Source organism: Microcebus murinus, chromosome 17, assembly GCF_040939455.1.
Source record: "Microcebus murinus isolate Inina chromosome 17, M.murinus_Inina_mat1.0, whole genome shotgun sequence".
Taxonomy (NCBI): Eukaryota; Metazoa; Chordata; class Mammalia; order Primates; family Cheirogaleidae; genus Microcebus; species Microcebus murinus.
Genome location: NC_134120.1, coordinates 8,306,568 through 8,378,656, shown reverse-complemented (window position 1 = coordinate 8,378,656; position 72,089 = coordinate 8,306,568). Strand labels below are relative to the sequence as shown.

At 36.0% G+C, this 72,089-nt stretch overlaps 1 pseudogene; it reads left to right on the top strand.

The window, feature by feature from the left end:
• The first annotated feature begins 23,807 nt into the window (after positions 1 to 23,807).
• Positions 23,808 to 49,616, top strand: LOC105879613 (dual specificity protein phosphatase 5-like; annotated as a pseudogene).
• Positions 49,617 to 72,089: the final 22,473 nt, after the last annotated feature.

The following is a 72,089-nucleotide window of genomic DNA, read 5'->3' as shown; positions in this document are numbered from 1 at the left end:
CTAGACATTTGCCTAGGAAAAGAATTTATAAAACCCCAAAAGCAAATAAAACAACAATAAAAAAATAACTGGGACTTAATTAAACTAAAAAGTTTCTGCACAGCAAATAAAATAATCAACAGAGTTGACAAACAACTGAAAGAATAGGAGAAAATATTCATGGACTATATATCCAATTAAGGACTAATATTCAGAATCTACAAAGAACTCAAAACAAGTTAGCAAGAAAAAAAAAATCACATCAAAAAGTGAGCAAAAAACCTGAACAAATTCTTCTAAAAGAAGATAAACAAATGGCCAACAAACATGAAAAAATTCTCAACATCACTAATTATAAGGGAAATGGACATTAAAACTATAATGAGATACCACTTTACCCCTATCAGAATGGCCACTATTAAAAAGTCACGAAACAACAGATACTGGCATGGATGCAGAGAGAAATGAACACTTATACACTGTGGGTGGGACTGCAAATTAGTACAAACTCTATAGAAAACGATATGGAGGTTCCCCATGGCCATTACTGAAAAAATCAAAAAGCAATATATGTCGATGTGGTTGCAGTGAAAAGGAACACTTTTCCAGTATTGGTGGAAATATAAACTTGTACAACCTTTATGGAAATCAGTATGGAGACTCTTTAATGAACTAAAAGTAGAATTATCATTCCATCCAGTAATCTCACTACTTGGTATCTACCCAAAGGAAAGGAAGCCATGTTATAAAAAAGACACCTATACTCGAATGTTTATTGCAGCACAATTCACATTAGCAAAGATATGGAATCAACTGATAAGTGGATAAAGAAAATGTAGCGTATACATACATACACACACACCTATAAAAAATTATCATGGGGTACTACTCAGCCATAAAAAGGAATGAAATAATATCATCTGCAGAAACATGGAGTGAACTGAAGACCACTATCCTAAGTGAATTATCTCAGGAATGGAAAACCAAACACCATATGTTCTCATTCTCATTAATAAGTGGAAGTTAATAGATGGGTACACATGGGCATAAACAATATAAAGGACATAAGAAACCAAGAAGTGGGGAGACTGGGAAGAAGGGCATGAGATAAACACTTACTTATGGGGTACAATGTTATTCTAGTGATGGAAACACCATAAGCCCTGACCTCAAGCATTATATAAGATATTCATGTAACAAAAATACTTGGACCCCTTAATTAATATTTTGAAGTAAAAAAAGAAATGGAGCACAGAAAAATCAGCACATCAGAATGAATCTACTAAGGTATATATGTATGTACAGATACACATACATATATGTATATACACATATAAAACATATATAAAAACAAATATCTGCTGTTCCATATATATATGCACAAACATGTACATAATATTTTATATATACATACATATATATGTAGTGTATATGTATACATGTTCCAAGAGACAGACTTGGAAATCTTTACATATATCCTTTTATATATTATACTACACGAACTATATTATATTTGTTAATCTAATATGTATCATATATACACATGAAGATCTTTGTATTACATAGAGAATGCAATATGTAGGGGGAAAAGTGGCAGAGTAAAATGTCAGATATACCTCTATTGTTTCTATTAATAAAATGTAATATGTGCATAGAAGTGCATACATACAACTGTATACACACACACACACACACACAAAGGGCTACACACCAAAGGGTTAACATCAGGGAAGTAGGACTCACAGAAAGAAGGGAAGGCCTCCCAAAACCATTCCCCACCACCCTGCATCCCTTCCTGCCGCTCTACTGGCTGGAAAGCCAGATGTTGATTTACTAAGCCTGGCCCGCAGTTGGATATGTCCATGTAATCAAGTTCCTGCCAATGAGGAAAAGGGAAAGTCTGCTAGGGGAATTCTGAGGAATCTTTTGGACTCAGCATGAAAGAGATGGAGACAGCTGGCTCTGCTTTTCCTCCTCTTTTTATGCCTCAAACTCAAACATGATTCTTGAAACTTCAGCCATCATATCTTAACCGTAAGAAACACGCCGAAATAATTGCGTCTGCTATAGAGATATGATTGAGGCTGGCCACTGCTCATGTGAAAGCTCCTGGGTGTATGAGAAAAATTAACTCCTATTTATCATTATTAGTCACTGTCTTAGTTCATTTTTTGCTGCTCTAACAGAATACCTGAGACAGGGTATTTCATAAAGAATAGAAATATTTATTTATCCTCTCATAGTTCTGGAGGCTGGACGTCCAAGATTAAAGTACCCACATGTATGGTGTGGGCCTTCTTACTGCATCCTTTCAGGGCAGAAGGTAGAAGAACAGGAAAGAGATGAATTCTGAGTCCTCACATGACAGAAGAGCAGTAGAAAGGGCAAACCTACTCCCAAAAGCCCTTTTCACAGAGGCGTCAATGCATTCATAAGGTCAGAGCCCTCATGATCTCAACACCTCCCAAAGGCCCCACCTCCCAACACTGTTGCATTGAAAATTAAGTTTCCAATGCATACATTTTGGAGGGGACACATTAATATCATAGCAATAAGGTATTTGTATTTCCAAGGATGCCTAGATAAAAATAAAACAGATATTTCTCTTCACTTCTTATGTTGCTATAGTAAACATGTATTATCATTATTATTTTAAACATGATTTTAAGTATAAAAAATAAAAATAAAAGAAAATAGAAGCAAGTAAAGCAATACAGAAAGTTTTAGAAAAAATACATTTATCAAGTGTCATTGTACTTATTTCAATATAAATACTCTCACAGTTTGTGTGTTATTTGTCAAGTAACCCTGAAAAATAACTAAGATATGCTTCCCTTATTCCATAATCAAGCATTGAATCTTTTGCTAAATCACTGATAGAGATATCAAGGTTAGTGTTAATAAAAATAGTTGTTTATTGTCAAGTGTATGTAAAAATGTTGAACAGTAATTATTCTTTCAACAGCACTGAAAGTTTTTTTTAAATATAAATATAACAGTTATTCAAAAAACTTCACCTATACTGAATTAAGGAAATTTTTTCCCATCCCATTGAAACATAACTCTATAGAAAAAAAAATGATTTTTCTGATTTGAATTTGAGGCAATTGCCAATCCTATACTTGCTTATCAAAATACTTATTTAAAATGCATAGATAATTGAGCAATAAGAATATTTCAAGGTCTGTATAAGAAGTTAAAAATAGAATTTTTCAAGACAATGTAGTATTACAAAGAAGACATGGGGAGGGAAGGTTGGGGAGGGAGGAGGGCATGGACTACACGGTGAAAGCTCAAATACACAGAGTGTGCACCAGAACCTGACACCAAAGAATGAGAGATGAGACAGCAAAAGAAGGTTTCACTCTATTTGCAAAGAAGCTCAAGGTATGTGGCAAGGGGCAAAATAAGTAATATGTATACCAAGCCTTTTTTTTATTGGTATCATGAAGAAAATTATCACCTTTATTATTAAGGAGAACTATGTACCTATTTTGTTTTCTACTTCTCTTACTTATTTATAACTATACCAATTTAAGTTTTGGATTATCATCCCCCCTCCTCTATAGGGTTTTTCCATTTGTCTAGCACATCTATATTCTAGACTCTATGTGGACCCACTCTTTTATTGCCTTTGAGCTATTTTATAACCCTGTTTTTTGTGGAAAACTTTTAATAATGCAAACTTGTCCATATATTGCAAATAAATGTTGAATGTTGTCCTATGGAATGTTCTTCATTATGTCCCTGTGAATATTCAACAGGGTTGTATCTACCTGTAAACGTATTTTCACCTTTTTTTTTTTGCCGATATATAAGTAAATTATATGAATTTTCATTTGAACTGATCATAATATATTATGGCTTGCTTCATTAGTTAATGAATTTAAATATAATATCTGATGTATGATCACGTCAACAAAAAATAATCCAAACTCTATAAAATAATTTAAAGAAGTTTATTCTGAGCCAAATATGCATGACCATTGCCCAGAGAGCCACACCCAAGAAGCCTTGAGCAAGTGGTCTCACCATGGTTGGGTTACAGTTTGGTTTTATACATTTCAGGGAGACAGGAATTACACATATAAAGTCATAAATCAATACATGGAAGGCATACATTAGTTTGGCCTGAAAAGGGGGCATCTCAATGTGGAGCATTACAGGTTACAGGTGGGTTTAAAGATTCTTTGATTTGTAATTGGCTAGAGAAATGAAGCTTTGTCTAAAGACTTGGAATGCTTTAAGTTAAGAAAATCTGTTAATCAGACACAAGCCACCAGACATAGACCCAGACTCACCTGATCTGTTAAGTAAATTGATGACCTGTAAGTGTGGTTTAAGCTTTGTCTTGTACGGCCTTAAGCCTGTAAAAATATAAGAATATTTTTATATCAGGAAGGATAGGCTATCTCCAAGAAAGGAGGAAGGCATGGTGAGGCATATCTGACCTCCCTTCTCATGGCCAACAACTCAGCTTTAGGGTATTTCTGGGATCCCTTTGCCAAGAGGAGGTGTCCATTCAGTCAACTGGGGGGCTTGAGATTTTATTTTAGTTCAAAATCATTAAAAATAAATCCCTAGAGTAATGAAAAAATAGATGAATGAATAAATGGAGATTATCTTCTTGGAGAGTCAGAGAATGTCAGCAGCAAAATTTGTCAGTTGCAAATGTTGGATTTTGATAATGTTCCTTGCTTTTTAAATTATGTTGATTGTCTGTATAACTTAAATGTTAACAATCTTGGTGGCTTTTTTTTTTTTCTTTAACTCAAATGTTCATCTTCAAAGACACAGCAGATTCCCTTTCCTCATCTCTGTAACTTTATGTAAAAGGCTTCCTTGCTATCAACATTCCTGTATACCAATGCTGAGATTTGCTTTAGCTTGAGTAAATATTTAGTTTCTGCTGACATTCATGTCTTCTCTGTTTTCACCACTAACTACCAGGTTATGCAGCCCAGGCTGATAGAACTAATCAAAGGGATAGTGACCAAGAAGGGTTTAGTATTCCCCTCTGTTTGACTAAACTTTAGAGAGGTTTCTTCCTGACTACAGACCACTGACTTCCCTTTTCTTAGAGCATTTACTTTAGAAAACTTTCCATTGTAAATCTTTTCTCTGCTCCTTTGACATATAAATCTAACTCCCAGCCTCTTGACAGTTTTATAACCCAGGAATGTCTTTACAAGAACCTGAGAGCCATCCCTTTAAAATGCAACCATAAAGAACAGTGTGCCACTATCTCCCAGCCTCTGTGTAAAAGTCAAACCTTAATAATAAGTATCAATTGGCAAACACAGATGGCCTAATCACATTGATCAACCTCTCTCCAGAGGTTGTCCACTACCTTTCCACTAGTTCATCCACCACTTAAAAACTTTCCTGTCTTTTGTTGCAAGGAAATTGAGTTCAATCTCTCTCCCCTATTGCAATAGTCTTGAATAAAGTCATCTTTGCCTATTTAACTCAGCCTGATACAATTACTCTTTGACAATAGTATATGTTACAGTTTTCATTGCTGCCCTTCATTTAATGATGAACATACTCTCTAGCTACCCTGCTCCAAGTGTGCTCTCTTATCTGCTATGAGCTCTCTTAAATCTTTTCTCTCTCCCTCTGTTTCTCTCTGTCTGTCTCTGTCTCTCCCCCATCCCTCTATCTCTGCTCACTCTCTCACTGTCATTATAAATTTCTGTTTTCTTTCTTTGGATTTCAATTCCTTCTTTTTGAAAAGGAATTCTTCATCAGCTGTACCCTCCCAGATGGTCATAATTACAGCTCACTTGTACATTTTACATTCAATAGTTTGTCCCTTTATTATATTTCTAAAAACTTAAAGTTTTTATGGACACCACTTCCTGACTTTGAGCCAACTTTTCAATTGGAATACAATAGAAAACAAACCCAGCATTTGTTGAACTTCTACCCAGATGCTCCAAAATTCATCCTGTAGGATGGATCATATGGATTTTTCTTACAAGTATTCGCAGATAACGATTAGAAGATGCCATGTTATGTATTTTAGCCTTCTTTGATCATTTCTTATGCTAAGTACCTAAATGGGTAGGCCTGGCCTTAGCATTGTTGGTAAAGATGCAAGAGAGCTTGTATTCAAACTTGGAGATAATTTTATGTTTAGAATGACAATTAGCTACATGCCCTATATCAAAACAAAGTATTCGGAACAGATGAAATCATCTCAGATATAAAATCAAGCAGTTTCAAGAATAAAGTCAAATATTGCCTTTTTATACTAGATTTTTTAATTTATAAAAACCAGCCAAACTTTAGCTCAAAAAATTGTTTCTTAAGGCTTGGTTCCCTGAAAAACCACTTGGACACTTGTTAAAAGTGCAGGTGATGGGGCCTCATTGCCCCAGGAAACTAATTGGATAAAAATTCCTGGCAACTCAGTTGAGAATCTGTATCTTTTGCATGTACCCAAAATGATTCTTAGGCTTCACTGGTATTTGAGAACCTCAGCCTTAGGCCACTGCATACTGTGATAAAGGTCTGGTTTTATTTGAGACCTCAGTATGTAAGACAGAGCATGATAGGCTGTGTTGAAACACCAGTTGTATTGCAAAAGAATGTTTTTTTTTTCTTTGATTCCACAACTAAAATATTGAAGTAGTGATTCTTTTTGATTCTAGTGCACAAAGAAAATACAAATGGAAAAAAAAAAACTCAAAGGAACTGACTAGAGAACAAAAACAGAAAAAGTATACATGTGTATGTGAAATTATGATAAATATAGCATCTCAAATTTGTGAACGAAGAAAAGTATTTAAAATGCTATTGACAACTTGATATACAGCAGGAAAAATAAAATTGCCATTTCTAGTACAGCCTTATAAAAATAATTTTCAGACTGATTGAAGATTTCAAAGAGTAAGAAAAAAACCATAAAGGTATTAGAGATAACTATAGGCTAATACTTAAATGATCATAGAATGGGGAAACAACCAAGAAAAAGCATCCTAAAGAAAAGACATCAGGATGCTTTTTCTTGGTTGTTTCCCCATTCTATGATCATTTAAATATTAGAAGCATCCTAAAGAAAAGACATCATGAAGTTGATTGCGTGGAGAGAAGGTGACTCAGCGTCCGGATTGACTTCTAAAGACTCATGTTGGGTGAAGAAGAAGCCCAGATGAGGAGGAAGAGGAAAGAAAACCAGCCAGGAATGGCTTTGACTCAGGGACATTTGACATTCAGGGATGTGGCCATAGAATTCTCTCAGGAAGAGTGGAAGTGCCTGGACTCTGCTCAGAGGGCTTTATACAGGGCTGTGATGTTGGAGAACTACAGGAACCTGGTCTCCCTGGGAATCTCTCTTTCTGACCTGAGTGTTATCTCCATGTTGGAACAAGGGAAAGAGCCCTGGACTGTGGAGAGTGAAGTGAAAACAGCAAGAAACCCAGATGGGGGGAAATACATGAAAGGTGTGAACTCAGGGAGAAGCTGTACATTGGGAGGTGATGCAGAAAACAATCCTCTTAACAATGGATGTGGATTAAGCTTTCAACTATATCTGCCAGAAATGCAGTTATTTGAAGCTGAAGGGAAAACTCTTGTATGTAATCAAGTTGAAAAGTATATCAACCATATTTCCTCATTTTCACCACTTCAAAACATTCCTTCTGTCAAAACCCACATTTTTAATAAATATAGGATTGATTGATAAAGGAAAAAAAAAAAAAGAAGACATCATGAAAATTTTTGGCCACACATGAAAATTCTATATGACCAAACTGCAACAACAATCAAATAAATAAATAAGAAATAAATAGTAACCAAACTGGGACAAATAAGTTCTTGCAATACATTGTTCACTTTCTTGTTTATCTAACACCATTTTAAGATATTCATGTCTTCTTGGTGGCAGCAAGGCCAAGAAGGCCACCTGAGGCAGTAGGCTTCTACCCTTGTCAACAGTCCCAGAGCCCCCTACTCACAAAAGGGGGAGCCCTAGTCGTGGGGCTTGCTCCCAAGTAGCTAAGTCCACCAAGTAGAACAGGAAAGGCAGCTTGTATATGTAAACCACTTTTAGGTCATTAAATATGAAATGTCCAATTTCAAATCAGAGTTCTATTTCATTATATCTCAAACAAGAAACAGTACAATTAATCAAAGTATGCACCTAATCTATTGACACAGTTTTACCATCTTAATGGTAGCTTGTTTCTGCCAGCAGCGAGGAAGCCTGGAGAGCGAGTGGTGATAAAAATATGACAGGAGCTTTCCACAGTTTATTGAGAATTGAAGATTTTTCCTTGCAAGAAGTGGTCCAAAGCCTGGAAGAAGTGGCAGTCAGTTGGTGCAAGCTCTGGTGAATACAGTGGGTGACAAAGAGTTTCCAAGTCCAGCCTCTGTAGTTTGAGCAGCATTGTTTGTGCAACATGCGGTCAAGCGTTGTCTTGCAAGAGGATTGGCCTGTCTCTGTTGACTAACCTCAGCTGCTTAATCACAAGCATCCTCATCATTTCATCCAATTGGTTGCAGTGGACACCTGCTGTAATCGATTGACCAGGCTTCATGAAGCTGTAGTGGATAATACCAGTGCTGGACCACCAAAAAGACACCATTAGCTTTTGCTGATACATATTCAGTTTTGGACTGTGTTTTGGTATTTCATCTTTATCCAACCATTGTGCAGAACACTTGTGATTGTCAAAAAGAATCAATTTTTCACCACATGTAACAATAGAAATGATTCACCTTTATGTCGTGAAAGCAAAGAAAGGCAAGCTTCAAGATGATTTCTCTTCTGACACTCTTTTAATTCATGCAGAACCCATCTATCAGCTTCTTTGCCTTGCCTATTTGTTTCAAATGATCCAATATCATTGGAATAGTAACATCGAACCTTGCTGCTAATTCACGAGTTAGTTGAGATGGATTTGCTTCCACTACAGCTTTCAGCTCATCATTATCCGTCTTGGTCTCAGGGCACCTATGTGACTCATTTTCAAGATTAAAATCACCATCATGGAACCTCTTGAACCATTAACGTACTGTGTGTTCATTAGTCAAATCCTTCCCAAACACTTTGCTTATTTTTTTAAATTTTTTTTAATTTCAGTATAGTATTGGGGTACAGACATTTAGGTTACTTATATTGCCTTTGCGCCACACAAGTTAGAGTTTCAAACATGTCCATCTCCCAGAGGGTGTGCACTGCACCCATTGGTGTGAATATAGCCATCCACTCCTTTCCCCTCCCATCCGCCCAACACCCGATGAATGTTATTACTACAAACACTTTCTTAATATTTTAGACTGTCTGTGCAACACTGGTTTCCATGACGGAACTCATATTTGAAAATAATACAAATTTTTTACTTATCCATGGTTTCACAAAAATTGCTTTTAAAAAAAGATTTGAAAGATAATCACAAGCCACGCTGTGAATTTGAAAGAATGAGGATGTACCTTCACAATAAAAATAAAACAAGAAGTCTCAAAGTGAAATGTCAGATATATCAACTGTCAAACTTAATACTTCAGGAAATCAGACATTTCATATTTAATAACCTTATATTTTTAATTTTTAAATCTATTAACCAAGTCCTTAAGGAAGTTTGAAAAACTCCAAATTATATAGCTTAGCACAGAATCTTTTATTTTCATTCTCAACTATTTTTCTCCACAAAACTCCTTGCTATACCTCATAAAGGTATTCAATATCTTGAATACTCTGCTTTATCCCTCCTTTTAATATGAACCAACTTTTTATCTGCATCATTAAAAGTGTTGAATACTGGCCGGGCGCTGTGGCTCACGCCTGTAATCCTAGCTCTTGGGAGGCCGAGGCGGGCGGATTGCTCGAGGTCAGGAGTTCAAAACCAGCCTGAGCAAGAGCGAGACCCCGTCTCTACTGTAAATAGAAAGAAATTAATTGGCCAACTGATATATATATAAAAAATTAGCCGGGCATGGTGGCGCATGCCTGTAGTCCCAGCTACTCGGGGGGCTGAGGCAGAAGGATCACTCAAGCCCAGGAGTTTGAGGTTGCTGTGAGCTAGGCTGACGCCACGGCACTCACTCTAGCCTGGACAACAAAGTGAGACTCTGTCTCAAAAAAAAAAAAAAAAAAAAAAAAAAAAAAAAAAAAAAAAAAAAAAAAAAAAAAGTGTTGAATACTGATATCTCTACCATCTCAGTATCATATTTAATGCAAAAATATGACTACAATGTTTATCTTAAAATTTTAAGTCTATGTAAATAGTTCTGTCTCTCAAAACTATAATAAATTTATCGTAGTTATCATTTACAAATAAAATCTTATAAATTTCTGTTGAAAAATAGCATTCCTATCTTCTTATAGAGCATGCTGAATAGTTTTCTATAGAAGACATGAAATGTTGCACTTCAGACTTATGACACATTCACAAAACACACACAATGCCTCAAGGAGAGCAAAAATTTCACATATCCACATTTGGTGTTCAAATTCTATGAACAAGTTCCTGAGATAATGAGAGACTAGAGAATTTGGCTTAGAAAAACTTTAGAAACACATGTCCATATTTTGACAAGTATTTACATATTCAGTAAATAATTGAGGAGAAAAAACTAATAGAAGGCCCAGGAGAACACAGTGATTATAATGCAAAGATTATTCTTGTTGAAAGCATTGCTCCTTTAAAATGCTGGTGGTTTGCCCGTCCCTATCAACTAGCCTATGACAGAGGAGAAACCCTGCAACTCTCCACTGTTGCCTTCTCACATATCTTTTGTAGAACCCATCAGTTGTGCAGTAAAATGGTTTCACAAGATATAGGCAAATGTTCTACCCTGGCACCAGGACAAATCCTATTAAATCCAAACAGTTGTATAGTGTTCAAGATCTTTCACTAAATGCCGGGCTACCATGTTATCAACATCATTTCTGCTGATTTCCCCAATGCATCCTCTGAACAACTCAACAAAATCTTGCCCTGTATCCCATATCTTGTTTTTCTTCAATGCTGTCAGCTTTAACTTATCATTTGAGTTGAGTTGATCCGTTCAATTTAATTCAATTTACCAAACATTGCTGAGTAGCTGCTCCATATCAGGCATTCTTGTAGGCTTTCATGATGGGCCTATGCACAAGGAGGTATCTGTATCTGAAGATGCAGGCATATAAAAGCAAATATATGTTCTAGCCCCTCCCCTCTCACTTTATCCATTGTTCCTTCCGGCTGGCCACAAACTTGTGCCCTTGAAGGTACATAGATAACAGGCTCCTACACCAAACATACAGCCTCTTGTCCCCATCTGTGCTATTCTCCAAATTTATTCCCTTGTTAGTCCCTTGAGAGGTACCATGTTTCCCCAAAAATAAGACAGCATCTTATATTTATTTTTCCTCAAGAAGACACCCTACGACTTATTTTCAGGGGATTTCTTTTTTTAAGTACAGTACAACAATCTACATTTATTCAAATATAGTTAAGTCATCTTCTTCTGGAACATCATCCTAGTAAAATGGCAGCCACAGCTTCCCTTCTTCCCCTGGGGACACGGAATACCTAAAGCGGAGCGTTCTGCTTCTTGCTTCACTGAGGAGACCTTCCCCTCACAGCCTCAGCTTACAACATGCACAGGATGGCCGGGACCTGACAGGGGGAGCCGACCTTGTTGGTGGGGCTGCCCGCACCTTTCCGGTCACCCCTGGGATAGTAGCTGTCACGATGGGGCAGATGAGAAGATGTTTGTCTTCTTTACCGCTCCTCGAGGAAATGCATGGGTTGTGCAGACACACGGCGTAGCCACGCCCATCACTAGGTCTTATTTTTGGGGTAGGGCTTATATTATGCAAATGCTTACAAATCCTGCTAGGGCTTATTTTCTGGGTAGGTCTTATTTTTGGGGAAACATGGTAGGTAGCTAAGTATCCTCTTCATAATATTTAATTATGCAGAAGTGCTTGGGGCTGTGTTTATTCACAAAGGGAGGTAGAGAGGGAGATACAGAAACCAGAGATGAACCACACACTCATCGCTGATTCCATTGACAAGTGAAGGAAGAGCCGGTGACTTCTGAATTTCACTATTAACAGCTGCCAATTGGGTCAGGCCTCTGTCTCAGCCCAAATATCTCATACCTATAAGATGCTCAATGAACATGGAACTTGTAAAATAACCATGGAGACTGTCTACGAATTGGCACCACCAAGATCATTTATGTCACAGAAGCCATGTGCTAGGGCCAGTATCTTGCCTCGGACTTTGTCTTCTCCCAGCAGAGCAGCCTGGGCATTTCTGTGCAGCCTCCTCCTGTCTGGAATTTGTCTGGGAAACTCGTGGCCATTCTGTGGTCAATGTGGCCCCACCACCACTCACTGCCCACAGGCAGCTGATCTTGCACAGGCTGGCCTCAAACCAGCGTCCTAGGAAGTGACTTTCTAGACAGTGTTGCCCAGAAGCTACTTGTAAGATTACATTTTGTAGAAGCCCCCAAATACATTATCACTTATTTCAATAAACTGATGGTGAAAAACATTCTGAGGAATGAAGAAACATTGAAAACCAACAGATGTATTATATGATATTGATAATTAATATGTATTTTGTTGGGTAGTGTAATGACCATATTTTTTTAATTCCTATAAGTTAGATAAATACTTGAGCATTTATTGGTGAAATTATGTGATGTTAGGAATTTGCTTTAAAATATTCTGTTCAAAAATAAAAGTAGGGGGCCGGGCGCTGTGGCTCACGCCTGTAATCCTAGCTCTTGGGAGGCCGAGGCGGGCGGATTGCTCAAGGTCAGGAGTTCAAAACCAGCCTGAGCAAGAGCGAGACCCCGTCTCTACTATAAATAGAAAGAAATTAATTGGCCAACTGATATATATATAAAAAATTAGCCGGGCATGGTGGCACATGCCTGTAGTCCCAGCTACTCGGGAGGCTGAGGCAGTAGGATCGCTGAGCCCAGGAGATTGAGGTTGCTGTGAGCCAGGCTGACGCCACGGCACTCACTCTAGCCTGGGCAACAAAGCGAGACTCTGTCTCAAAAAATAAAAAAAAATAAAAAAATAAAAGTAGGGGCTTTAGATGAAACTAGACTGGCAGAATGATAATGAAATTGAAGCTGGGAAGCTGAGTAATAGATAAATGGGCTTAAAAGCCTATTTTCTTAATTTTTGTAATACTTAAATACTTGAAAGAGTTGAAAATAAATGTAGTGTTAACACTAGTGACTACATTATATTGGGGCAAAATCTATAGTCAAGGTGCATACCAAGTCTATTGGCTCCCCAAGGAAGGAGTAAAGAATTCTTCTTGGGATTTCAAATAAAGCCTCATAAAATGGTGAATGTTTTACACTTTATGGGACTGAATATTTTCTATACTTGCTTCAGTGCTGTCACACTGAGAATGTCATTCATCAGATTCCTATCTCTTATGATTCTCGATCTTGGTTTTGATGTTCTTATTCTCATTTCTTCCCTGGATTGCATTGGCTAGGATAATTTTGAGTGATTTTTGGTTTGGGGAACTTTCTTATCACATGTATAACTTTAATAGGGATTTTTTTTCTTTTTTCCCATGTAAGTTGTTGTCTGTAGAAGTTATTTCTATTCTTATTATTTTTAAAACTTGAATTATTGAATTTTATCAAGTGATTATCCAGAATCTATCAAAATATTTGCTCCTTAATCTCTAAAGATCATAAATTATTGTTTAAGTTGCCAAATGTAAAGCATTCTATAATTAATGAGACAACAGTTTTTATCCATATTATAGCATTCTTTTAAAGCAATTGGATTATTCAATTTGCTAATACTTTACAGCCACATTAATATATGAAATTGATTTATACATGCTATTTTGTTCTTTTTATGTGTGTGATTGGGCTGTTTGTGCCAAACATGTCCAGTTTTGAAAATCTATACTTAAAGAAAGATCTTTCTCATTCATTTTCTGGTCTCCAAAATAATTTAAAGAACATAGAAATAGCATATCTGTTCTCTGGAAGTTTAGTAGAATTCACAAGATTATCTGGGTATACTGCATTTTTCGCTAATAGTTTCTCATTGTTTTATCTTACATTATCTTATGTGTTTATTCTCTCACTAGATATACTGCTAGCATTCAGAATGGCATCCATCCAAAATGTCATATAACTATATAAATATATGCATTCAGTAGGCACTAAATAAACATTTCAATAAGAAGTGTCAGTTTTTGTTAATTTCAGAAACAACTGTGCTACATATTCATGTATATGTTGCATACATATGTCCCATGAATTAGTTAAAATTTTTTCTAAAAGGATAGAATGTAGACAAAAAATAAAACAAAAATTTCAGATACTGGAAGAGGCAAAGAATTGACTTTTCCATAAGTTCTCCCAAAGAGCCTCCAGAAGGAAGATTGTTCTGCTCACACATTATTTCAGAGTTCTGGCCTCCAGAATTGAGAGAAAATACATCTCTGTTATTTTAAACCACCAAGGTTATGGTAATTTGTTACAGTAGCTACAAGAAAAAAATAGAGAACAGTAACCTACAGCTATAGACATGTCTTAAGAATACGAATTACCTGCACAATATCACTTCATGTGTTTATATTTTATTTCACCAACATCTATTTTATCAGACAGTTAAGCTATTTCTAACTTCTCTTTATTATTAAAAAATGCTTAGATGAATAAATTACACCTTCTCTATATCTAGGTAACACAGACTGCACATTAGGATAAGCAGGGGAATTCAAAACAATGCAGGGCCCAGCCCACATCTGCAGATATTTTGACTTAATTGCTTTGGTCTGGTGCTAAAACATCAGTGGTGGTAAAACTCTGCAGGTGATTCTAATGTGCAATAAGCAGTAAGAACATCTGTTCTACCTGACGGTGTGTCTTGCACTAAGCATTGCATAGTATGAAGTTGCTGTTAAGTTGACTGAGTGTGCACACATGACTAGCATACTTATTTGAATTATCTAAAATTTATAAACATTTCTACAACTGGAAGGAAATATTAAAATATGTGAGATTAATTAGTTATATAACATGAGAAACCAAAAACTTTTCAACAAATCATATAATTTTATGAAACATATATTCCCATGAGAAAGTACAAGATTTTGACTATCAACTTAACCATATATTGCCAAATGTGTTCAAAGAAATACCTTCACATGCCTCCTTCACCTCAAGAGCTCTTTATAGAAAATGTTACCAGATATTCAATTTCATAAGTTTTTAAAAAATCTATTATACTTAACCCCACTAGTGCTTTGAATGTTTGTATTTTCTGTCATTTAATATATGTGTTCATATAGTTATAGTGATATTTAGGCCAAAAGTGCACTTATACAGATAGAAAAGATGCAAATAAATGGAAGTAATATTTATAAACTTTATAATTCCATTATTTGGGGTATCATATGCACAATTATAATATGACATTTGGTGCCTTCCATTGTTCTACACCAATTCTGGATTCACTGGGAGTGGTGATCACATATCCCTTCCTATGCCAGATTGTGCTCATCCTTGGATACACAGCCAAAAAATGCCTAAATGCAATATGATCAAATGTGTCACCTCATCAAATCAAGCATGTCCACATGCCAAGTCACTGAAAGCAACTCTTCCAATGGCAGCATCTGGTATCTTGGCATGCTCGACTGGCAGATGATTTTACATCCCCACATGCATTATATTTTTTTTTATGCACTTTCTGTCCTAAAGAAAAAAGTGTTTTCCACTTACTTAGAACATTACCATATTTTTTTAGGATCAAAGATTTCACATGATGATGAGACAGTGACTTTTATAATTAAAAGAATTTGAATTTATATGCAATTGTCTTTCAAAAAATATCAATCTGCTTAAATATTTTCCATTTATTTGAAAAATATGAAATTAAGATAAATGAGTGGCTGAAGCCTGCTATTATATTCTTGTTAGAACACAGCATTGGTACAAAGAATTATTTTCTTGTGTTGAGAACACTTAAAATCTACTCTAAGCAATTTTCAAGTATAGAATACATTGTTATTAACTGTAGTTAACATGTTATACAACAAATCTCTTGAATTTATTCTCCCTAATAAAATGTTATTAACATATTCTTTGAAAAACATTTCCCCAAAACCCCACCGACACACACAACCTTCCCAGTCCCTGGTAGTCACTGTTCTACTCTATGCTTCTACGGGTTTGAAGATTTTTTAAGTATGAGAGAAAGAATAGGAGGCATAAACAAAGAATTGCAGAATGTTCTTTTCATACTTGGCTAAAGAATTTCCCAATTCTTAGTGAGAAATCAACATCAGATTGGATTATATATACATAGGGTTTAAAATAAGAATACACATTCACATAGTGGGATTTTTTTTAGATTTCACATAAAATATACTTGAAAGCTCCTCAGAGTAGATTTTAATTGCTATCACCACCATCACAACAAAAAAGGTAAGTATGTGAGGTAATGCATATGCTAATTAGCTTGATTTAGCCATTTCACAATACGTACATATAGCAAAACAGCATGTTGTAGACCATAGACATATACAATTTTTATTTGTCAGTTAAAGAAATAAATTAGAAAAAATTATTTTATTATATAACAAATTAGGGACAAATCTAAGATCTACCATATCCACTTTTGGAAATCTTTTCTATAAAAATGATCACTCTACATGAGATCTAATATCAAAAGTTTTCAGTCACAGCTATAAGTAGCAAAATTTTAAATAATACATCGTAAGCCAACATATAAAATTTTTAAAGAAAGATTTATAATAAAACCCATTGTCTATATGAACATATCTGTAAGATAATGAATAAAACATATACTCTATCTAGAAAAATGTGGTTAATTCTAGAAAATATTGAAATGTAAAACATTGACTCCATCACTGTCAATCAGAAACTATCTGCCCTACTGTGATCTCTCTCATGCCTATAAAATGCAGAAGAAGTCATTGCAAAGGAGCCGTATGACTTTTGGGGAGACATATATTCTCTACCTGTTATATGCTTCGAACTGGGAGCTTAGGCAAGGGAAGAGACAGGAAACAAAAATGAGTAATATTCACTATTTTAATCCTTCTGACATAAAAATAATTTTAAGAAGAGGCATAAAAACAGATCATAGATAACTATGATATAAAGCTGCATGTAATGGTCTTGAGAGAGAAACCACATCAATCTGGGCTTCGTGAAAGAGAAGGACTTTTAGCCAGGCCTTGAGTGATGGCTGGAAATCTAAAAGGCTGAGACAGAGTGAGTGCAGATCTCAGATGAAGGGAACACCATGAACTAAACTGAGATGTGTGGGGTATGGAATTAGAACAGGACATTGCCTGGTCTTGCCGAAACACTGAGTGAGTGTATGGAGATGTGGAAGACAAAGCTAGACAGGGAGGTTGATGTCTTCTGACAAGAAGGTCATCAACATTTCAAAATTTCACAGCTTAACACACCAGGATCATCCCTGAAGATGATTGTGTTTTCCTTAGGAAGGATTTATAATAGCAACAGGCAGAGCTCAAACAAATAGGAAGGAGGAATAGCACTATCTAATACAGCATACTACTAATAATACTATCTGTCCTTAGCCCTGCCACCCACCCTCCCATACTATTTATTGTCTCTAAGTTTTTCCACTAGTTTCACTTCTATTAATAAGTACTTCTAAGGTAATTTAAAAATACATTAAGCCTTGCTTTTTTACCCCCCTTAATTTCCTAAAAAAAAAAAAGACCTGGTATAGCCCTAACAGTGGTCTTTAACAACCACAAAGTACAGAGAATAGAATAATTGTAGAATAGTTTAAATCTGCTAAGAAAGCTTAAAAATCATTCGATACAACCCACTCGTCTTACAGATGAGGAATCTGAGGCATATTTCTTGATAAAATGATTAGCAATGACAATTAACAATCATACATTTGCCTGAGATAGTAAATAGGTATCTAGTTTTATATGAGGAAAAAATAGAGCTTTTTCTTTTAGAGGAATTCACTCTGAACTTAAGACAAATAATAAATAAGAATGTGGATTATTTGGGGTTACTATGATAAAAATATAACGTTTGGGCAGGAGACTTGTTGAACTGCACTGAATATCTTGCTCCAAAATGAACTTATTTACTACAAAATACATAACTTTTTTGGAAACTGGCTGTTTTTAATTCTCCCTTAAGTTCAACCAAATATAGAAGTGATTCTGTAGAAGGAAGAAATAAGACATATGGATTATTAATGAGTAAAAGAGATTAACTCAGATGGAGAGTTCGGTTTCCATTTCGAAGGGCAAGAAAAAGAAAGTTAAAATATTTCTTTCATTGAAAATCAAAGTTTTCGATTCAAGAAAAATGACTTTGTATTAGACTGGTAAAGAAATAAAGGATGAGAGGTAATATGTAGTAGCAGGTTAGAATTAGAATAAAAATTTCTAGCTAGATTCACTGGGGACATTCAACTTCTCACAAGGATTTTTGAAATCCTGAACTTGAAAAACTAGCAAAGATTGCAGCTTTTCTTATTTAAACTATTCATCTTTATTCCCATACCATGCAAAGAAAAATCCAGTAATTAAGCCCATAGAGGTAATACGATACTAAATCAGAGATTATGCAGAAAATGACTTTGACAAGTGAACATTCTATCAGACATAAAGTTAGCCCTGTGTATTCTCATTCCAAAACCCAAGAGCTACGTATCCTTGAGCAGACACAGGATGTGAGGTCTGTACCGTAACCACCTTTCTATGCATAATTAACACCACACAGCACTAGATAAAGCAGAAACTGACAGGTCTGGCTGTCTTTTCTATAGACCAATACATATTTTGATAATCCTGGTGCTTTTTGGCACTAATTCCTTCCAAAATGCAGAAGAGTCTTTGGATTTTAATCTTTAAAATAGTATGATGATACTGTCATTAAACTGATTAGACTCATCAAAATTTTTCAATGAACTTTATCACAGATACTTATTTATTAGTTATTATCCCATCTGATTTCAAATGCAATTTAAAGTATTTTATTTATGATAACATTCACTGCATACACACATATTGTACAGGAAGATGCTTCCACAGATAAGAACATTAACAGATAATACAGTAAGCTATAACTGAACTATATACATTACAATCAGCCACTCAAGTCAATGGAAAGCTGTAACCACCTAATACTAGCGTGAATAGCTTAGTCTTCCAAAGACTTGGAGTTTCTCTCTATCCAGAAAGGGGTTAGACTCTAAATGAATTAAAAAGAAAACCATGTCCTGGGAAGTTGCGTAGTATCAAAATGACTGATCCAGGAATACTTTCCCAGTACTTTCCCAGATATTTTAGAAAATATCTGTGTGTATCTCTTCTATTTTTGATACTGTCATTTTTTCAGAAAGTTTATAAATATAATTATGTATAAACATTTATTATCAAAGTATTTAATGAGTAACTACTATGTGTTAGCCAAGACTTTTAAGGGATGTAAAACTAAATAAACTGTTTTCTTTGCCTTATAGTAAGAGCCCATGGGGTGGGGTAAAAGCTCCATTGTAAATACAAGACCAGGCATCAGTGCATCCAATCCCAGTCCCATGTTCTCTATGTTATTATTCTTTCATCTTTGATATCCAAGAGATCCAGTAAATAATATGAAAAGAAGTTAGTTTATGACAAGCATGCTTTTCCAGTTTTCAAATTTTTATTTTATAAAATAAAATAAAAATTTTTATTTTATTTTTTTATATTTATTTTATTTTATAAAATAAAAATTTGAAAAATTTTGATAAATTTTATAAAAATTTTATTAAAATTTATAAAAATTTTATTAAAATTTATAAAAATTTTATTTTATAAAAATTTAATTTTTATTTCTAAATATTAGGGGTACAAATATTCCCATTTCATGGATGAATTGTATAATGCCAAAGTTTCAGAGTTTTTTGCACTCCCCTCACCAGAACAGTGTATGTTATATCTGATATGTAAGTTTTTATCCCTCACTTTCCCCTTCTTAGTTTCCAATGCCCTTTACACCACTTTATGACCATGTGTATCTATTGTTTAACTCCTACTTATTATTAGTGAGAAGAGCCAGTATTTGGTTTTTCATTTCTGTATTGCTTCACTTAAGATAATGGCCTCTAGTTTCATCGAAGTTGCTGCAAAATACATTGTTTCATTCATTTTTATGGCTGAGTAGCATTCCATAGTGTATATAAACCACATTCTCTTTATCTACTCCTCAGTTGATGAGCACTTAGGTTGATTTCATATCCTTGCAATTGTGAACTGTGCTGTGATAAACATGAATGCAGGTGTTTTTTTTATATATATATATATATGACTTTTCTCTTTGTGTATAGTCTCAGGAGTAGGATTGCTGGATCAAATGATATATCTACTTTTAGTTGTTTGAGAAATCTTCATACTGTTTCCAGAGAGGTTGTACTAATTTACACTCACACCCACAGTGTATAAGTGTTCCCTTTTCACTACATCTGTACCAGCATCTATAGTGTTTTGATTTTTTAATAATGGGGTAAGGTAGTATCTTATAGCGGTTTTAATTTGCATTTTTCTGATGATTAGTGATAATAAGCATTTTTTCATATGTTTCCTGGTCATTTGAATAACTTCTTTTGCAAAATGTCTATTTATGTCATTAGCCTGATTTTTAATGGGATTGTTTGTTTTTTCTGACTGATTTGTTTGACTCCATTGTAGATTCTATATATTACTTGTTTGCCAAGTGTATAGTTTGCAAATACTTTTTCCTATTCTGTAAGTTGTCTGTTTACTCTGATGATTGTTTCTTTTGCTGTGCAGAAGCTTGTTAGTTTAATTAAGTTCCACTTAGTTAATTTTGTTTTTGTTACATTTGCCTTTGAGGTGTTAATCATAAATTATTTGCCTACATGTATGTCCAGAAGAGTTTTTCCTAGATTTTCTTCTAGAATTGTTATGGTTTCAGATCTTACATTTAAGTCCTCAATACATCTTTAGTTGGTTTTTGTATATGGTGAGAGATTAGAATCCAGTTTCATTCTTCTGCATGTGACTATCCAATTTTCCCAGCACCATTTATTGAATTTTGTGTCCTTTCCCCAGTGTATGCGTTTGTCTGCTTTGTAGAAAGTAAGTTGGTTGTGGGTATTTGGCTTTATTTCTGGGTTCTCTATTCTGTTCCATTGCTCTATGTGTCTATTTTTATATCAATACCATGCTGTTTTGGTTACTATTGCCTTATAAAGTAATTTTAAGGGAGTTAATGTGATGCCTCCAGATTTGTTCTTTTTGCTTAGGATTGCTTTGGCTATTCAGATTCTTTTTTGGTTCCATATAAATTTTAGGATTGCTTTTTCTAATTCTGTGAAAAATGAAGTTGATATTTTAATAAATATTGCACTGCGTCTGTAGATTGCTTTGGGTAGTATGGTCATTTTCACAATATTGATTCTTCTAATCCATGAGCATGGGATGTTTTCCCATTTGTTGGTGTCACAATTTCTTTCATCAGTGTTTTGTAGTTGTCCTGGTAGTGATACCAATTCTACTGAAACTGTTCCAAAAGCTCAAAAAGGAGGGAATCTTCCTTACTCATTCTATGAAGCCAGCATCACCCTGATATCAAAGCCAAGAAACAAATTATGTTCAATGCCATGTTAATGTTATCTTCATTTTATTTTGTGGTTTTAAAAATTACTTATCCATGGATAGTATATGAGGTCTGTCTGAAAGTTTCCAGCCATGTAACTGTTCTCTTTATATTAACAATGGCTGGATACTTTCTGGACCGACCTCTTATGTTAAACTTCTATTAATCACAGATAAATTTGTTTGTTTTGGATAAAGAAAAATTTATTGATTTGTTAATAGAAGATGCATTAATGATTTATCATCTAGAAAATTGAGAGAATGGTAGTTTTTCCTGCCTTCTTTGTTGCTGTTATTTTAAGATGATATGAGAATACTTGAGCATTCTGAAGTATAGTTCTGCTTTTCAAAGGTTAGTAATGATTTGTGCCAGGTAAGTAGAAGAGATGATTGAATTCATAACACTTTCCTAGTTCCTGGAAGAAAGTATAGGCTAATGAACACACACACACAGAGGGCTCAGGAGCTGGTAATATGTGTTACTTGTTAGCAGGGTCATTTTAGTGACAAGGTCACATAAAAAGTCAAGATTTATATTCCTATTAGTTTGTGGTAGGAGTCACGTAACTTGGTCATAAAATAAAAATAATAAGTACTAACTAATCTCAAAGGTACCCAAATAGTAAAGACTTATAAAGGCCAGGGGATCCCTTATTATAACAAAAGAACTAACAATTATTTATGGTGTCATGGCAAGGTGCTTTCTCTGTAACTGATATAGCTAAATAAGAATCCATAAGTATTTTATTATAATTTACTTGCCTAGAAATAAGATAACAAAGAATCATTTTCTTATCACTGAATTTGCAATTCTGCTTATATAAAGAGGATCATGTAGCAAGGGTAATCCCAGCTTGAATACTGTTGTAATTTTTAACAGAGAAATTAAACAAGCAGCCTCTGACCTCCAGGAGCTGATCTGACTCTTGCAGCAAAGCCATGTTGTCTTTTATTGGATATAAATCATCTCATAGGACATCCCCTCAGTTAGGGACACTGTGCAACTTGTAACTACCAAATATCTCCCTCTCTCACTAAATAAGTGGCAGTTGCTTCTTTATCAATTACAGCTTCATCCTTTCTCTCATCTACCCTTCTCATAGGTAGGATTTATAGAATCACCCAATCATCCTTCCTAACAACACCCAGTTCAGAATGAACCTCGGCTCACATGACCCTCCCCCAAATCACCCAACCCAGCTCAAATTCTATAAGAGGTTCTTTCTGACCCTCTCTAACTGAGACAGCCATTCTCCCTAGGTCATGTTCTTTCTCACTGCAGGGGGTGCCAGCTAAACTTGTACACCTAGAGCTGTATCCTGTGGTCTTTGTCCAGAGGATACTGACACTCTCATACCTATGATGTACAGGCAGATGCCAATAATATTTTCTTCACACTCAGGACAGAAAGGGAGAACTCCTACCATATTAGTGAATATGATACTTTTCCTAATTTTCTCATGATAAGAAGAGGGGAGAGGTGTGGATATTTGCCTTCATCTTTTACTAGTACAGGAATCCATTTAAAATTTTAGATGCTGAATTAAGCCTTTGTTGATACTGGCTCCAGTGCCAAATCATTTGTCCCAAAGATAGGGATATCTTTAATAAACTGTGTCTTTCCCATTGCGCAAATTATTTTGTTGTATAATATAAGCTGCAAGGTATATTTATGTTTTTAAAATGTGATTTATTTTAAAGCTATCCCCTGGGGTAATTGAGTGCTGTCTGAAAAGAGAATCAATAAGGAAGAGAATATAGCTGATAATCTGAAATGTAAAAACGATCATTTCCTGAACTCAAAGTATTCATTCCATATGTTTTTCAACTGGCTGAAAGCTAGATGTGTCTTTCAAATTAAATAAAGCTGTTTTTTTAGCAACCAGGACAGAGACATAGGAGCTAAAACTGGAAGGCAGGAGGATTCTGCTGGTATTGATGTAAAACATAAAGAATCTAGAAGAAATTAATATAAAGATCATGTTTTGATTCTGCACTTATCTTTAGCCATTGTCTACATCACTGATTTTCCAAGTGTGGCTCTCACTGGCAGTGTTGTCATCACCTGTGAGCTTGTGAGAAATGGAAATAAAATGGGCCCCACTCTGTCCTACTACGTCAAAATCTCAGGGGATTGTGGCTCAGGAATTGTGTTTCAACAAACTCTCCAAGTGATTCTTATGCATATAAAGGTTTGAAAGCAAGATGCAGATGTGGGATAGATCTGTTGAAATATACAAATCACTAAAGAACTGGCTCATGTCACTGTATCTGCAGCGCTGTGCTGACTTGTCTGAAGTGCCACAGGTGAGCAGAGCTGTCTTCTCTCCTTTAAGTATAACTCAACTGGAAAATATTGAAAAAGTAGTAGATAACACTGATCCCCTGATAACATCTGTCTGTATGTTTCTATCCAGTTATTTCCTCACTTACAAGTGAACTAGAAATCAAGAGAAAATGAGCAACGAATATATGAACATATAATCTAGGAAGTTAAAAAAAAAACACCCACATGTATATGACAAAAAATAAAGCCTTTAATGGCATTTTTTATTTTAAATATCTACATATAAAAATGCCAATGAGAATGGCAGATTCCAACCTCAGGGAATAGTTTTCTCCTTCAAGCAATAACGAGAAAAAGGATCAAAAGATGAGATATTAATTATATTAGTAGCACTTTATTTAAACAAAAACACTATGTAAATCAACATGAAAACAATATTACTTTTTGTCAAACCTGCCAGGTGAGCAGTTAAGAAAATGCTGCAATGAGGAAATGCTGTATCATCTTCCAAATTCTTGAACTATTGCAGTAATAAAAAGTAATAAAAATAACAAGTATAGAAAAATCCAAAGTAAAATATAATTTCCCAGTTTTAAAAAAAAGGCTTTATTTCTTAGAACAATGATGGAATAAATACAAGGAGCCAGGTAATTGTGTACACCACTGATATGATCTTAAATTGGTGAAACATCTATAAGAAAACAGTGTTGCTGTACTGCAGTCCCCAACTCCCTGTTAGGAACAAGGCTGCACAACAGGATGTGAGCAGTGTGCAAGGGAGCAAAGCTTCATCTGTATTCCCTGCTGCTCCTCATCCCTTGCATCACTGCCTAAACTCCACCTCTTGTCAGATCAGTGGTGGCATCAGATTCTGCATTACGGTGAGTTGTATGATTATTTCATTATACATAAAAATGTAATAATAGAAATAAAGGGCACAATAAATTTAATGCATTTGGATCACCCCCAAACCATCCCCCCGACCCTGTCCATGGAAAAATTGTCTTCTCTAAAACTGGTCCCTGGTGCCAAAAAGGTTGGGGACCACTGATACATAGTAGGTAGCCCTATTAGATTGGCTTCTTTCATTTAGCAATATGCATTTAAGTTTCCTCAATGTTTTTCTGTGGCTTAATACTCATTTTTTTAGCACTGAATAACATTGCATTGTAGAGTTACCACAATTTATCACTCACCTATTGTAAGACATCTTGGTTGCTGCCACATGTTAGCAATTATGACTAAATCTGCAATAAAAATCTGTGTGCAGATTTTTTTGTGGACCTAAGATTTCAACTCCTTGTCAATATTTCTTATCGTCAGAGTTTTGGATTCTGGCCATTCTAACAGTTGTGTAGTGGCATGTCATTGTTATTTAAATTCACAATTCCCTAATGACATTTGCTGAGAAATTTCTTATTGATATGTTTGCCTATCATTGTCATTTTTTTTTGCCTTGTCATATTTCCCTTTTCCAAATAAAGCTCTGCACAAAATGGAGTGGCTGTATTTATCTAGTGCTCCATAATAAAAGCTTTGATGCTTAAAGTAACAAACATTTATTATCTCACAAAATTTTTTGAGGGTCAGAAATCTGGAAACAGCTTAGTTCTGGTGCAGGGTCTCAGGAGGTTGCAGTTACTACATTGGTCAGGGCTGCAGTTTGACTGGACTGGAGGCTCTGATTCCAAGGTCACCAAGTATCTATTGGCCAGTGGCCTCCAGGCCTTATCACATGGTCCTACTGGTTACCCCCAAAGCAAATGCTCTGAGACAGAGAAAGAGAGAGAGAGAGAGAGAGAGAGAGGGAGGAGGGACTGACTGAGGGATGGAGAAAAATAAAGAAGCTAAAATGTCCCTTATAACCTAAACTTTGAAGTGCTGTACCATTATATTTGGTGTGTTCTATTGATCACACAGACCATTTCTGAAAAATGTCAGGGGGAGGAGAGACAACACAAGGATGTGAATATCAGCAGGTGGAGATCACTGGGGTCATCTAAGAGGCTGACAGCCATGTGGCATAGTAAGAACTACACACTGGGCATCCTGACCTAAGTCTATGCTCTTTTCACCATGCCTCATAATATTTATCACTCTCTTTTTATTGAATGTTTCATATTTCCTTATTCTATGGTATCTCTATCAATTTTAATTTTCTTTCTGTTATTAAAACTCAAAAGTTAAACAATAGACTCTTACGATCATAGCTCAATTCTTAGGATAATTATCAATGAACTTGATTACAAAGTTATCAAAAAGGATAACTTTCTGTATTGAAGCGAAAAGGACAATGGATGATTGTAATAGACTAGATGTATTTTTAAAAAGGGTTAGGCTATAAGAAGTTAGATTGAAATAAAATATCAAAACACCATGCATAGATATAAGAAAAGATATGAAAAGTTTCAAAGATTACAGAAATATAAGACAGATCAAAAGGCTTCAACATCTTAGAGAAATTCCAGAAAGAAAGAATAGAGAGAAGTTGGCTGAGAATTTTCCAGAATTGAAGAAAGATATGACTCTTCAAATTGAAAAAAAATATGATATGTATTACTTTGTGTAACTGTCAAAAGAATTATCTGAAAAAAGATTATTTCAGATAAAGAAAATAAACACAGAGAGGATAAGTAAACTTGTCCTGAAGTCTACAAAGTGACTCAGTGGTAGACCAGTCGTCTTGATTCCCAAGCCCTATCCCTTTTCTGTACCTATATTTCGGTCAATTCCATTACCACATGCCCCACAGTGGTGCCTGGACCTAATTCAAGACCCTGCCCCTACTAACTACCTGTTTTCTGAGATCACCTGGGAAGGTCAAATAAGCTCCAGACACAGCCTTTGGAAAGACGGACAAGACTAAGCATCCATCCTGGGCATATAAAAAAGCCAACAGTAAAAACAAATCCATTTTTACAGAAGAGTAAACAAGTGAGTTTAAGTAGAAAAAGAATCAATTTGGGGAGAACCTTGAACTGAGACTAGGATGCTTAAATTCAACTTTGGACATTGAATATGAATTCTTTCCCTACTGCATCACAAGTTTCTTGAGTCAGGGGCACGTTTTGCTCGTCTTGTATTCTCCACAGCACCTGCAAGGTGGCGCGCACAGAAGAGACCCTTCTAGATGTGTGATAAGTTTCAGAACTAAACCCTGAAGAACACCAGGATTTAGGGTATTGAAAGAGAAAATGAAGTTAATTAACAAGACAGAGAAGGGTTCATAGAAAAGAGGATACTACAGAACTAAGGAAGGTAAAATAATGTCTAAAATAGAAGAGGCAGCAATAAAAGTCCAATGTCTCTAAGATGTTAAAAATAAAATCAAAGATCATTAGGTGTGATAACTGAGAGATGAATAGCAAATTTTTCAAAGTATTATTTTTAGCAGAATATAAAGAGAGAAATCAGGTACAAGATATAATGTCTGACTTCTGGGAATTTGGGAGACAAGATATAATCAAATATAATAAGCAGTAAGAGTTTTGAGTCACTACATTTTGGAATTTAAGCCGTCTGTTGTTTGTGTAAAATCATCTCTACCAACTCACAAAAACAAACAACACAGAAAAAATAATCTAATTTTGAGAATATTTTGAGATAGCCTAAGATAATCAGCACTAGAAAGATGGAATGTGCTAATTAAACTCATATTGTCTGTTACAATTAACTAAAACAATAAACTTTAATCATTATATAATCTGCCTCAGATTTGAAGACTCATAGCTTAGAATCTATTTATGCCTTGAAAATGTAGAAATAACATTCACAGTGGTCATTTTAGAAATAGTATTTTTCTCTCTTAAAACTTAAAGAATAAATTTAATTAGGACAATGTTATTTCCTTTTAAGTTTGAAGTTTAGAGCACATTTCTCTTAGAAATATTATTTTTTTATCTAAGTCTTACAGAAAAACTTTGATTTTTTTTATTTTCTTCTTCAAAAGGCACAGTCTTTGCTCATGATATTATCATTCATGTTTACTTGTTACAAAAACAATACCATATATATTTAATTATAGGATGTACATAGTCTATGTGTATACCCACATGCACAGCTCACAAAAAATAGGAGGAACTTATCTCCTGGGACCTGTGCAAGAAATTTTTAAGTAGTTTGCTAACCTTTTCAACCCAGGCCAAGAAGAGAAAGCTAAGAAAGATGTATAAGTGACAATATTGGTGAGGAAGATTCTAATTATCTTTCAATGCAAGGCAAATGAGTTTCATTAGTAAAAGCTCCTTAAAAGTAAGAACTGTTTATATTCCCAAATGCTTTCTTCTTTGAAAATCAAAGCTCTCAAAAGAGTAGCCAATAGCCACATTTATATCCAAAGGAACTGCAGAGAATAAACAATAAACATGGAGTTTGCTGTTACAAAGAAAAATAACTGCAATTTAATATTTGCAAATATATCAAATGGTCAAGTGATGTTTTTTAATTTTCCACTTTCCTTAATTAAGGATTTTACTTTTATGTTATTATTTTTTATTTTCTTCCTTTTATACCAAGATTGTCATGCTTAATAAGGACTTGTGAGAGGCAAGTCTTCAAATCTGCACACCACATGGTCTTATCCTTGGTTCTTAACCAAGGGTGTATATCAGCATCAAATGGGAAACATTTCCAAAATATGTACACAGGTATGGACTTGTCTGTAATTTAAACAATCCCCAGTGTTATTGAATCACAAAATTCTGGGTCAGATCCACCTGCAAAAAGTATTTAGAAACTAACAGCATGGCCAATAAACATATCAATAAGTTAGTTAGTGTGTTGCTTTAAGTTATTTGTTTGAAATTTCAAATTTACTTTTTCATGCGAACAAGAGGAAATAGATATCAAGGACATATCTTCCTTCTTCTTCTGGAACTGCTTTCTTTTTGTCTACATTTGAACAGTCTCTGGTCATTTCCTAGCTAATAACCAAAAGCCTCCTGAACACTCCTGGCCCCTCCTGCCACCTGTCCTCTTTCTTTTTCCAACAGACCTTGAAACAGTTGTCTGTCTAGTTGTTTCCATTTTTCACTCCTCAAGACACATAAAAATGGTCTCTGACCTCACCACTTCGGTATTCATCAATATCTGTGTATTTCCATAGTAAATATATGGATGCCGCATGGAAAATTCAAAGATAAGACACAAAAGGCCATGCAGTGAATGAGTGGTAGTTATTGCCATTTAGGGCAGCTATTCCCACAGACCTGAGGACCTTGAGAAGCTGGGTTGGTAACAAACAAGCAGGTGCACAGGAAAACTTATGGATAAAAAACAAACCCTGTCATATTTCTAATTACCTTGACAATTTTTTCTCCTCTAGGTCCCAGGTATTGGTCATTTGTTGTCTTATGCTTGATGGAATTATCCCAGTGCTCACAGAGAATACTTGAATTAAGATGCAGCCCCCATGACAGTTCTGACCTCACTGATATTTGATGCACAACTAGTTTGCCCAGAGAGACAAACCTTTGCCTTATTACTGATTTTTATATCAAGAGGCAGATAGAGAGCAAACAAGTGAGGGAGGAAGGGAGTGGGGATAGGGTCAAAGGCTGAATTCTTTTAGTAAAGATGTGGACGCACAGCTAAACCCCAGACAAGGGTAGAAAATAACAGTAAAGATAAACTTGATGTCAGCATGTGGAAAATTCCTTCATTCTCGACTGAAGATGACTTGCTAATTTGAATTATCAATATGTTTAGTCTGTTGGAGATCCCAGCAAATCATTCTTATACATTGTCAGCTATTTTTTGCACATATGAGAAAGGAGCAATAGGTTAACTCTGGTCCTCTAGGGATGTTGGAGAGATAAATGAGATAATATTTCAAGAAAATCATTGTATTAATCCAAGATATAGATATAATTACAAGATAGTCTTTTTGTTATGAATTGACCCAGGAACAGTATGAAAAGATGTGGCATTCTTGATGTGTGGCTATTGAAAACCAAGGGAGGTCAGAGCAATCGTCTTGCAGTGTTTTAGTCATCTAATCACCTTATATATGTAGATGTAGATACAGATATAGATGTAGGTTTATATTATACATAGAAATAGAGCAGCTGTCAGGTATGGCACTATGCTAGGTATTGTGGGATATTTTAAAAGGTGTTGCTTTACCAGAGTTTAAAATAATGTTAACAAAATAAGACAATTATATAGTCACGTGTTTATTCATACTTTGTAGGTAGTTTGAACATAGAGATCAAATATACCACAGTTGTCCATCTAGTGGTTTCCATTTGTCACTCCTCAAGCCACTTAAAACTGGCCTCTGACTCATGACTTCAGCATTCACCAATGACCTTCTTGGTGACAAATCCAGTGGCCAGGACCGGCCCTGCTCGTGTCAAATTAGCCAAGTGCTTCAAATTAAAAATAGTCCCTTTCCACATTTCCTAAAGACAATGAGGACTCTGCCTACCAGGTAAATATGAGACCCTTAAGTACAGATGCAAGTTAAAAAAAAAGAGGCTTAATTTTCCCTGTGAGAATAAGAGACTCCCCCACTCCCTTTTCTTAGAACATTGACTTCAGAAAATGTCAAATTCTTTCTCTCTTTGAAATGTATGTAAATCTTTTTAAAAGCTAAATTAGCCTCTAGCCCACTTTGTAACCCCAGTAATGTCTTTCTTAAGAACCTGAGAATCATCTCTTTGAAATGTAAGTATTAAGGAAAATAGCAGCCCTAACTCCCCTTCTGGGGGAGATAGGAACCTAACTTCAGCTCCTCCTTGCTCCAATTTGCAAAACCACATCTAGTGATAAAGATAGAAGTTTATCTTTACTTTAGATAAAGTCAATTAGCAAACACAGATGGCCACCCCAATTACCAGGTAAATTTAGGATGAACTGTACCTGAGAAATTGTGTTGCCAAGTCCTCTTACCTTATCTGACAAAGACAAGATGAAAAGAATTTAAAAAAAAAAAAAAAGAATGTCCTCTTACTTGAGGACTAGTTATCCTTTATTTTGGAATCATGGGTGTAATGAGTAGTGCCTTCCTAGCTATATGAAAGGCTGAGATTTCTTCCTGTTTTTGCAATCTCTTAGTGAGTGTCCTGTGATGAGGATCACATTCTGGTTTAATGCTTATTCAATAAGAAAAACTGTTTTCTTTTACTTCTACCTTTGTGGAGAGGTTTTTCAGGTGAGGAGGAATTTTTTTGTTTTTGTTATATTTCCCCAATAACTCCATCTTCAGGTCAGCCCCTACTCTCTTCGGGCCGCCAGATCAGTAACTGACAAGAGAACTGCGGGGCGTGCTGAGGAGGAGACGGGGAATACGCCAAAGAGGCTGCAGGACATGGCTAACATGAACCCCAGGAACTGTGTGTGACTGCGATGAATCCGAGGGTGGTGGATTCGATCGATGGGGAGAGAATATGAAAATGGATAAGAGAATTTTTCAATTTGAGAACACTCCCAGAAGATAGGATTTAATCCTCTAGCAGGGGTTCCAGGAGACTGTTCTAATTTTACTGCTGGATAACTTCAAAGCTTAGAAAAAGCGTTGGCCCATATTAAGTGTAGCTGAAATAGCAGAACTGTGCAGTGACATACTATGCAGGATGGCATCAAAAGATTTATAGAAGAGGATTTGCTAAATTGGTTCTGCTAGCTGAGACCCAAATACCTGCCAGCTGACTCTGCTTCTCAGGAAGGGCCTTCCTGAAACTCTCAAAATCAAGGCAATAAGGACTGCTTATCTTCGGGTTATCAGAGCAGTAAGAAATATGTGTCTTACTGGCATTGGCATAGTTGTTACAAGCAGCAGCTATCTTCAGTAGACCAGGGATTGTGGTAGGCAAGGCTTCTACAGAAATGGGCTCCCTGATAGCAACCTGCCCCAAAGCGATAGAGAACAGGTGGAGGTTTTAACCTCCATGGCTACAATTATCATAATGAGCAGCCAACTGGTGTGAGCCACAGGAGGTGTGGAAATAGTTAACAGAGGATGACTTTCCCAGGGGCAGGATGTATGCGCGACAGAGGGGAACATTATTCAATCCACACAGTCAAAAGAATTCAAGAATAGATGAGAGCCGTCATCCCCATTAAAACTCACATCTCTTGCCCAGTTTCAGACATGAAGCAGTTCTCCTTGAACCCATTTTTCTTAAGGAGAGGCTGGATCCCAAGCAGGATGGTCCCTGAAGTGCCATGGTAAATCAAGAAGGTAATGATTCCCTCTGATCATCCTCAGAAAATCCATGGCCATTTGCTTAGGCAACCGTAATATTCTAAAAAGGGAAATACTCATATATTTTTACTCTATTTGGCACAGGGTCTGAGTAATCATTGATACCTGGGAACATAAAACATCTGGGGGGCCCTCTATGAGAAAGTATGGGTTATGTGAGGGTCAGGTAACAAATGGACTTCTGGCCTTCGGGTCCACTGGGACCAGGGACTCTACTAGTGTATTGAATATATTTAGTATTAATAGTTGGCAGAACTTTTACAGGGGTCCTTGGTTTGTTGGGTAAGACTTCCATAGTGGGAAAGATCTTGCAGAAGTCTCCGAAATCACCTTTACCTCCTGCAGCCAAAATAGTATATCAAACATTGCATTAAATTCTGAGGTCTAGGGTAGAGATTACAACCAGCCTTTAGGACCTAAAGCTTACTGGAGTAGTCGTGCCCATTTTATCGCCATTTAATTCATTGGTCTAGATCAGAGGTTGGCAAACTTTTTCTGTAAAGTGTTAGAGCCAAGGGAAAAGTTACCCTGAAAGATTCCCTGAAAATCAACTCACAAAAGGCCGATTCACTGGGGAAAAGGGATACATATTTATTTAGCATGTACATGGTAGCCTTCAGAAGGAAGACTCAAACCCCTAATTAGGTGCAGAAGCTTATATACAATCTTAAGATTACAGAAATAATGGAGGCTTGAATTCTGGCAAAACAGGTTATAGAGGGGGGAGAAGAGGAATTCTGTTGAGCAATAAATAATTATTGGTGAAAATGCATGGATCTGGAAACAGCTTAACTTGTAGTCTTTGCAATTTGGCTGAGTCTGAGAGACAGGTAATATATTGTAAACGAGTCTGTTCAGGTTCAGTTATATTCTTGGTATTCTTTTCTGCAATAGATAATGAGATGACAGGGAGGGGAAGGAAAAATATTTGCCCTCCTTGATGGATATGGATCTTGGGCAGATAAAGCCTGTGCTTTGGGAAAGATGGTGAGAGGAAGGGGATGACAGTCACACAGACCTCAAGGCTCCTTCAGTTCAGTGTGTCCAAGTGCCATATTTTGGGTATTGGTTTCTGAGCCCCAACAAAAGGGACAGATAATAAACCCGTTAGGTTTTGTGGGAGATACAGTCTCAGTTGCAACCACTCCCCTCAGCCTTGGACAACACCTAGACAAATGAGTGTGGCTATGTTCCAATAAAACTTTATTCATAAGACAGGCAGAGGGCCAGATTTGGCCCATAGACTATAGTTTGCTGACCCACAATATTAAAAATTAATAACTCATGTTTATTGAGAATTTATTACATTCCAGGCATGGTCAAATTCTTGTCTTTACTAAGTTATGTATTCCTTACATAATTATATTATGTAATTATATCCATATAATTTAAGTTTATTTTTGTCCCTATTTTAAAATATAGCCTTTCTTGTTATATAAAATAGTAAAAAAAAAAAATGTAGATCTTCAATAAGAAAAGCAAGCAAACCCATAGAAAAATAAGCAAATAATATTCCCAGGTGATTTACAGAAGATGAAATTCCAACAGTCATAAAACATATAAAAAGACACCCAATGAGATTTTATTGGCATGAGTGTCACAAGAACAGTAGATTATATTCCCGTTCAAAATATCCACTGCTCCTCCTGTAACCACATCAGACCAACCTGGCTCAATTTTTATGTAACAAAGTTATTAGTTGTTTTTCAGTTGCCCCCAGGTCACAGGTCAGGTAACCGGAACATGCCCAGATGAACCAGCCTGCAACCACGAGTGGAACCTAAGTGCTTGGACGGAGTAATGGGGACTAAATTAAGAAGCGGACACTGAATGGCAGGATGGAGGATTGATTACATCAAATTAGATTGAATCTTGGAGTCACCCCCATGGCCAGATCGTATCACATTATGCCTCATTATCCTCTGGCCACAAAACCAGCCCAATGCCCTTGTTCAGAGACACATTGCTTTGAGAACTATTCCCAGTGTACTCCTTATTTGTGCCAACTAACGAAGAAAAAAAAAAAGAGAGAGAGATTAAAAAAATAATAATAAAAAATAAACACGTGCTATAACCAACTTGGTCGTGTCTATTGACTCAATACCCACTAAGTGAGTGAACAAACACTCCCTGGACAAGGAGCATGCTTCTCTACCACACTGATGTCAGGCTTGGTGCATGGTTTAAAATTACATGTGACTTACAGTGTTTCTCCTTGGCATCAGGCTTGGCCATGTGATATATAGAGGCTATGCTGAGGGTGAATCACCTATGACCAAACTGTTGAATTCCTGTGACTTGCTATGGACAATAAAAGGTGGACGTGTGGAGTCTAATCTTCCATTCTTGTGATACCTCACTGGGTGTGGCAAAGTCGTAACATGTAACCACAATGTTTGTACCCCCATAATATCCTGAAATAAATAAATAAGTAAAAAGAAAAATTAAAAAAACAAAAAGGTGGACAAAAGTGATGTGTGTCACTTCTCAGCAGATGTTTGACATGCCAGCTCATAATTGTGAAGTCCTTTCCATGTGCCACAAGACTGACAATGTCCCACACAGAGGACGTTCCTTCAGCCTAGGCTGACGTGAACAAATAAAGCGGCAGCTGGAGACAATGGGGCTTGCAACATGAGGCATGTGGGAAAACAGGGTTTCTTAAGTATTTTTTAGGAGTTGTATACATTGGTTATCTCCACTTGGACAGGGTTTGAACCTTTGTTAGGCTCCTTGTTGGAGGTATCACCTCGGCCAAGTTGCTAAACCTCTCTGCACCTTCATTTCCTAATCTCTGCAATATTGATAATGATAGTGTTTTTGGAAACAAGTTCATTTTGAAGATTAAATGAATTAACGCCTGTAGGATGCGCAGATCAGTGCTTGGCAGAGAGTCAGTGCTGTCTCCACGGTCCATTTTACTTTGGGAAACCAGCACTAGTTATGCTAAATAGCTGGTTTGGATTTATAGTGTTGGCAGCCACTGATAAAACCTTGTTGCCTTTCTTTATTCTTGAACCTTCCCCTGCTCTTATTTTGCATCAGGATATTTGTTTTCAATATGAGATCCCAGAGGAGCAAAGAATCACTTGGCAAGCCCAGAGGAAGTTCCATTAGCATTTTCATCAAGTTTGGCAGATGGCACCTCAGATAGCGCAGGAAGGGAAGATGTTAAGGGCCAGTAGACTGAAAGAGTTTTCTTACTAAGTAGAATGCCTACTCAAAAGAAAACGTAAGAGAAGAGATACGACTGTCCACAGGAAAGAATAAAAGAAATCTGAAAGTCATAGTATTTCTATCTAATCTTTGAATCGTCATGTAGAAAATATTCATTATTTGTGATACTCAGTGAAGTTCGGTATTGTAATCACTGTGGTATTTACATATGAAAAGCGTCTAGTTAATTATATTCTGACTGTTCCACCTGTGCGGAAAAAGATAATCAGAACAAAGAAGGGTCAGGAAGAACATACAGTACTCACGGACAGTCTAAAGGAGCTCAGCCTCTAGAGAAGAAGCAGGAAATGGTAAAATTAAAGTGTCAAAATATCACAGAATATTAGGACTTAAAGTGACCTTAGCATTCAGTTCAGTTCCACCAGCATTTCGGGCACTTTGGATATGTGCCAGGCCCTGCTGGTGACCGGAGCTAGAAGGGAGAATGAGAGTGAGGGCGGCTGCCCTAGGGAAGCTCAACCCTCCTGCGGTAGGCAGGACACATAGAAATAGCCCCGTGGGAAAGAGACATGCCTGATTATAAGAGTAAACAAGCAAAACAATAAATAAATAAATGAATACACAGGGGAGGAAGTCATTAAATCTGCCTTTCCAGTCAGAAAGAAAACTTCAGAGTAAAACCCCATTATTATAAGTCAAAAAAGAGAGAGAGAGAAGTGAATTATCTGACATTAGCCAGTCAGCTAATGGCAGAAGTGGGATTTGACCTACAAACATTATTTATTTTATAGAAGTTTGAATCCTTTTTGTGTAGTTTTGTTCATTCTACTGTCATATCTTTCAAAATGTAAATTAGAAATATTCCCATTTAAAAAATAGCATTAAATCTGAATTTATATTAGAATAGAGAATTACTATTCTACTTACTATCAATGTAAGGATTAGAATGTTGCTATCAAATTCAAACCTGGGGAAAGTCAAACTATATTAGCATGATTAAATATCCAATATAGAAAATGTATAGTGCAGAATATTTGGCATTTCAATCAAATTGAAATATCCCCTTCAGTCAGAAAAATGCCATTACTCTTAAAAATTATGTTCTCAAAAGACACACAAGAAAAGAAAAAAATTAATATTAACATGAATTTCCATTAGACACACAGGACAAATTTAAATTATTTTTTCAATTCGTGTATTTGATAACGCTCACTACTCTGGAAGTGCTTGGGACTCGACCATCTTGTCAATTGCTCTATTCCTAACATATAAGGAAAAAAAACAAACAAAAACTTGGTGTATTAGGGTTCTCCAGAGAAACAGAAGCAATAGGATGTATATATTACATAGAAAGATTTACTGTAAGGAACTTGCTCACATGATTAGGGAGGCTAAGTCCTAACGTCTGCAGTTGTCTAATGACTGCAATGGTCTGCAGAAGCGCAGTTTCAGTCTGAGACCCGAGGCTGAGAGCAAGGAGAGCTGAGTTCTAGTCCAAAAAGCTGGCAGGCTGAAAACCCAAGAGCGGATGTTTCAGTCCAAGTCCAAAGGCAGGGGACAAAAAATGATACCCAAGCTCAAGACAGTGAGGTAGGAGAAACTCCCTCCTTACTCTTGGGAAAGTCAGCCTTTCTTTTTATTCCAGCCTTAAACTGATGGGTTGAGACCCACCCACACGAGGTGGGGGAGGGGCGGTGGCAATCTGCTTTACTCAGTCTACTCATTCAAACGTTAACCTCATTCAGAAACACCCTAACAGACATGCTCAAATAATGTTTGAGCAAATGTTTAGGGACCCTAGAGCCCAATCAAATTGATACATAAAATGAACTATCACACCTGGGAAATAATAAAACCCAATTGATCATGCCTGGATAAATGAAGAAAGCCATGAAAAGAGCCAAGTCAAGAAAATATGTAAAGAAAGTCATATTTAGGTGCTGGACTAGAAAATTATAATTTCTTCTTAATGCAAATGAAAAGATCTCTAATCCAAAGAAACTAATGAAAAATATTAATCAAACTTTTGTAGCCTGAGCTTCCTGATTCTCTCAATTAATGATCAATGTCTTGAGAGGTCAACTTTTCCCCTTTGAGCACATAGGTTACACCGCCTTGCCATTTGGTTCACGGCTGCTGCTTCTCTATCCAGGCAGCATGTTGTTCTGAGGTTTCAAACTATAGACTGAGGAATCAAACACAACCAGAACACGATTTACCAGTCTCTTCACGTACAATTGTCTGCCTTCCTCAGTAACAAGTCAAGGAACATTGTAATTAAAACTGCTTTCAATTTATTTCCACTTGAGAGCCTTGCCTCCCATAGGATTCTACAACTAACCTTGCAATGGCTGAGACACCCACGTGCAGTGAGACATCTGGCTTCTTTGCAAAACTTTTAAGCTGTCTTCATACATTGTGATCATTTTTTACTTGAAAGTCTTGCTCACTCTTTCCTGTTCTTTGGTTACAGTTTCTTCTTGTCACAATAACATCTGACCCAATCCCAATATCCTGTTGCACAACATTTTCTAATCTTACCTTCAAACCTATTTCATTTTACTTAAAAGATAAAAAGATACAACTTTCTGTGCAATTTTCAGAGTTGTTGTAAATAATAAATGATATGATGAATAGTAAGGATTCATTATCTCCCAGTTACTATGCTGTTAGCATTATTATACTCAATAAAAATAATATTGCTTTTAAAATCAAAATAATATATTAAGTATTAATTAACACTATTACATAGTGTTTAATTAGAACAAGTGCCAATTCCTCTTTTTTTAACATGTTATATATCAGTAATATCATTGTTCCTCAGTTCCCTAATCTCAAATAATAAGAGATAATAACAGTAATACCCTAAAGCCTTTTCATGAAGATTAGAGTAAATAAGTAAAATACATAGAGGCGTGTCTATCACATTAGTTAGCTATATATGTTAGCAATTATTTTTAAATTTTAAATTTTTGCTTCTTTAGATCTTCAAAATATACCATGAGCACAATCTTTATTGATGTGTTTCTTCTTCCTAATATGAGCTGCAAAATGTTAACTATTGTTTTAATTATTCACCCTGGTCAGGTATTTTTCTGTTTACTTGACTCTGTAGTGTCCTTGAATTTGAATATCCCATTTTTTTTCTCTGTGCCACAAACAACATTCCATATGGGATATGATAATGGAGAAAACTTTCAAATTTCTCAAGATTAAAAAACAAACATGCTTTCTCTCTCCTATCTTTCTGTCTGTGTTTCTCTATCTCTCCTGTCTCTGTCTCTTTGTCTTTCTCTCTCTCTCTCTCTCCCCCACACACACACACATACACACACACACACTCACACACACACACACACACACACACTCTTCAACCTTAAGTAAATAGGTTCAAAGTCAGACTAACATAAGGGAAGTAGAGAGAAGGAACTTTAAAAAGACATGAGACTGAAATTTTACACTATACTTGTACAAAAATTTAATAATGTATAACCATCTCTTGCTATCATTTCTTTTTTTTTTATTTTGGCATATTATGGGGGTACAGATTTTAAGGTTTCAATAAATGCCTATTTTCCCCCCTCCCCCCAAAAGTCTGAGTCCCCATCATGACCATCCCCCAGATGGTGCACATCTCACTCATTATGTATGTATATACCCGCCCCCCTCCCCCCTCCCGCCTGCCCAATACCCTATTACTGTAGCATATCATTTCTTTTTGTTTGTGTGTGTTTAAATTGATCTAAATTTTGCATGTAGAATCCCCTTGGGCTGGCTCCTATGTGCATTTGGCATGACCTTGTTATCTCTTTAAGCCCTTTCTAGCTTTTTGGTTCAACAAGTTGTTGTACTTTCATGTATTCACTTTTACTTTCTGTGTCCCAGGGCAAAATGAATACTACTTGGGTGATGGGCACACTTATAGCCAGGATTCAGGCATTACAAAAGTGATCCATGTAACCTAAAACATTTGTACTCCCTTAATATTTTCAAATAAAAATAAAATAAAGTAAAATTAAAACCAAAAAACATCAATGGATCAAAAGCGGAGGGGCAGGAGAAGGGTAAGCTCTTCATCACAGATGAGGAACAGTAAGAGCAGTATTTAGAAAATCATTGTTTCACAACTCCCAACGTAATAATTGGTTCAGGCAAAGATCATCAATAGATACTAAAAATAAAAAAGTTGGTGAAAAGTTTTGAGGAAAAATATGTTCAGAAAATCTCAAAATATCACCTCCAGATAATCTATGAATTGTAAGGGGGGAAGTACTTTCATATTGGACTAGGCTAGCAGTCTCCATGCAATATAAGCGATCAACTTGGCATCACCAATAGAGGGCAACCTGTCTGTCATTTTACACCAGCTAATGTGATGCTCTAAAGGTAAACAATATCATTTATGTGGTGTTATTACACACACACACACACACACACACACCAAAAAAAAACTTCAGTGGCCAGGAAATAATCACAAATTCTGAATATGACCACTCCAAAAAAAAAAAAAATCCAACATTCTAAAAAGAAATAATATCAACAGGTGAGAAGAAGATCCTTCTGCTTTAAAGAAAGATAAAATGCAACGTTTAAACACAATTTGGATCATGGATTGAAAAAATAAATAATAAAAGATCTTTTTAGTGGGGTAGAGATATTTGAATATGGATTATATGTTAATTGATATTGAATTTACATTAATTATTTTAAGTGAGAAAATAGCATTGTGTTTATATTGGTGAGTATTATTAGGAGATTTAAGCTAAATTATTTAGGGTGAAGAGTTAAGATGTCTTTAATTTATTTTTAGCCAAAAATTTAAAAATATGTATAAATAGAAAGGGTGGGGGAGAGAGTAGAGAGACTGAGATGATGAGAGAGAAGAGGCAAAATGCTAACAATTTTAAATCTCAGTTCTTTATTTTATTCATCTTTCAACATTTCTGCAGTTTTGTAAATTTTACAAAAAACAACATATTTTTAAAACATACACACAAAAGGCCACCACATTTTAATGATACATGCAAATACAAGGATACAGATCAAACACTTTATAATAACTGTTTATGATGAAACAGGGGAAATAGGAGAGGGGATAAAAGAGAATAAATAAATGAAGCAGGAAAAAGAGATCACATTTCATTGTAATTTGAAATAACAATAACACATAAAGATTCCATTTTGCTAGTGGAGAAGAGAAAGAAAAATAACTGAAGAAGTAAACAGAATCATATTTCAAGATCAATCAAGCTTTTCCAAATTTTTATTTCTCTGTAACTTTTTCTTCTTTAACCTTTTATCTAATTCAAAGCCTGTTTATAATTTTGGTGCACAAAAAATCATAGGATAATGTTTCTTGTTGTGTTGGCCAATAGTGCAATATTTTTGTGTTCAGATCCATAATGCATAGTAAATGCTTCTTGTATTTTCATTAATTATAACACAAAACTTCAGCAAGGAAGTATAAGATGGCATGATCTGAAGACAGAATGATCTTTATCAATTGATATCATTATATTAAAAAACTCATTTACTTTTTCAAAGAACCAACTTTTTGTTTTATTAATCTCATGAATAGCTTCCCTGTTTTCAATTTCGTTTAGTTCTGATTTGATCTTGTTCATTTCACTTCTTCTGCTGGGTTTGGGGTTGGTCTGTTCTTCTTTTTCCAGCTCTTTGAGTTGTTTCGTTAGATTGTCTATTTGTGATCTTTTTGTCTTTTGGTTATAGGCATTTATGGAGATAAACTTTCCTCTTAGAACTGCTTTAGCTGTGTCCCAGAGGAGTTGATAACTTGTCTCTCCATTGTCATTTTCTTCATAGAATTTTTTTATTTCCATCTTGATTTCTTCATTTATGAAGTAATCATTTAGTAGGAGGTTGTTTAATTTCCACGTTTTTGTGTAGAAATGTGAGTTTCTGTTAGGGTTGATTTCTAGTTTTATTCCACTGTGATCTGTCTCCAAATAACAAATGCTGGCGTGGATGTGGAGAGAGAGGAACACTCCTACACTGCTGGTGGGACTGCAAACTAGTTCAACCTCTGTGGAAAGCAATATGGAGATACCTTAAAGCGATACAAATGAATCTACCATTTGATCCAGCAATCCCATTGCTGGGCATCTACCCAAAAGATCCAATGACACTCTACACAAAAGACACCTGCACTCGAATGTTTATAGCAGCACAATTCATAATTGCAAATTCAAAAGGCTGTGGAAACAGCCCAAGTGCCCATCAATCCAAGAATGGATTAACAAAATGTGGTATATGTATACCATGGAGTACTATTCAGCTCTAAGAAACAATGGTGACATAGCACATCTTATATTTTCCTGGTTAGAGCTGGAACCCATACTATTAAGTGAAGTATCCCAAGAATGGAAAAACAAGCACCACATATACTCACCAGCAAATTAACTGAACAGCACCTAAGTGGTCACATAGGTACTACAGTAATAGGGTATTGGGCAGGTGGGAGGGGGGAGGGGGGTGGGTATATACATATATAATGAGTGAGATGTCCACCATCTGGTGGATGGTCATGCTGGAGACTCAGACTTGTGGGGGGAGGGGAGAAATGGGCATTTATTGAAACCTTAAAATCTGTACCCCCATAATATGCCGAAATAAAAAAAAAAAAAACAAAACAAACAAACAAAAAAACCTCATTTACTCAGAAAGAGATTTTGAAATCTTGCTTTTATCTCCAACTTTTTAAATAGAAATTTCTTTCCAGAATAATATATAATAGCTTGATGTAGTAGTCACATAGATAGTTGCATGTGAAAGTTGTCTACTTAATTATATTGTGACTGGCAAACCTGCCCTAAGTAGAAAACCCAAAACATCAAAATTAAATGATACCAGACCATCAAAGCAAGAAGTGGATCAGCAGGAAGTCCAGAGATCAATAATGAGGAAAGTTCTGAAAAGACATAATATGTTAGCACTTTTGAATTCACTTATCAATGGAATCACACTATTTTTTCCTTTTTTGTGCAAAACAGAAGAGGATAAACCTTTAAATTAACTTCAAAAAGCTGGGCAATCACCCAAGAATGTTTTCACCTGGGGTCCATATTTTCAGCAATCCCTTGAGTGCATATATAAATTGATTATAAGATGAGATTTCTATGGCATCTACTCTCTATAGAATTACTACAGTTGGATTCCTTTGAATTATAGGATTATAAAATTTAGGAAAGACTGTAAAAGACAAAGAAAAGAGAGGGAGAGGTAGCAGCAGTCTAGGAACCTACGCAAGTCAGCATTCTGTGGTCTGTCCTCACCTCCTAAGTCCCCTTGCTTGAAGTTTCCAACTTCCAAACAAGAGACATCAGCTCTATGCATAAAGAACCTAACTGAAATAGTGGTCATCTGCAGCTTTCAGCTGTGGAACACTAACTTCAAAAAGCTGGGCAATCCCCCAAGAATTTATTGCATGGGGTAAGTCGTATTTTGAAAAATTCCTTGACTGCAGAGATCATAGAGCTTAAGTTGCAGGACCCCTCAGTTACAAATGCCCTTTCCAAGTCCCATGCATACTTTGCCATTTTTAAAATGTGTGTCATTTTCCTTGAAGACAACAGTAAAATTGCATCAGCTTTTGGCAACACAAAACTTGGGTCTACCCATGGGCCTTCTTCCTCAAGCCAAGATAGTCACTCAACAATAACACTCTCCACTCATCCTAAGTTTTTACCAATGCTTCCACCAATTGATCTACACAAGTGTCAGGAGAGATGGCTGACATTTTGAACACCAAACGGCAGACAGTGTGTCAAATTTACAGGATAGATATTTCACAAATCATATAGGGACGTTTTAAGGAAGCATGTAATCAAATTGCAGGAATAGGGATAATAATAGCTATTTCACTTAAGTTGTGAGGATTAAATGAGTTAATGAATAAGTGGTATTTAAAAGAGCAGCCTGTTATGGATTAAGTAATCAATACCTGTTAGCTATTTTTATCATTATTCTTGCTATTATTGCTATGTGCAGTCCCTTGGTAATTTTTTTTTTACAGGCAGACAAATTAGCTTTGATCAAGTTGCTTGAAGAAGGGGGAAAAAAAGAAAGAAATGTATTGTAGTGCAGTAAAAATTGATGCTATAGAATGTAGAAGCACAGATATGGTAACTTCTAATTCAGGAAAATAGAAGGCAAATACATCCACCTTAGGAGGAAGCCAGGGATTGAATGCTTCATTTCACTGGAGAAGTATGAAGCATGAAAGGAAGTATAAGGTGGGTTTAAAAATTAATATACCTATATGTCCACTTAGGTGTTGTTCAGTTAATACCAATGTCACGCTTAAAGCTCTGACTCGAGGGGGCAGGGGGAGCAAGGGCAATATACATAACCTAAACATTTGTACCCCCATAATATGCTGAAATAAAAAAGAAAAGAAAAAAAATTAAATAAATATAATAACAATATTAGCAATAATGACCAAAACAATACAAAACAAAATGATGCAAAAGCTATTTTATCAGTTAATATATGGGAAATCATAGACTCGTTTTTAAAAAGTGGAGTTACATTGAGATTTTGAGCCTAGATACCCACCCACCGCAAAAAAACAAAACAAAACAAAAAAGAACATACTTTAAAAGAAAAATAGAGCACCCAAAGTTTGCTTTGAAAGGGAAAATCAGTAGCAGATGAGGGTGACTGATTGCAGGGGTCCCAGCGGCTGACGGAGGAGTGATCTGGAATCTGGAGAACACTGGGCTACAGGTAGAGGCGGGGGATACATAGTAGGTAAAGGTAGTTCTCTCAGATTAGAGGGCAGGTGATTGTGCCCATGGATGGGTGATAACAAAGAAGATGAATTCAGTTGAAAACCTCAGAGAAACATGCATGTTGGGGTATGAGAAGCAAGATGAGCAAGTGAAAGCTAAGGGAATAGGGAGAGAAGGAGAAAGAAGTTACTGAAGTGAAATCAGGAGAAATAATTCACTGAAGGATAAGGAAAATTAAGAAAGAACCTTTGGATTCAGGCATTAAGAGTCCAACCATGAAATTTAAGAAAGTGACCTTTATGGAGAAGTATGGGTGAAAAATTGAATTGCTTAGATAGTAAGGAAAGGCATTGGCCATGTGATCAGCAAGTTTGGTGGAGAAAAAGAGATAAAAGCTATTATTCCAGCTATGATTTTATTTAATCTTGATAAAATCTATTGCAATAATTCATCATATCTGTCTCCCATACTCCAAGCTCTTCTTGTTTGAATCTATTTCAAATACTTCATCTTAAGAATCTTTCTAATGTGAAGACAAAATAGTAACATTCCCATGCTCAAAAACATTGATGACTTTATTATGATGTTTAAATTATATAAAATTCTTTAGACTAGCCTTCAAGATCCTCCAACATCCTCCAATGTTTAGTAAGTAACTAAACATTACTTCCTGTTTATTCTATGACTGTTCCCCAATTTATATTCTGTTATAGCAAAATTATAATATTCACTGTTCTGCAAGCATGCCTGAACTTTCAAGTCTTTAATATATTCATAGTCTTTCTTCCACTTAGATCAGAGTATGACTTCCAAATCTATGTACTGGGTTCTTACATAGACTCCCATTTCATTCCAAGTGCTTCTTTCTTCATCACATTTTTTCATGATTGCTATGAACTGAATTATGTCTCCCAACGCCAAATACATCTGTCAGAGCCCTAATCCTTAATGTGACTGTATTTGGAGATAGGCCTTAGAAAGTAGTTGAGGTTAAATAAGGTCATAAAGGAAGGAGCTCTATTCCTATAGAGCTGGTGGCCTTAGGAGAAGAGATTCATTCTCACCCTTTCTCTTTCTCCCTCTGCTCTTGCTCAGAGGAAAGGTAATGTGAGAACAAAGTGGTCCTCTACAATCCAGGAAGACAGACCTCACCAGAAACCTAACCCTACCAGAAACCTGATCTTGGACTTTCCAGCTCCCAGAACAGTGAGAAAATAAATTTCTGTTGTTTAAGGCACCTGGCCTGTAGTATTTTTGTTATAGCATCTGGAGCTGATCCAAAACAATATTTCAGTACTTGCTATTTACTTTTTATTATCTATTGAATTCATTTTTGTGAAACTATATGATTATTATAGTCTGAAGAACATCTTATATATTTTCGTAGCCAACCTATCACATATATTAGGATAAAATTCATTGCAGAGTAGAAATATAAAATTTATTTTATATACCATTGTAACAAATGGCCCCATTACATTATACACTACACAATCAACATACAATTATTAGATAGAGTTGGAATTATAAAATTTCTATCTCTAACCTAATTAGATTCTATTAAATAATAGGATTATTTTTTTGTGTGTGTATATGAATTGACAAAGTAGTCTTCTCTTTGAGAAGTTAAGAGTAAATGCTCAAACCCAATTTTCTAAAAGTTCTGTAATTTAAACTTTTTTCATTGCCCATCACATATACACACATCTGAAAATCTGTATGGTTTATGGGATATTTTTTAAAAACTGTGAATTAATGTATATGTATTATAACTATGTGAAATTGGAAAGTCATTTTCTTCCTGAACAACACTACAGGTCCAAAAATGAAAGTAGAATTTAAGCTCTAATACTTTCAGTGATTCTAATCTATGCATCAATAGCTTTGAGAAAAATACATGCCAGACAATTTATGTTTACATTGTAGCTTTGTCTCAAAAGCCATGACTTTATCAACAGAGTGGCAAGTGCACTTACTTTGCTAATATGTTGACTATGGTTAAAAATTCTTTGCAACACTGTATATGATTAAATTAACAAGAAGTAAATATTAGGAATTCATTAATTATGTTCCTGGAATTAGTTAATGCATCAGTATTGGGTGACACTATGTATCTTTACAATAATCCTATTATACTGATACTAGTATCCCCATTTGAAGGTATGAAGTTCAGAGTATTATAGCTAGATTTCTAAAGAATATATAATACTATATATAGTATATGTAACATCATATGATGATTATGATGTTACATATAGTATTATATTTACTATATTATACAATAATGTATGATGTTAATATAATCTAATGTGACATAAAATAACAATGTATAAATAAAATGTATAGTTAGAGAAGAAATCAGAACCCTAAAGTCTGTTCTGTTTCCAACATCCTGTATTGACTAAGACTTTAAAACAGCATTTATAGTTTTTTACAATTTAAAAATTAGAGGAAAATTATATACATATAAGTGTGTAAGGTAATGGACGTGTTAATTAACTTGATTCAGCCATCTCACAATGTATACATACCTGTATGTCAAAACAAAACATCATGTTGTACATAAATATATGTACATTTGTCAATTTAAAAAAATAAATCAAAGTTTTAAAAAATAAACAAAAAAGTCATTTAAAAACACGAGTTACTGTAAGCTATTATTTATGTTTATAATGCAAAGTACAAAGAAAAATACAATACGGTGAAAAGTGTCTCTTGCTATCTTATGTATTAAAGTCTCTTATCTTAGGTTACTCTTTTCACTTGGGTTTTTTTATAGGTTTGGTATGTTTCTACCCAAAGAATAAACTAGATTTCACTTGTCTTTAATTTAATCTTGAAACCTGACTTATCGAATTGCATTTGCTTCTAAGTAATGTGCAATATAAACTTTGTTCATTGAATTATGAAATTCAATTTCTTTTTTCCAGGTAATAAAAGATTTTTAAATAAATGACATTTTGTTCCACTATATTACATTTGGTGGTGTGTCATAGATAAATGTGGGGGAAAAGCAAAATCCTAAAGCATTTATGTCTTTTAAAAGTGAGCCTGCTATTTAATATGTGTAACCTCCAAGGTATTTTTTTTTACTAAAATAAAAAAAAATGCTTAAGCATGTACTGCACATGTTAAGTTATAGCTATTTTAAGATTATACGTATTTCATATATTAAGCATTTAGCATAGCTAAAAACAAACATCTTAAAAATGGACTAAGGGGTTTGCCTACCAACTAAAATTTATTACACTAAAGTTAATGGCGAAAGTTGAGATGTAATTAGCTCAGAGCATAAAGCTGTGAGAGAAACCTGTCAATACACACCCCCTCCTTCCTCCTACCTCCACTGCAGTTTAAGCTGTGATCTCTCACTCTTAACTCTTTTGCACCTGCCTACGCTTTCCTACTTACCATGCAAGATCTGCAATTATTGAATTCCTCCATGTGTCTTTCCAACCCCTCAATCATCCTTTTTTTTTAAATTAATGACTTACTTTGACCCACTCCTCTGTATGGGCTACCAGCCACCTGGGCGATGATGAAAGAGTTCTGCTGCCTACAACGCATGCCATATATACCTCCGTCTACAAAATTAGAGGAATCTTTATGTTCCCCCGGAGCACTTACAATTCTAACATTTCGTAAATGTTAAATCTGCCAACCTAAATTTAATTTCATCTCACTCTCTTCTGAAACCTTGTAAGTACAGAGGTACACACAAGGGTGCTATTCAGAGGACAGACAGACAACAGTTATTGTCAGAGCTACGGGACAGCTCTCCTTCCCCACAGAGGGAAATTTTACTTTTCCCAGCCTAGTGCAGCCTTTCTTATCTCTTGTCCACATTTCTGCAGTTTCCTCCTCTTCTTTATCTCCACGCTCATCATGCTTCAGTTCATCACACTGTTTTCACAGCCATGATACTATAATACCTCTTTGCATTTGCTAAACTTCAGCTCTAGAACTTCAAGCTTTAGCATTAAAGTCTCATTTGTCTTTTTCTCTGCGTGCTCTTTCTAGGGCAGCTACAAGTGGTGCGGCCGCTTTACAACTGTGATAATGTCATCTTCACCATCACACATGGGCGCTACAGCCATATCATCTCTTCCCGTGTTGCCCTCCACCCCATGCCATCAATAGTGACAAGTTAAGTAAATGTCACACTACCACATGACACATATTAACATTGTCTCATTTTTTTTTTCTGGCAAGTAAGTTATTGACATGCTAATGCTCATCCAATATTTGTGCAACCCGATTCCAAAATCCCATTTTGAGATTTCCACCCCACTCATTTATGGCCAGTCTTAGTATTTATTATTTTATCCTTCAGGTTTCCAGCAAAAAGTATATGTCAACACAAAATTAGTGATTAATGATAGTTTAATGCAGACACTATAATCATAACAATGTAAAAGGGTAAAGAGAAACCAATAAGGTGAAGCACTCCAAGGTGAGAGCAGCATGAGCAGTTTTTACCCAGGACTGAATGGGCAAGTGGAGGGACAGTTACTTGACTTTAACAAACCCAGGTTGACCCTCTGGCAGGAGCCACAGGATCTAGCTTGGCAATAAGGCAGCTGCAGGAATACATGCCCTGATCCTCCTTCCCCACTGTCCCGCAATCTACTGCCAGTGTCTCCCAAATGCTACAAGAAGCTCGGGGCAGGGGAGCCTGTTTGATGCAGTGCATAAAACCCAACCTTTGGCCATGCGCTGTTGTAGGAGTGTGGCTCTGCCAGCCACCATGGGCAGAAATGTGCAGGGAAAGTGCCAAGGTACATGGTGCTTACCTGGCTGCCCACCAGCCCACAGGTCTACTTCCTCAATGTGGGATATGAGATCTTCTCCTCGGAATATCCTAAGTGATGTGTGAATGCAAGATCAATTTCATGAAAGCAGATTAAAATCGAGAGAGCCCTCATCAGCCAGTGTGGAAAACCAGTGCTAACATCAGCTATAGGCCAGCTGATGTCCAGGGCACCCAGTTGAAATTCTTCCCTTGCTCAGCCTTGGAAGTTCCTACCACGCAACCAAGTGTGAGTTCCTGGCCAACTCACACGTCACAGCTCTGCAGACCTCCCAGGCCTGCAGGACCCACCTACACTACAAATGGGTCCCTGTGGAGGACAGCCACCAGCTGACATGAGCTCCCCCCACTTTCGAGAAGCAATGGACTGCATTGACTATGTCAGGGAAAGGGAGGCAAGGTCCTGGTCCTCTGTGAGGCTGGGCTTTTCCACTCACCCACCATCTGCGTGACTTATCTCTTGAAGACCACCCAGTTCTGCCTAAAGGAGGCCTTCCCTTACATCAAGCAGAGGCAGAGGAGGAGTGTGATCTTGCCTAAATTTGACTTCATGGGCCAGTTCCCGCCTTCCACATCCCACCCCCAGCCTCCCTCCTGCCAAGTGAAGGCAGCAGGCCTTCTATCAAGGAGGACCTTGATAGGCCATTTGCAGACTCTGAGCCCTGATGTGCAGGGAGCCTACTGCACATGCCCTGCCTCGGTGCTGAAGCCAGTGCCCACCTTCTCCTCCATCTCAGAGATCTGCAGGAGCCCCACAACCACGGCTACATCCGGCTATAACTAAGACAAGGGAACCAGCTCAACCCTAAGAGCAACGGTGGTTTTGATTCTTAAACTTGTGGATATCTCATACCAGTTAAATAGCAAGGACCTCCCTCTGTCCTGCTGCCCTAGTGAGAGGGTGAGTGGTCACTAGGCTAGCAAACCAACCTCAGACTGGCCTTGGGGATGGGTTCTCCACACTGAAGGAAGGCCAAGCCATTAGGGGAGCACAGCGTGTGCTCTCGGGAAAGCCCGGTCGTTACATCTCAGAGCACACCTTTTCATTTCAAGCGTAAGTCAGTAAATGCCTGCAGCAATATGGGAGAAGGCAGCTGCTGAACCAAGAGAAAAGGCAGTTACAGACAATTCATTTTGAAGGGAGAACAATGTCTGCCTTATTGTTTGAACTTTGGCAGTCTCACAGTCTCTGTCTCTTGTTGGCTCAAGGAATAAGCCGATCACCATTTAGTCACAAAAGTAACCCTACTTTGTTTGTAGAGACATAATGTTACTATACATGCCGGTTTGAAGTCTGAAAAGTTTTTGAGATTCCCTCTTGTGCTCAATTGGAGGCAGATGGTTGAAGTAGTTAAGATGTTAACTCCTCTGGGTCTCTTTTTCAGTGAGGGTTCTGTCCTGACCTTGTACTTGGTCATAATTCTTGTCCATACTTGAACCTGTCTCATTGCGCCTCTCCTCAAAGAACTTCTGTATCATTTGAAAAGAGTTTTTCAGACCGTGGACCAAAACCCACCTCCCGTGTCCATGGCAATGGATAAAGGGTACCTGCTGTATATTCTGAGTCTGCGGTGTTGAAAACAGTCCTTTCCCGAATTAGTTGTCCTTATATGTGCTTGTGTCTTTTGTCATGACACTGTTTTCTTCCCTGTCCCAGGGGACTGTCTTCAAGCCATTGACTTCTGGAATTTGCATATTTTGCAGTGTGATACTATTACTTCTTTTTTGTCTATAGGTTATTCTTCCAGGGGAATAGGCAATAATTTCCTAAAACCCATGTAAATGTGAAGAAAAGTGGTATGCTACAAGTTGTTGTTGTTTACAGTGTAAAATAAAAAAAATGATAATAATAATAAAGTCTGAACCTTTGAATTCACAGAGCAGGCTGAAGAATGTGGGGCAGTACCACTGCAGTGACAAGTGAGGGGCAAATTCACAACAGAACTTCAAATACACACAAAGGAACCCTTCTGTCTCCTTTCAGCACAACTTTCAATGCTCATTAAACTCTACGATAGTAGAATATATATATATATATATATATATTTTTTTCTTTTTAGCATAAATTCTAACTCTTTTACCCAGTAAGTAGATAAAAGCATTGCTTTTTATAAAAGCGATCCTTGACCCAGCTAACTTTTATAGTTGAAGAAAAATCTCCAGGATAAGGAACAGCTTTCTAAATAATCAAGAAGCAATGCAACAATAAAATTCCATTTGAGACTGGCTTCCACATTTAAGATTCACATAATTTCTGAAGCACAGTAATTTAGAATCGTGTTTTTGATATATAAATAACACCCTCAAGCCCAAAAACCTTTGAAAGTGGATGACTATAAGACATTTGAAGTTATTATGAGAGTGAAGATGCCAAGTAGGTCAGCACTTGGGGAGCTCACAAGAGCAGGTCTGTGATTAGAGCTGAGAGGAGTTAAGTGATGTGAACAGATGAGTGAAAACCAGGGACAACCCATTTACTAAGGACTGAACTAATTTTTGTGCTACTTATCTTAGATGGAGAATGCTTACATCGTATATAATGTGAGATAATTGCTCTTAGGTTTCTTGCAACAGTGTGAACTATGGATACATTAATCCTTATTTAGAGAATCAAGCACAAAGAAAGTGGAAACGGGCCATCCACAGCATACCCTAACTGAGACGCTGGGGAAAGAAGGCACTGGTGTCACTATTCCCTAAAAGTTTTAAAATCTCAAAACAAAAACAAAAGGGAAGAAGTTTCAGATGGGTAGTTCCATCAATTAGTATATGCTTTCTGACTGTTTTTTAAAAATTTGGATTCTCACAGTGGCTTATTTTGTAGGGCCTCTAGAGCCAGGCTACATGGGTTTGAGTCTCAACTCCACCCTTGACCAAAGGTATAAACTTGAACAATTTATGTAACATCTCTGTGCCTCAACTGGAGTAATAATCATGCCCCTTGAGAGTGTTACTTTGTGAATAATATGGGTATGAACCCATTTAAGTTAGAAGATCTAGCATAGAGTAAGTGCTCTATGTGTTAGTGTTTACTATTATATATGAATGCAGTAGAATTAAAAAGCAAACGAGTATTGATCTGTTGTGATTAAATCTTAAATGGAATGAAGTGATTTGAATAGCAGGACAAAATGCAGCAGCAATAATATTTACAAAAGCAATATTATAAAATGTTATAATATTGTAATATTCATAATAAGCCTATAATTATTACCTTTGGAAAACATTGAAAATTTCCATATGATACAAAGGAAAATTAGGTAAAATTAAGTGAAACAATATATTTTTAAAAGTTGATAACTAGTAAGTCTAGTTTCTATCTTGAATATTTAAAGTAAATGTAAAACATATTTGTTATTGCTAATGGCCAACAGAACTTACAGATATTCAAAAATAGTAAGAAGAATAATCCTGAATACCATAAACTATGATACTTAGAAAAGGCTGTATTTAAAAGAAACTGTATAACCTTGGTAATTGTATAATCATATAATACATAATAAATAATAATATAATTAATTATAATATTAATTGTATAATCTTAATTAGTAAAGAATAAAGATGAAAAATAATGAATTTAGTTTTCATCTTAAGAAATTCAAAAAAAATTTCGGAAAATAGGAAAAATTAGGAATAGGAAATTAATAAAGATAAAACTGATGCCAGCCAGGTGCAATGACTCACACCTATAATCCTAGCATTTTGGGAGGCTGAGGCAGGAGGATCACTTGAAGTCAGGAGTTTGAGAACAGCCTGAACAAGAGCAAGAAAAATTAGCAGGGCAGGGTGGTGCATGCCTGTAGTCCCACCTACTCAGGATGCTGAGGCTGGTTTGGGGTGATTGCTTGAGCCCAGGAATTCCAGGCTACAGTGAGCTATGATGACACCACTTCACTCTAGCCCAAGTGACAGAGTGAGATCTTGCCTCAAAAAAAAAAAAAAAAAAGATAAAACTGATGCCAATTGAAATATTTTTTAAAAGTTGATAATGTCTGAAATCTGATAATTAAAAAAATTAATAAAATAGAGTAACTGCATGCAAGTCTTATCAAGGCAAAATAATAGTGGGCATGTATGACAAGATCAGGAATGAAACATGAATCCCAGAGTAGATACAGAAAAAAATAAGGACTTATAGGCAAATAGTACATAAATTATATTGCAGCAAATTTTAAAACTTAGAAAAACTTTTGATTCCTTAGCAAAATACAAATTCCTGAAATCAAGCCAAGAAAATAGGAGAAGGTAAATAAGCCATTTACCATTGTCAAAATTGAAGAAGTTATTAGAGCTCTACCATTGAAAGAGACACCAAGAACAAATAGATCATTCACAAGTGAGTGTTTTTTCCCTATCTCTTGAAGAACGGAAAATTCCAATATTGTTTACAATATCCCAGACCATGGAAAAGATAGAAGACTCCCAATTTATTTTATGATTATAGCTTACCCAAATATCTGACAAATACCAAATACTAGTCTGATTTAAGAGTAGACATGCCTATATAACAAATAAATACTGGTGAAAAGATCCAAGCAGATACAAAAGTTCATTATGCAGTATCTTTATCAGACACTGACAGAAACTGCAAGATTCGTCCAATGTCAGAATTTCTTTATCACATTTCACCACAGCAACAAACTAAAGAAGAAAAAACATATGATGATATCAATAGATACTGAGAAGTACTTGGTAAAAATTCTGTGGCTATTAATAAATACTCTACATAAAACAGAAAAAATTTTTCCTTGGGAAATTAATAGGCTTCTCTCTATGTTTCGTTGCTCCAGAGATTTGCATTTCATTAGATAAAATAAATGTTGCTCCTACAAGTAAAGGCACTTGAATACAAAAGGCTTCTGGAGCTTTTAACTTTATTTCAACGTCACTTTAAAATATTAAAGATGAAGCATTAATTAAACATAGAGAGATAAGACTTAAATATTAACTTGCAGACAACTAAGAGCTGTGCTTAAAGGAGAATGAGAACCATCATCTAGGGACTGCTTGAGGGGAACTTAATTCACCCCCGACATTTTACTTTAAGACGTTATCTTCCTCACAAAGCTATGAGTTCACTGCAGCTAATTCTGAAAAATACAGCATGAGAGGCTGAGGATTTTCCATTAAAATGTGTGGCTATTGGTTCACTCTCTCATTTAGTATATTATATTACTAATATCTAAGGTGGAGGAAATAATTACCCAGTATTGGCCATTTATTATCAGAGAATGCTCACTTGAATTGGACTATAGACGTTGCAGTTTAATATGAACCACGGAATTAAAAAACAAAAGTTTCCAGAAGCTTTGTTCCAGTTTGTTATTGTATATTTTGCTAATTAAGGAAAATCGCATATTATCTGATTCATGTTTTTGTGCATTCAAAAAAAAAGGAAGGGAACTATTAATTAGTAATGCCAGTTTAAGATTTAAAAAAAAAAAATCTCTAAGTGTGATCAGTTGAAGTTGAATTTAATAGTGCTTTGATATCATTAATTGAGCTCAATTTTAACTGGGGGCACTCATACATCCATTTGTTGCAAATGTAGGTATGTTAGAACACTATTTGTAATCACAGAAAATTTATTAATTAAAAAATTAAAAAGTGAACTCATCTGCTCTTTTATGAGATAAAACATTACATAAACTGTTCAGAAGATGCTATATCTAAGACACATTATTCTAACTAATTGAGAGGGGATTACACCCTATCCTATTCAAATATGTCTAATATGTCTACCATTTAGTAAAATGTAAACTTCCAAATTACATACAAACTATTAGCATTATCCACCTCAATATGAAATCACTGTCTGCCTCTGAAAATAATTACCCAATGACACCAGTCATGTGTTCATACTGTCAATTAATTAGATGAAAGGTTTTTATACAAGCAATCTTATTCCAACATAACTTACATGAATACAAATAGGGAGTCTTTAGATTTCTGAGATCTTTATTTAACATTGTTTATTGTTTCAGGATTCATGCTCATCCCTGGAGATAAGAAGTAGAAATACTCTCTCTTCCCTGGACAAAGGTGCTGACTGAAGTAGGATATAGACATATAAATCAAAATGTATATGGAGATAAGAGCTGTGGTATAAATTTGGGTGCTAGGAATATGTGTAGTAGCGACATTTTATTCAGCTGTGAGTGAAAGGAGGTATCCAAGGAGGAAATATGTGGGGTAAGAATAGAAAAGCAGAAAATAAAATTAGCAAGGTAGAAAATGGGCATTTCAGGCAGGGAGAAGGTTTTATTCAAAGACCCAGATAATGAGAAAGTGTCATGTAATGCGGAAAACATTCTGGTTCCACAGCAACAGTGAAGGGAGAGAATGACAAACGAGGTTAAATGAGTGGCATGGATAAGAAGAAAAGAGAATGGAATCTAGAGCTATTTTAAACTACAACTTGTAAGACTTTGTGGCTGGTTAAATGGTGGAAGGAAGTTGGAAGAAGGCGTCATCTAAAATAATCAACCTAGAAATTGGTTAAAGAGCAGCACAGCGCTATCCACTAAGATATGGACTACTAGAAGAACAGGGGATTACTGGGAGAAATGATAAGTTTAGTTTGCAGCGTGTTGAGTTTGAGATGCCACTGGAACATGTAGCTGGAGATGACCATAGATACTTAGACATGGAGGAAATCATTTGGGGACATAGGACCATAGCCAAAGCCATGGAAAAATGTCAATAAATGACATTATTAGAAGAATTAGACATTATTGGAAGAATTAGAAATCAGGTTGAAATTATCAACAGTCACTATGTCTTGATGGGACTCAGTGACTTTGACATGGGATACTTCAATCTGCATTAAAGTATTTACCTTTAACACATCCAGGAAATAGAGCATATTATCTCCCAAACCACTCTGTTGAAATGCTTCGTTATGATCCATGAAAATCGCTATCTAGATTCAGTTATGTTTCCTTGATAATCTATTTTTATCCCCACCACTTCCTTTAGGGACTCCAGTTGCACACATTTTGGCTGCTTGAAGTTGATGCAGAGCTCACTGATGCTCTATGTATTTTTTTTGCTGTGTTTCATTTTGGATAGTTTCTTTTTTTCTTATTTTTCTTTTGTTATTTCAGCATATAATGGGGGTGCAAATGTTTAGGTTATATATTGCCTTTGCCCCACCCTAGTCAGAGCTTCAAGCGTGTCCATCATCCAGACAGTTCACCCTGCACCCATGAGGTATGTATATACCCATTCCCTCCTCCCCCTTCCCACCTGTCTAACACCCATTGAATGTTACTACTATATGTACACATAAGTGTTGACCAATTAATACCAATTGATGGTGAGTACATGTGGTGCTTGTATTTCCATTCTTGTGATACTTAGTAGAATGGGTTCCAGCTCTATCCAGGATAATACAAGAGGTGCTAGATCATCATTGTTTTCTGTGGCTGAGTAGAACTCTATGTTCCACATATTTCACATTTTATTAATCCACTCATGAATTGATAGACACTTGGGTTGTTTCCACATCTTTGCAATTGTGAATTGTGCTGCTATAAACATTCTAGTGCAGATGTCTTTTTTATAGAATGTCTTTTTTCGGGGGGGGGGGGGAGGTAGATGCCCAGGAATGAGATTGCTGGATCAAATGGTAGTTCTACTTGTAGCTCTTTGAGGTATCTCCATATTACTTTCCACAGAATGTTAATGAATCTCAATTTTCTGTTAGAGACTTGGAAGGTTGAAGAAGGGTAAAATGATGTAGAATATAACATTTTACTCCTTGTGGAGTTTATAATGTAAGCAAAAGCACATGAGAAGCAGCTAGAAAATAATTTTCAGCAGAAAAAGAACAAGTATTGATATTATTTTAGGATTTTGGTCCAGTGCCACTCCTAGCCTCCAAAAATGGCGAGCAACAAATATCTTTACAAATGCAAAAGTGATTACTTATAATGAATATTGTTTTAAGGCACATTTCACAACATATCATTAGAGTTTGACCTGGTTAGAGAACACATACCACAGTGCTGTGCACAGGGTGGATTTTTAATGAATTGATAATGACATTTGCCCCAGGCAACTTGTAAAAGCCCAGTCCTGCGTGAAAGTGCTTTAGTTGCATTAGAGTCTTCTCCAGACACTTATTACTATTCTAAGAATCAAGTGTGCAATAAGTTCCACATATTTGTTAATATAAAAGCAAGAATTTCAATAACACGATTATTCATTCTCATTCTTAAGTAAATTTAAAAGCAATGATTTAAACTGAATTCCCAAATATTTTTACCTTAAGCAAATGAAATTGAATAATAATTGTACTGTATATATCTCCTATTAATTTTGTTTCTCAGACACTTAATTGGTGATATAGAAAGGGAAGATTATTTATTCAAAACAGTATTAATTAAGACAGGGAGAGGAATATGACATATATTATTTATACTCCAATGGCTCATTTAACTTTGAATTAACCTCCCAAAATTTATGATCGGCTGAAATTAATTATGGCCTTTTAAAAAGAAACCCATAATTATAGAGAAAAACCTGTAAGTTTAACAAATGTCTTAGATGATAAAACTTTATGAAATTTTAAATATATATATGATTAGTTGGGGATTATGGGTTAATGCAGCATATATCCAAATCTAAATTAATTTGTCTTTTAACAGTGTTGCTTTGCTCAGGACAACCACCAGTGCTTAAAACAGTCTTCTATATTTCAGAGGAAGATCTATTTCTACTGCAGAAACTTTAAATTACTAAGGCTTCAGTTCAGAAATGTTTATTGCATTTATTAGAAAAGATTAAAATATTTGGTTTAGAATATTTATTTATTTACTTATTTATTTATTAATATACAGAGTCTGGCTCGGTCTCTCCAGGTAGAGTGCAGTGGCATCCTCATAGCTCACTGCAATCTCAAACTCCTGGGCTCAGGCGATCCTCCTGCCTCAGCCTCCCAACTAGCTGTGACTAAAGGCATGTGCCACAATGCCCCACTAATTTTTCTATTTTTAGCTCGGGCTGGTCTTGAGCTCCTGATCTCAAGCAATCCTCCCACCACAGCCTCCCAGATTGTGAGGATTACAGGCATGAGCCCCTGTGCCCAGCCGGTTTAGGAAATTTAAATTGACAAATACTTTGAAAAATATTTCCACCATGTAGTCACCCGCTAGATTTCTGGTGAGAGATTGCTCTTCAGTGGGCGGTGACAGGCAGCATAGATGAGGGAGGGAGCTCATGCACTATGGATATGTACAATGTCTGAAATACATTAGATGAAAACTCACAGGCAGTTTAAATACAGACCCAAAAATACTTTGTGCATTTGTGGCTTTCTGACATGTTTTCTTTTCAAGAAAATACAAACTACAGATAACCCCCTCAGAAGATCTTTTCATTGCGGTCTCTTTCTTTAACCTACTAAAAGTCATTGAGTTTATATTATTTCACAGACATAAATGCCTGGGTTTTAAAATGTATACATTACATTTATGAAAAGATGAAAGAAAAAAAGCATGAAGGCAGTATGCATAAAATGAAGGTATGCATAAAATGAATCCTTAATATTTCAAATCCTAATTAATATTCCAAGAGTTAAGAATAAGAATCTTATTATTCTACTCTTTGATATTATTTCTCTATTTACATAAACTTAATGCTATTTTTCACATATAAATCTTTGTATCCTTTTATGAAACACCTAATTTTCATGTGTTCCTTTGTTATTTTAGGACAAAAAAAACCTTCTAAATAATACTTAAACCTGGCATAGAACCATTTCACTTACTAGGCTGTATAGTTGTTATAAAAAAGACTCCAGAAAGCTCTCTTGCCCTCTTTCTGTTGTGTGAAGATGCACAGAGATGTCAGTAACTACCACGCAGAAGAGGTTCTCACCAGAACCCAACCATGTTGGCGGCCTCATCTCAGACTTCCACCTTCTAGAACTGTGAGAAATAAATACATGTCTGTTGTTTATGCCCCACCAAAGATATGCTATCAGGTCATTAGGTATGAAATGTCCATTTCCGTTAAGTATTGACAGTTGATATCTTTGACATTTCACTTTGACATTTTTTTTTCCTATTGTGAAGGTACATCCTTAGTCTTTCAAATGCACATTTTGGCTTGTGATTATCTTTCAAAAATTTTTAGAGCAATTTTTGTGAAATCATGGATAAGTCAAAAATCTGTGTTAGTTTTGAATATGAGTTCCATCATGGAGCCAATGCAGTGCACACAGCTCAAAATATCATCAAAGCATTTGGGAAGGATGTTGCTAATGAACGCACAGCATGTCAACGGTTGGAGAAGTTCCATTCTGGTACTTTTAATTTTTAAAGTGAGCCATGTGGGTGACATGGGACCAAGGTGGATAATCATGAGCTGAAAGCTGTAGTGGAAGCGAATCCATCTCAACTTATGCATGAAGGAGCAGCAAGGTTTGACATTACTATTCCAACAATATCTAACCATCTGAAACAAATTGGCAAGGTAAAGAAGCTGGACATATGGGTTCGACATGAATTAAATGAGCATCAGAAGAAAAATTGTCTCAAAGCTTGCTTTTCTTTGCTGTCACAACATAAAGGAGAACCATTTCTACACCATATTGTTACATGTGATGAAAAATAGATTCTTTTTTACAATTGCAAGCATTTGGCACAATGGCTGGATAAAGATGAGGTGCCAAAGCACAGTCCAAAACCAAATATTCATCAAAAACAGCTAATGGTGTCTGTCTTGTGGCCCAGGGCTTATTTTATCCTCTACAGCCTTATGAAACCTGGTCAATCGATTCCAGTGGATGTCCAGTGCAACCAACTGGATGAAATGATGAGGATGCTTGTGATTAAGCCACTGAGATTGCTCAATAGAGACAGGCTAATCCTCTTGCAAGACCACATGTCACAAAAAACAATGCTGGTCAAACTATAGAGGCTGGACTTAGAAACTCTCTGTCATCCACCTTACTCACCAGATCTTTCACCAACTGACTACCACTTCTTCCAGGCTTTGGACCACTTCTTGCAAAGGAAAGTACTCAATTCTCAACAAGCATTACAATGACTGTTAAATGCCATCTACTGAGAGAGAGGTCAGTCAATTCCATCTGTAGTTCTTTAGGTGCCTTGGTGATTCTGTTTCTCTGGAAAACCCCGACTAATACAAGTGCTAGCAAAGATCCTCCTTTACTTTGTTCCATGTTTACTTGAAATGTAACTATTTACAAAACCTTTTAAGTCCAACAATGATATTCCACATGAATTTTAAGATGAATTTATTCTATTTCTGAAAAAAATGCCATTGAGATTTGGGTAGGGATTGCATTGAATCTATAGATCATTTGGGGTACTATAGACATTTAACAATATTAAATTCATAAACATAGGATGTAATTCAAATTATTTGTATCTTATTTAATTTCTTTAAACAATTTTTTTTTTCAGTTTACAAGTCTTTCACCTCCTCGGTTAGGTTGATTCCTGAGTATTTTACTCTTTTTGATGCTATTGCAAATGGAATTGTTTTCTTAATTTCCTTTTCAGATATTTTTATTGTTAGTGTATCAAAATTCAACTGATTTTTGACTGTTGAATTTTCTATTCTACCCTTGGATGAATTTGTTTGTTAGTTCTGACAGGTTTTTTTGTGGGGAGAGGGGAAAGCTAGACTCTTTAGGGTTCTCAACGTTAAAAACAGAGCATGTCATCTGTGAACAGAGGTAATTTTATTATTTCTTTTACCATTTGGTGCCTTTTATTTCTTTTTCTTGGTTCATTTCTCTGGCTAAGATTTCCAGTATTTTGATGAATAAAAGTGGCAAGAGTGGTGTCCTTGCCTTGTACCGGATCTTAGAGAAAAAGCTTTCAGTCTTTCATTGTAGAATATGATGTTACCTGTGGGCTTTTCATATATGGCCTTTATTACATTCAGGTAGTCTCCTTATATTCCTAGTTTTTTGAGAGTTTTTATAATAAAAATGGTGTTGAATTTAGTCAAATGCTTTTCTGCATCAGTAGTGATGATCATATGGTTTTGTTCTTCAGTCGGTTAATGTAATACATTATCATACATTGGCTGATTTTCATATGTTGAATCATCCTTGAATTTCAAGAATAAATCTCACTTGGCCATGGTATATAATCCTTTTAATATGTTATTGAATTGGGTTTGATAGTATTTTGTTGAGGCTTTTGCATCAGTATTTACCAGGGATATTGGCCTGTAGTTTTCTTTTTTTGTAGTGTCTTTGCTGACTTTGGTATCAGAGTAATGCTTATCTCACAGAATGAGTTTGGAAGGGCTCCCTCCCCTTCAATTCTTTTGGAAAAGTTTCAGGAGAATTAGTGTTAATTCTTCTTTAAATATTTGATAGAATTCTCCAATGAAGCCATATGGTTTTGGGCTTTTCTTGGTTGGGAGGTTTTTATTACTGTTTCAATCTTCTTATTTATTATTGGTCTGTTCAGACTGTCTGTTTTTTCATTTTTCAGTCTTGGTAGGTTGTGTTTTCTAGGAATTTATCCATTTCGTCTAGGTTGTCCCATTTATTGGCATATAATTGTTCCTTATAGTCTCTTATAACCCTTTTTATTTCTGTGGCATCATTTGTAATGTCCTCTCTTCCATTTCTGATTTTGGCTATTTTAGTCTTCTCTCTTTTGTTTTTTATTAGCTATTCTAGCTAAAGTTTTGTTCATTTTGTTGATCTTGTCAAAAAACCAACTCTTAGTGTTATTGATTTTTTTCTATTATTTTTATATTCTCTATTTGATTTATATTTGCTCTAATCTTTATCATTTCTTTCTTTCTGCTACCTTTGGGTTTAGTTTTTTCTTTTTTAGTTTCTTGAGCTATAAAGTTAGATTGTTGATTTAAGATCTTTTTTCTTTTTTTAATGTACACATTTATAGTTATAAATATCCCTCCTAGGACTTCTTTGTGTGACCAATATTTGGCCCCCAAACTTTATCAATATTAGATATTTCACAAAATTTGTTTTTCTCTTTTTTTCCCCCACTGGGTCAATATCTTTTTATGTGATTATTATTAATTGAATGCCTTCTCTGAGCCAAACACTGTTGTGACTGGTGGACATTATAGACAAACAAAAGACCAGTTATCATGCAGTATAATAAGATCTTAAGGAAAGTGGTATATGGTGGTAACAGAATATGTATAATGAGTCTTGCATCAATTACAATGTTTTATCTGCAAGCAGGAAATGTAAGCTGTTGTGGCTTAGACAATAAGGACCTATACTGCATCAAATAATTGGATGTTCAGAGAAATAGCAGGCATCAATGTTGTCTTAATACAATTCTGTATTAATCATCCCTTTCTCGGTGATAATTCCATCTCTGCCCTCCTTTGTGTGTTTAGTTCATCTGGTTGGTAACAATGAGGCTACAGCAGTTATGAAGCTTACGTTCAAAAGGAATGATGACTAAAGGAAGCAGAAAAATATTGTTGGAAAGAGGAATGACTAACGGATTTCAACAAAGCTTTCAAGAAACACTACTTACAATTATGTGTGATGTACTGTGTTACTTTCTATTCTACCTCTTTTCACCACAAACTAAATTCATTTTAGGATTTAATCAGTGGAACACTTGCTTAGATTTGTCAAGATCCACTCTGGAGCTAGGTGCAGTCCCTCAAACTGCAAAGTGCTGGAAGATGATTGGATGATTTTGAAAAGTAGGACATCGTCATGTCACCACAGGCCCCTGACCCAGACCTGAAGGGTTGTGATGGGAGGTGGAGGCATTTAAAGCACAGTGACTGCAGTGAGGTTAAAAGAAGTTGGGGTTATTATTACCACCCAGATAACTCTAGCTATAGTGTACAGACTATCTTGAAAAGGTATTCCACCCAGCTGAGTCTGTGGTGGGTTTCAAGGGCATGGGTATGTGGATGAAGACAGTGAAAGGATTTTTAAAAAGAGTCTCAAAATCCATGTTGGACAGCTGGAAAGATAATGGTGATGAGCTAGGAAATACAGGAATATTAGCTGTTGTGAAGGGAAAGAAAGTGAGTTAAATTTTGGAAATCCTGTGTCCCCTTGTCTTTACAACTTCAGGAAATCAATCAGAAGTCTAAGAAGGGGTTTGAAAATTCATAGCACATGGAATGAAATGGGATTAACTGAACAACATGAGAAGCACTAGAGATGGAATTCTAAGGCATGCCAACATTTAAGCAGTGGGCAGAAAAGAAATACCCACAAAGACTGGAAACAAGTAGCCAGACAGGTGGGGAATCTGGAAAATGTGGCAGCAAAGAAGCTGAGAGAGAGAGAGAGAGAAAAAATATATATATTTAAAAAAAAATTGTGAAATGTTTTAAGGAGATCAATTAAGATAAGAATGGAAGTATCCTCCTGCATTGCATTTGGGGGCGGAGAGAGAGAGAGAGCTCCCCCTAGCTCTAACCATCTTGGGAAAACATTTCCATTGCAGCACCATATGACTGGTAACAGCCCTGTGTTGACAGAATCCTCTATTTCCATAAACTTGGCTGTGAAAGGAAGGAATGAGAAAAGTCTAGTCGGACAAAGCCAGACAGTTGAGGAAATACTTTCCTTTTATTAAGACAAAATAGATATGCAAACAACTTCAGTGACTATAACAGTACATTGTACCCAGTACATAGACCAGCATATTGTAGCCAGGAGGCACTAAACTTGCGCTTAAGAAATATATTAAAAAATAAAAAGAAACATATTCAAACATATCAAAAGTAATTAGTGTCTGGGATTTTACTCCTTGTGTTCTGCACAATCAATGTCACCTACTGCATTTTCACAAAGACAACACTTCTCTGTGCTGATTTCTCCACTCAGAACAGGTGCTAACCAAGGAGCATTTTTACACTTCTGCAGAAGCGGCATCACCACACTCCTTCAAGCAAGGGAGAGCAGTAAACTCTGTGAATGTGAAAGTAGCCCTGAGGCCCAGCGCAGCTCCTATTGGCAATGCAATGCTCAACAAAACACAAGTGGTTTGATCTCCCCATCAGTCCTTCCTCAGAAAAACTGCATCATAAATAACTACAAGGAACCCTTCCTCTTGGCCAGAAAGATAACTCTGCAAGGGGTAAGGAAACTACTGACTTTCCTAGCTCCTTTAAAGGCATTCACATTATTTCATGTCTCTGCATTTGTCTTCTGGATGGTACTGGGCATCTATGTTAATAGAACGCATAGCTAGCATTCCTGGATTATGTACAAACACAATTAAGTAAAGGAGGTCAAAGAAAGAAGCAAAGAAACTTGCTCCAAAGGCTCTCAACGATCATTAAATTTTTCTACTACTTATTTAGATCCACTCTCCCGCATGGTCTACAGGAAGATGTCAGTCCACTTTGCTTGATATTCAAGGACCTGTGGGGCTAGGCTGCAGATAATGCTCTGACATTGTTTTCCTAAGCCACAGGCAGGAATTATTTAAGTCAACTGGTCTACCTTCTTACCTTTTTATTTAGTCATTTTTTAATAGACAGATAAAATTGTATTCATTAACCGTGTAAAACATGATATTTTGAAGTACATATACATTGTAGAAAGATGAAATCTAACTAATAAATATAAACATTATCTCACATTGTTATCATTTTTGTGGTGAGAACACTTTACACCCACTGTCTACATTTTTTCAAGAACACAATATATTAACTGTAGTCACCATGTTGTACAATAGATTTCTTGAACTTAGTCCTCTTATCTAACTGAAACTCCTCCCAACACCACCTCCCCACCCCCACACCACCACCCCAGCCCCTGGGAACCACCATTCTACCCTCTGCTTCTCTGAAATAGACTATTTTAGATTCCATATATGAATGAGATCACACAGTTTACTTTTGCACATGCAGTTTATGGGCTCGAAAGTCCTCTCCATTCTCTTCCCCACTTGGTCCTCCCAACTGTCAGTCCCACCACATATTCCATAACATCTTCTCTGGACACTCTGCCCAGGGACATTCTTCTCTCCACCTTTTCTCAATTCCCTATGTCTAGGTTTTTATACCAACTTCATATAGGGGTCATATGTAGCTTCTAAGTATCTTCCATGTATTCATTCAACAAATATTTTTTGAGGGATTAGTAAGGGCTAGATAGTGCACATAAAGAGTTCTTGCCTTCTTGGACCTAAAGTTCTATTGAGGACATATAAGAAAAACAATTTCATGATTGCTTTTCAAATCCTTATCTTTTGACCCCCAACTAAACAGAGGACTCTGGAAAATATTATGTTATAGTCATGAAAACATGGATTTTGGGAGTTAGACAACCCTAGTTCATGTTTCAACTCTGTGTGAAATGAGATAAACCAATTAACTTTTCTGTGCCCCAGTTTCCTCAGTCATACAATGAAGCCATTACTACCTACTTCATAGGATTCTTGAGCGAATTAGATAAAGTAACATGTCTGAAGTTTTCTAACAGTAAGTGTGTTCTCATTAAATATGCGGTGAATGAATAAAAGAATCTTTAGATTTATGTGAAATGATGAAGGTGGCATATATAAATGAAAATGAGGCTTAAGAATCCAAAGAAAATCAGTAAATTGTAGCTTCCAAAAATAGAAGAAAATAAACATAATAATATAAACATTAAAAAATGTTATGCTTAAAAAATCTAAAAAGAGAAACATCACTCTGTATCCCATGAATATGTACAATTATTATTTGTCAATTAAAAAATAAAATTAAAAAATCAAAAAAACCTAAAAAGAAAAATGAATAACTTTAGTACTATTATTTATTGACTGGTACCTATGTGCCTAGTACTGGGCTAAAAAATTAATTATATTGCCTCACTTATCTCTCAAAACCAATCTGTGAATAATCTTACTTTTGAGATATCAAATTAAGGCTTGGAAAAGCAAATAACAGAGCTAATGACTGTGAAATCTGTTTGTGCATGCTTTACTGCCCAGAATACTGACCATAACATTGCAAGAGATTTTTTTGGCCTACATACAAGAATTTTCACAAACGCACCAAAATAAACTGCACCAAGGGTGCAAATCTGAATTATTACATTTTGCCTTCTCTATGCTTGGCTGACTTGTTGGCCTTCAGTGGTAGCTCAGTCAGCGTTTGATAAATAAATCAGTAAAGTTTTGTAACTAAATAAATGTTCAATTCAAAGCAGTCTTCTGTAGTTTTAGGGAAGTCATTCATGTACATGCACTTACCCTTTAATCTAGCAATCCCACATCTGGAAAAACATGTTAAGTATACATTTGCAATTATTCAAAATGATATATGTGTAAGGATATTTATCTCGAGATTATTAGTAATAGTAAAACATCAAAAATCATCCAAATGACCATCAGTAGAGATTAAACAAACCTGATACATCCACAATGTTCTTTGAAAAATAATTATTTCTTAGGTCTCTTAAAAAAAGCCTAGAAACAAAGACAAGTTAGGAGTCTAAATACCATCATATTCTAGAATTGCATTCTTTAAATATTATTTTAAATTATAAAAAATAAGTATCTTTTAGAGAAGTGGGCTGGTACCAGGTCTACATCAGGAAATGCACACAATAAAACCCTGGAAATGTCAGTGCAACAGAGAGTAGGGAAGTTACCACTGACTAATGGAATTGTGTCAAAACAACACAAGAAACAACATTAAGCACTCTAAATTCAAGGATCAGGAAGAATGATGATGACAGAGATGAAAAAAAACATCAAAGATATTAAAATACGTGAGTTATGATAACTATTGATAATAGTAATCAATAAACTAATGGGTCACTACTAAAGATTGCCAGGGTGCCATATCATGATCTCATATTGATAAAAGCATCCAATTGCAATTTTCTATATTAGTGTGACTAAGGAGACCAAGCTTACTCATTTTCTAGTCTCTCCTGAGGAAAAAAAGCTAGAGACCTATGGTGAAATTCCATTAGGACTTTCTCTTGTATTATTTGGAATATAAAGCAGAAAGCACCTTTCATTAAAGACATACAAATAAAATACAGAATCAAGCTGATTCCTAAACAAAAATTATTTTAAAAAGCAATTTGCAGATTTTATTCACAGTCAGTGGCTAGATGCAATTGTGTTTTAAAAAAGAGTGTGCAGACTGTGCCAACTTGCTTAAGAACTTCGGTTATAATATGTTAGTGCTGTCCAACCAAGAAGGAAAAATAATTCCATGGTGATGTCAGAAGTCTCAGATCCTATTCAAAGATTACCGCACAAATCTCCTGCAACAATAGCCTAGCTGGAGAATCACAATATCCTATTACACTGAAATTTTTCTTTCAGTAAAATTATGTGAGATTTATAAATGGAATTTTTCAGTAAATTAGGCTGAAAGTTCTTATGAAGTAGTTGAAAGAGACAGGTACTAGGGCAAACCAAAGTTAGGAGGGAAGATTAGAAGCTATGAGTGAACAGATAAAAAGAGTTGGAAGAAAGAGGAGGATGGAGCAGAAATCCACAGATTTTGTTTTTAAAAAAATGAAAGAGACAAAACTGGGAAAGTCTTCAGTCTCTAAATCTCTCTCCATCTCTGAAGCCTGTTTGTTCACATTTCCCAAAGGACATTTGTGAGCTACTTGTGTCCTGGTGGTGGGGATGGGGGTGGGGTGGGGGATAACTTTGCTTTAACTTAATTAGTTTAAGTAGACTTTTGTGGCTGGAAACCCAAAGAGACATAATATATAGACTAGATTTTATTCTAAGTACAAAGAACAAAGAGTGAAATGCTTCACACGCACAAGAAATGCCACAGAACCCCACCCGCTAAGAGGGCCCAGGAACAGATAGCTCAAGAGTAAAGGACGGGATCTGGATAGAGGCTATCCAGGCACAGATGGCAGAATCCCAGTCCAGGGAGATGGAAATAAATGCAAGATACACGTTGGAGTTTTAGTCAACAGACTTACAGACATGTTCGATGAGAAGGATTAAGAAAAAAGGATAATCAAGAAGGATTTTCAAGTTTCTGGTTTCCAAGCGCTTAGATGGATGGTGGTGCCATTTAGTGAAACATACAAGTCTAGGGGAGGCTCTGATGAAAAAATTCTATTTTCTTGACAACTTAAATTTGAGATGCCTATGATTCAGCCAAGCAGAACAGTTAGATAGGCATTTAAATATATGATTTAGGAGCTCAGAGAATTCTGGACCAGACATATGAATTCGGATGTTGTCTCCAACTAGAGGATATTTAAAACAAAGACAATGAGAGAGCTGAGAGACAGAGACAGAGAGAGAGAAATGTGGCTGAGCCTTACAGAATTGAATTTCAGGGTCGTGGCTGAGCCATTTGTGAGGATTGCAAGAGTGGAGGCGGAAAAATCTGAGCCATGATCTTTAATGAATGAAGGGAGATAACCAAGAATCTGGAAGGTGACAGCAATAAGGAGGGTGAAATGTCAGCATTGCATGTCAGCAAAGAATGTTTGCATGGGTCTGAAAGACTTCATCTTTTTGCTGGGAGATTATCTGTTTGGAAAAATTTTGAGAGGGCTGCCAGGGAAACAGCATTCTCAGGGAACAGGCTTCAGTTAAAGCCAGGGTGAAAGGAGACAGCTTACAGTAGCACCGGGAAGGAAGTCTGCTGACCAGGGGAAGGGTTTAGAACAGGATGGTGGGATGGGTCAAAATAAAGGACATTCAAAGCTGTATGTTTAAAAGAACCCCAGGTAGTTTCCAGGGAGACTTGGACATGTGGCAGTCAATGAGTTAAATGGTGATATAAAACCCGATGGAATTGGTCCAGCACATGGCTGAGAGGAGAACAGTGTAATGTCTCTAACCTTTCGTCCCCCTTCATGCTTTCCTTTCTAAGATTCTATATTATTCTTCATGTGAGAGCCAATAATTTCCCATAAAGTATATGTGTTATTTTGTAGACTATGAGTAACATAAGCCTGGAGCAAAGTTCTTTAAGCTCTAAGCCCTGAAACTAAATGAGAGTAGTGAAAGTGACACGCACAGCCTTGGAGCCAGAACACCCACAGAGGGAGGCTGCCCGTGCCCACATGGAGCAAAGTACGTAATGTCCAAGTCACAGTATCTTTGTCTGCAAACTGGGGTAATACTGCCTATCTCAATAAGTCCCTGGAAAGACAAAATAAGGCAAAATATATTTTGCATATGTATTATGCCCAGTGTTGGGAAATATATTTTAAAAATCTTTTCTCAACCCAGAAAATCTCTCCATAAAGGTAGAAGAAAGGGAAACGATTTCATTATTGAATAAGCATTATGGTGCACATCGCTGGAATTCTGCTTAAAGGTTGCAAATACTAAAAGAAATCTCACTTTTTTACACAGCCCAGGAGGTTCAACTCATTACATACAGTCCTCCTGTAAGAAGACTAGACAGCACCGTTTGTCACACGTAGCTCATCCTAAACTCTCTTTGTAATTGGAATGACCAATTGCTAATGGGCTTTATATAAAAGACAAATAAATTGCTCGTATCTTTATAATCAAAGGTGGTTTTGAAGAGAGGTGCCTGCTAAAGCTAGACTCCTACACATCTAGGAAACAGGGAGATGGGGTGCTGTCTTCCTGGATGATTGCATTTCAAGGAGATGGCTCTCAGGTACTTGAGAAAGACAGCCCTGAGTCATAAAGAGTAAAAAGTTGTAAGGAGGCAATTATTTAGCTTTTAAAAGGTGTATATACATTTCAAAGAGACAGAGAAAAAAGTATCAGTTAAAGTTCTCTAAGAGAAGGAATGGAGGAGAATTCTCTTCTCTTTAAAGGGAGGTTTTATCATGTTATTTTTATTAGTATTCGCCTTACTAGGATCAGTCATAATCACCATCAGCAGCAGCAGTATCATCACTGTCATCACCATCACAATCATCACCACCATCATCACAGTCATCACCACCATCATCATCATCACCTTTATCACTATTGTCACCATCACAACATCACCACCATCATCACAATCATCACCACCATCATCATCATCACCACCTTTATCACTATTGTTACCATCACAATCATCACCACCATCATCACCATCTCCATCACCATCACCATCATCATCACCACCATCATCTTCCAACACTATCAAAAACCTAGACTTAGAAGAGGAGACTTTATTCCGAAAGACTACTGCCAGAGGGAGAACCCTTCCATCTCAGAAATGTGCACGTCTCATACTGAAACAGGAAAGGCTCTTAATTTATAGGAAAAAGAAAGAAGACCGTGGAAATTTTTAAGGAGAAATGGGCATACAAGAGGGCATGATTGGAGGCTCTGACAGTATACATGTCTCATGGTGGTCAGCCATGGTTCAGGAGAAGCTGGTCAGGGGACAAGTTCTCCACTGTGGCGCTTGCTTAGGTTGGGGAGGAGAGAAGCCTGTAAGAAATGGGCAACTGTAAATACTCAGCCAATGGTAATTATAATGATAGCTACAAAAAGGGAAACTGCAAAATGCAAGCAGCATATCATAATAAATGTATCCTCTTTCACAGAGCCAGTTCATTGGAGAGATGGATACTTGATATGCTGCAGCCATGTATTTGTCTACTAGTTTGTTCATTCCAAAATCCCTGGTATAGTTATTCTACTACAGTTTCAATAAGGAAACTATGAATTTCCTTCTCAGAACATTATTGTGCCAAAAAATGTAATTTGATGCAGGGTTTTTGTTTTTGTTTTTTATGGTTTTTGAGCCTTCCCCACACTGGTAACACATATATTCTGAAGCAAAGTAGTAAGAAGCCTCCGGACAGAATTGCAGCTGTGAAGAGCAAAGGTGTCTGTTGTTTCCAGCTGTCACTGACCCGATCTGACTTTGGCAGCATCACTTAATCATAGTTAATAATTAATAAACAAAGGTGCTGTGCATGATGAGATGCCTTTCAAGTACCCAAGGTAACCCTTACAAATGATTATATTCACAGCAACATTAATTTACAAAATCCCTAAATTTCCACGTCTGCCTGCTTCTCAAGTATAACAAACACAGATTAGCACAGTAATAAAGTGACTATGCAAATACAAGTGGATATGGTCAGACAGGACCTGATGTATGTTACAGCCTTATTTCAGGAAAGGAATGAAAAGAATATTCTATGAAAAAAATAAATATAAGTTAAAAGTGAGGGATTAAAAAAAAAAAAGAAAAGGTAAGATAAACAAAAACATCAAATGGGCTGGTCCACGGGTGGGGACCCTGCAGTCCTAGGTCACTCGGTCCTTCAGTGCAGCCTCTTGACTAATTCTAAATTTTACAGAACAAGTCCTTTTATTTTTATTACTACATTTTGTTCTTTGGTATTTAAAAGACCAAAGAATAAAATAAGTTGCAACAAAATAATTTTCCAAGATTGAGTGGCACAATTAGAACATCATTAAGCCATAAGGGATAAATGGACGGCTGCTACGCTCATGATTTAGTTTCAACTTCCCCCGCCAGACTGGCACCACTACCGCACAGGCTGGCTGGTTGAGAGTTTATGGGGGTCGAGTATGCCAATCTGTTGTCAGCTTTTGACGTCAGTGCACTGTGTTTCTGTTTGAAGTGAAATTTGTGAATAGTTGCACAGCTTGACAGTATTTTTTAATTCTGTCTGCTTAATAGTCCATCATGTCAAAGAAGACCAGAGAATGCTGAAGGAAGAACACAGATTTTTAATGATGATTGGGAATTGCAATAGTATCTTATGTCTGCTAAAGATGATTTGCTTGCTTTGTGATACTGCTATATCAACATTTAAGACATTCAATGATCATCAGCATTATAGCACACATAAGGACCACAAATATTTTAAATTAGAGGGAAGGGTACGAAAAGTTGTACCGTAGAAATTAAAAGATGAAAAGCAAAAGCAAAGATAATTCTTTCAAGCGCAATAAGACCTGAAAATTATGCCACTGAAGCAACTTATATAAAGTAGCTTATATACTCAGGACAAAAGGGAAGCCATTTAGTGATGTAGAAATTGTGAAAATTGCATTGTCTAAGTTGTTTTATAGGATGCTTACACCCCAATAACATTTTAAAATACAAACAACTGCCACTTTCAAGGAGAACCATAGCTAATTGACAGCATGAATTGGCCTTTAACTTAACAGAACAACTTCATGCAATACTTCACAAGGAAAATATATATTTATTATTCAATCCCTTTTGATGAATCAACTAATACTACTGACTCAGCACAGGTTTTATACTTCATTGGGGTCATAACAGAAGATTTTCTTTGCTACGAAGAGTTACTCTCTGAGGGCACTCTTGTGAACAGAACACGGGGAGTAGATAT